The sequence below is a fragment of the Bombina bombina genome, chromosome 8 (genome assembly GCF_027579735.1).
Source record: "Bombina bombina isolate aBomBom1 chromosome 8, aBomBom1.pri, whole genome shotgun sequence".
In the NCBI taxonomy this organism is placed as follows: domain Eukaryota; kingdom Metazoa; phylum Chordata; class Amphibia; order Anura; family Bombinatoridae; genus Bombina; species Bombina bombina.
Genome location: NC_069506.1, coordinates 338355782 through 338427870, shown reverse-complemented (window position 1 = coordinate 338427870; position 72089 = coordinate 338355782). Strand labels below are relative to the sequence as shown.

At 37.8% G+C, this 72089-nt stretch overlaps 1 protein-coding gene across 1 annotated transcript; it reads left to right on the top strand.

Annotated features, from left to right (window-relative positions):
* Positions 1-19134: 19134 nt before the first annotated feature.
* On the top strand, positions 19135-68778 carry LOC128639040 (NXPE family member 1-like). Its single transcript, XM_053691181.1, has 5 exons — positions 19135-19156; positions 19848-20493; positions 46088-46149; positions 57193-57411; positions 68237-68778. Exons 1-5 carry the CDS (start codon positions 19135-19137, stop codon positions 68776-68778), a joined length of 1491 nt encoding a protein of 496 aa, XP_053547156.1.
* The last annotated feature ends 3311 nt before the right edge of the window (positions 68779-72089 follow it).

The following is a 72089-nucleotide window of genomic DNA, read 5'->3' as shown; positions in this document are numbered from 1 at the left end:
GGATGGGAGCGGTGGTGAATCGTGTTTTCAATAGCTTGAAAGCTCGTCCAGCTTCAGGAGTCAATTTATAACTATTAGAGTGCTTTGTGAGAGAGGTGAGAGGTTTCACAATGGAGGAGAAACCTTTAATAAACTTCCTGTAGAAGTTGGCGAAGCCAATGAAGGTCTGAACCTCTTTTTTGGATGCAGGAATGGGCCAATTTAGAATAGCTTCTACCTTCTTGGTCTCAATAAGTATACCAGAAGGTGAGATGCTATACCCCAAGAAGGAGATGGAATCAGTGTTAAACAAACATTTTTCACCTTTGGCGTAGAGAGAGTGTTTCCGTAGCCTAGAGAGAACTAAACGTATGTGTTGAATATGATTTTACTAAGCAGTCGGAATATATAAGGATGTCATCTAAGTATATTACCATACAGACATCTAGAAGATCTCTAAAGACCTCATTCATGAAACACTGAAATGTGGCTGGGGCATTGCATAGCCCAAATGGCATGACTGTATTCTCGAACAAGCCATACCTTGTTCGAAATGCAGTCAGCCATTCATCTCCTTTCCTCATCCTGACTAAATTAAAGGCACCCCGAAGATCTAACTTAGCATATATCTTTGCAACTTGCAATCGTTCAATGAGTTTGGGGATCAAAGGTAAGAAGTACCTGTTCTTCCGAGTTCTTTTGTTTAACCCCTTAAGGACAAGGCCATTTTTCAATTTCTTTCCCTTAAGGACCAAGGCTATTTTTACATTTCTGCGGTGTTTGTGTTTAGCTGCAATTTCCCTCTTACTCATTTACTGTACCCACACATATTATATACCGTTTTTCTCGCCATTAAATGGACTTTCTAAAGACACCATTATTTTCATCATATTTTACAATTTACCATAAAAAAAATTATAAAATATGATGAAAAAATGGAAAAAAACACACGTTTTCTAACTTTGACCCCCAAAATCTGTTGCACATCTACAACCACCAAAAAACACCCATGCTAAATAGTTTCTAAATTTTGTCCTGAGTTTAGAAATACCCAATGTTTACATGTTCTTTGCTTTTTTTGTAAGTTATAGGGCAATAAGTACAAATACCACTTTGCTATTTCCAAACCATTTTTTTTCAAAATAAGCGATAGTTATATTAGAACACTGATATCTGTCTGGAATCCCTGAATATCCCTTGACATGTATATTTTTTTTTTAGTAGACATCCCAAAGTATTGATCTAGGCCCATTTTGGTCTATTTCATGCCACCATTTTACCGCCAAATGCGATCAAATAAATAAAATTGTTCACTTTTTCACAAACTTTTTCACAAATATCAGGTTTCTCACTGAAATTGTTTACAAACAACTTGTGCAATTATGGCACAAATGGTTGTAAATGCTTCTCTGGGATCCCCTTTGTTTAGAAATAGCAGACATATATGGCTTTGGCGTTGCTTTTTGGTAATTAGAAGGCCGCTAAATGCCGCTGCGCACCAAACTTGTATTATGCCCAGCAGTGACAGGGTTAATTAGGTAGCTTGTAGGGAGCTTGCAGGGTTAATTTTAGCTTTAGTGTAGAAATCAGCCTCCCACCTGACACATCCCACCCCCTGATCCCTCCCAAACAGCTCTCTTCCCTCCCCCACCCCACAATTTTCCCCGCCATCTTAAGTACTGGCAGAAAGTCTGCCAGTACTAAAATAAAAGTTTTAATTTGTTTTTTTTATTATTTAAAAAAATAATAATGATATTCTGCTGTGTAGGATCCCCCCCTTAGCCCCCAACCTGCCTGATCCCCCCCAAAGAGCTCTCTAACCCTCCCCCCACTAACTATTAGTAACCATTTTGGGTACTGGCAGCTGTCTGCCAGTACCCACTTTGCAAAATAACTTTTTTATTTTTTATTTAAACCTAACATTTTCTGTAGTGTAGCTGCCCCCCTCCATACCCTACACCCTCCCCCTCCCAGATCACCCCCAGATCACTCCTTGATCACCCCTCCACCCCACCACCCTCTTCCAGCCCAAAAAAAATTTCACATAATTGTGTTAGATCGCGATCGCGATCGCGCTCGCGCGCACGCGCGATCGCGAACGCGCACCCACCCCTCACCTTCAGCGCGCGCTCCCGCGCGCACCCGGCATAGTGAACAGCCGGAAGGAAGTTCCCCAGTGATGGGCCACCCACCCACCTCCCTGCAATGGCTCCCACCCACCAACGATCAGGCACCATCACTGGCCGATGCAGAGAGGGCCACAGAGTGGCTCTCTCTGCATCGGTGTGCCTAAAAAGGTATTGCAGTGATGCCTCAATATTGAGGCATCACTGCAATACCTTGAAAGCGGCTGGAAGCGATCAGGATCGCTTCCAGTCGCTTGAAACCCTTAACGACGTACAGGGTACGTCTCTGGTCTTTAAAGACCAGTTTGTGTAAGACGTACCCTGTACGACATGTGTCGTTAAGGGGTTAATTCTCTATTATCGATAATTGGCCGCAGGGTGTTGTCCTTGTTACGGACAAAAAAGATCCCCGCACAAGCATGAGAAGTGGAGGGTCTGATGAACCCTTTCTCAAGATTTTCATCTAGATATTCATTAAGGATCTTAAGCTCAGGTTCTGACATAGGGTAAATGTGTCCGAAAGGAATTGATGAATTAGGAAGTAGTTCAATCGGACAATTGTAGGATCTATGAGGTGGCAGAGTCCGTGCTTCTACCTTGTCGAAAACATCTGCGAAGTCCTGATAACACTCTGGGATATAGTTTTCTGTTAATTGCATAATGTTATGTTTAAGTTTTGGTACACAAGATTTGGTGCAGTGTTCGGAATAAAAGTGGAGTATGTTCTTATTCCAAAATATAGTGGGCTGATGAATCTTCAGCCATGGTAAACCTAATATCATAAGAAATAGGGTAGTAGTGATCACCTCAAAAGTATATGTTTCTAAATGGGTAGGTGATATAAAAAGCTTTAGTGGTGTAGTGTTGTGTGTTATAGGTCCTGATTTAATTAATGAACCGTCAACCACTGTCAGTGCTAGTGAAACATCTTTCTTTAATAAAGGAATCTTATTACAGTGCACAAAATTATAGTCAATAAAATTTCCTGTGGCTCCAGAGTCAACCACCGCCTGTGTTGTGGTATGTTGTTGATCCCACTGCAAGGAGACAGAGAGGGAGAACTGTGAGGTTGAGTGAACATTTGGATAAGTGGAATGAAGGTGTGTAGTTGTCTTACCCTTCTTTTGTTTGAGCAGGCTAGGGCATTCCTTTACTCCTTGTTCCTTTGCTGCGCAATAGAGGCACAAATTATGGAGTCTGCATCTGGATTTCTCCTCCGGTTTTAACGGCCCTCTGACGAAAGCTACCTCCATCGGTTCCTCCCCAGACATGCTCTGTGTACTAGGTGTGTGGGTATAATTCTTCCTTACAATCGGATCTCGAGACCCCCTCTCAGATCTTCTCTCATGTAGGCGGCGATCAATGGATATGCATAATAATATGAGGTTTTCCAAGTCAGTCAGTGGAATTGTACGTGCTAGCTCATCCTTCAATGAGTCGGATAGTCTGACACAGAACTGGTTCCTAAGTTCTGCTGAGTTCCATTGGGTGTCTGGTGCCCATCTTTTAAAATCCGTTACATACTCTTCCACAAGTCGTTTGCCCTGGCGGAGAGTGCGGATTGATGCTTCAGCTGTAGTTTGTTTGTCTTTGTCTTCATAGAGGATGAACATTGCATTGAAGAAATTATCCAAGGAGTTTAATAAAGGATCATTGGTTTTGTAGAAGGTATTAGCCCATTTTCTGGGCTCTCTGGAAAGGTATGAGATAAGAGTTAACACTTTGATCTTCTCTGTAGGATAGGTTTTAGGTTTCAGAGAAAAGAAAAGTGTGCATGCATTCTTGAATTCTCTGAAGTGAGCCCTTACACCTGTATATTTCTCTGGGGGGCACACCTGTGGTTCAGGATTATTGTAAACAGTGGAGGTTTTAGGTGGAAGGTGATCACTGATATATTTTCTTAACTGTTCGTGTTCAGACTGTATCTCCCTCAAACCTTGTATCATTAGGTCCATGTACCAACACGGTTGTTTAAATCAGAGAGATCCATAGCTAATTGGATACAGGCTGTTTTCTTTTTTTTTTTTTTTTTTTATGGCTAGGTAATATGTGAGGCTTCTACCTATATAATAGATAGAAGTGATACTGATTTGTATCTAAGGCCTGGTAACCAATCAGTGCTTACAGATGCCACACAGTCTCACACCAGACCTGAATTCTCTGGATGTTAATATCAGAATTCGGTTATGCTCATAGACTGTGGGATGATGATATAGTCATTTTACTCTTGGTAACAAGTAAGCATAATGAATACACCATAAATTATATAAATCACAGTGGGTACTGTCTCGCGGAACTGCTGGTAGCAGCAGAGACAGTTTAGCAGGGAGTAAACCTGACAAGGTAATTAGATTAAATATGACATATAAGTAGCAGTTGATAGGAATGCAGGAATCAGCAATTCATATATATGTATGGAACAAGGAGTAAAAGTTCATCAAAGTAGTTGACTGTAATTGATATATATATATATATATATATCTACACAATGGAGGTTGATTTGTCAGGTGAAACAGTTCATCAGTGTATGTGCAAATAAGTTCACAATCAGAAGGCTGCAGTTAATATATATACAGAGTAGGATGAATTCCTAGGAGCTACAGTTCATAGGTATATATGCAGATAGATTCAAAATAGTAGGCTGCAATTGATATATGTACACAATGGAGGTTGTATTTGTGAGGAGCAACAGCTACTATAAATAATGCCAAAACTGAAGAGTAATTAGTAGAGCAGTACAGAACCAAAAGTATCCAAGTGGAAGTATGGCTATATAGCGACAGTAGTCGTGCAATTCTTATACTTATATTGATACAGCGTTACCCAAAGTTGCAAGGAGCTGTGCTCTGAGGGAGATTGTCCGGTGCTGCGGTTCAGGAGCTGCTGGATGACATCAGCAGAACACACAGGCATTGAATAGCGGAGAGGCTGACAGGGCTGATAGCCAGTATGTGTGTGAGAGCTTTGCAGGCTTTGTCCTGAGAGAGAGACTGAGGGCTTGCAGGGTCTCCACAGGAAAGGCAGGAGAGTAGCATTTAGCTTAGGGAAGGACGAAGTAGGCGTTCACCTACAGGCTAGAAAACGGAAGTAGGATTTCCTCTGTAAAACTTCATTACCTAGCAAGGTAACTAGATAGGAGGGGCCATATATAGGGCTTAGAAGGTAAGCCTTAAAGGGACAGAGCTAGAAGCATGACACTGACTGGTGTGCCCCCATTGTTCCTGTTGCGAAGAAAAACGGGAAGGTACGCATCTGCATAGACTTGAAAAGGCTGCATGAGGCGGTGAAGAGAGAGAGATATGTGCTGCCAACACTTAAAGACATAGCGCCGAAATTGGCTGGGGCGAAGTTCTTCTCTACACTGGATGCTTCCAGTGGCTTCTGGCAGATACCTCTAGATCCAAAGTTCCACAAACTGACTACCTTCATTACACCGGTAGGTCAGTTTTGCTTCTGCAGACTCCCCTTTGGGATATCCTCTGCCCCTGAAATCTTTCAAAGAGAGATGAGTTCTCTCCTAAGGGACAACGAGGGCACGGCAGCCGTCATGGACAACATTTTAGTGTATGGGTCTACATTGGAAAAACATGATCAGTGATTGAGCTGTGTGCTGCAGACCATTTGAAAGTCCGGACTAAAATTAAATAAGGAGAAATGCCATTTTAGTAAGGCTCAGTTATGTTACTTTGGCCATATCATCAATGGAGATGGCATCAAGTGGGACCCTGATAAAATCCTTGCTATTGAACAGATGAAAAGTCCTTCTAATGTACATGAGCTGAGAGACAAATATTGGGCCCTGTGAATTATGTGGGCAGGTTCCTTCCAGATTTATCTACAGTACTACACCATATCACAGAGTTGTTGAAGAAAGATGTTGCCTGGGTCTGGCGACCTTCACAGGAAGAAGCTTTTGTGCAGGTCAAGTCCCTGCTGGGGTCTGCCCCAGTGTTGGGGTTCTACAACCCTTCCAAAAAGACTGTGGTTAGTGCTGATGAGAGCAGTTATGAGTTAGGGGTCGCCCTCCTGCAGCTGAATGAGAACAAACTACAGCCCATTGCCTACTGTTCCCGTACACTGACAGTTGCTGAGTCGAAATATGCCCAAATTGAGAAAGAGTGCCTTGCTGCAGTTTGGGCCTGTGAGCACTTCCAGCGTTACCTAGTGGGTTTTGAGAAATTTAGTCTGGAGACTGACCATAGACCGCTAGTCCCTCTAATCAACTCCTTTGATATTGCCAAAACACCCATAAGATACCAGAGACTTCTGATGAGGCTGCTTAGGTTCAACGTTCAGGCAGTACATGTACCGGGGAAGCAACTTATAGTGGCAGATACACTTTCCAGGCTCCCACTGGCTGTTGCTTAAGAATCTTCAACGAAATCAGATGTGAAAGTGTATGTGAATTCAGTTCTTGCATCCAAATCCATGTCATCAGGGAAGCTAGAGCAAATAAGGAAGGAGACGCGTTTAGATACAGACCTTCAAGAAGTTATTAAGTACATAAAAGAAGGTTGGCCCGAGAGCTGGGCAGCCTGGATATCTTTAAGTTCTTACCAGTCAGAGAGGTCGCAGCTCACGGAGCTGTATGGGTTGGTGCTGTTCCAGGACTAATTTCTTATTCCTGCTATCATGCAGCAGGAAATGTTAAGCAGGATTCATGATAGCCACTTGGGCATTTCAAGGTGCAGAGATAAGGCAGCTACGGCAGTATGGAGGCCTGGGATCATGTACCCGGGAAACAACTTGTAGTGGCAGATACACTTTCCAGGCTCCCACTGGCTGTTGCTGAAGAATCTTCAACAAAATCAGATGTGAAAGTGTATGTGAATTCAGTTCTTGCATCCAAATCCATGTCATCAGGGAAGCTAGAGCAAATAAGGAAGGAGACACGTTTAGATACAGACCTTCAAGAAGTTATTAAGTACATAAAAGAAGGTTGGCCCGAGAGCTGGGCAGCCTGGATATCTTTAAGTTCTTACCAGTCGGATTGGAACAGCCAATAGAATATGAGGTCAATCCGATTGGCTGATTGGATCAGCCAATCGGATTGAACTTCAATCTGATTGGCTGATTGAATCAGCCAATCAGATTTTTCCTACCTTAATTCTGATTGGCTGATAGAATCCTATCAGCCAATCGGAATTCGAGGGACGCCATCTTGGATGACGTCATTTAAAGGAACCGTCATTCGTCGTTCAGTCGTCGGCCAGGATGGATGTTCCGCATCGGAGGTCTTCAGGATGCTGCCGCTCCGCTCCGGAGGGATGAAGATAGAAGATGCCGCTTGGATCAACACTTCAATCAGATGGAAGACCTCTTCTGCCCCGCTTGGATGAAGACTTCAACCGGATGGAGGACCTCTTCTGCCCCGCTTGGATGAAGAATTCGGCTCGGCTGAGTGAAGACGACTCAAGGTCAGGGTGTTAGTGTTAGTTTTTTTTAAGGGGGGTTTGGGTGGGTTTTAGAGTAGGGGTATGTGGGTGGTGGCTTGTAATGTTGGGGGGGTATTGTATTTTTATTTACAGGTAAAAGAGCTGATTACTTTGTGGCAATGCCCCGCAAAAAGCACTTTTAAGGGCTGGTAAAAGAGCTGATTACTTTGTAATTTAGGATAGGGTAGGGCATTTTATTATTTTTGGGGGCTTTGTTATTTTATTAGTGGGCTTAGATTAGGTATAATTAGTTTAAACTTCTTGTAATGTTTTTTATTTTCTGTAATTTAGTGGGGGTTTTTGGAATTATAGTTTAGTTTATTTAATTGTATTTTAGTTTAGATAATTGTAGTTAATTTATTTAATTAATTTATTGATAGTGTAGTGTTAGGTGTATTTGTAACTTAGGTTAGGACTTAAATTACAGGTAATTTTGTAATTATTTTAACTAGGTAGCTATTAAATAGTTAATAACTATTTAATAGCTATTGTACCTAGTTAAAATAAATACATTGTTGCCTGTAAAATAAATATAAATCCTAAAATAGCTACAATGTAACTATTGGTTATATTGTAGCTATATTAGGGTTTATTTTATAGGTAAGTATTTAGTTTTAAATAGGAATAATTTATTTAATTATAGTAAATGTTTTGTTTTATTTAAATTATATTTAAGCTAGGGGGTGTTAGGGTTAGGGTTAGACTTAGGGTTAGGGGTTAATAACTTTATTATAGTAGCGGCGACATTGGGGGCTGGAGATTAGGGGTTAATAACTGTAGGTAGGTGGCAGCGATGTTAGGGAGGGCAGATTAGGGGTTAATACAATTTATTATAGTGTTTGCAAGGTGGGAGTGCGGCGGTTTAGGGGTTAATACATTTATTATAGTGGTGGCGATGTCCGGTCGGCAGATTAGGGGTTAATAAGTGTAGGTAGGTGGCGGCGACGTTGGGGGGGGCAGATTAGGGGTTAATAAATATAATATAGGTGTTGGCGATGTTAGGGGCAGCAGATTAGGGGTTTAAAGGTATAATGTAGGTGGCGGCGATGTCCGGTCGGAAGATTAGGGGTTAAAAATTTATATTATAGGGTTTGTGATGTGGGGGGGCCTCGGTTTAGGGGTTCATAGGTAGTTTAGGGGTGTTAGTGTACTTTGTAGCACTGTAGTTAAGAGCTTTATGTTCCAGCGTTAGCCCATAAAGCTCTTAACTACTGACTTTTTTTTGCGGATGGAGTCTTGTCGGTAGAGGCTCTACCGCTCACTTCTTCCAAGACTCGTAATACCAGCATTAGGCAAATCCCATAGAAAAGATAGGATACGCAATTGACGTAAGGGGATTTGCGGTAGCCTCGAGTCGCGGAAAGAAAGTGAGCGGTAGACCCTTTCCTGGCTGACTCGTAATACCAGCATTAGATAAAAAGCAGCGTTAGGACCCCTTAACGCTGCTTTTTAACCCTAACCAGAACTCGTAATCTAGGTGATTGTTATTAACCACATGGTTAAAAGCGGTGCTTACCCGCTGTTTATTGAATAATCAATTTATAACTTCTTTATAATTTGGGGTCCAGAAGGGACCTCACCACTTTATATGTCTTAACACATACCTGTATCATTGTTCTATAATATAATAGCCCTCATAAATCATATAAATTTGTATTGGTCCCAGATCCCTTTTATCTCAATTGGTGAGTATTATAGAAAATAGCGTTTACATATGTATGATATTATGAAAAAAAGGGTAAAAAAGGTCATATTGTGATACACGTTCTTTCTTATTATTCATTTACTGTATTGGGTATCAATTACTGTAAAAACTTGTTATTATTGTAACACAGCATTTATTGTATGTTTTTTTTTCTATTTCGCACTAACCTCAATAAAAGACTATTTAAAATGAAATAAAAAACAAAAACACAATGTCCTTGCTTGCTAGATATCTGCAAGTCATCATGGTTCTTGCACACCCGGCTACGTGTATAAGTAGTGCTTTAAAATAGCACAATGCACATTTAATGAGTAGTGCTGCATCTGTATTATATAGATTAGACTTAGACTGGCACATGTAAGTTCCAGTAGTGCTGCAGCTGTATTATATAGATTAGACTTAGACTGGCACATGTAAGTTCCAGTAGTGCTGCAGCTGTATTATATAGATTAGACTTAGACTGGCACATGTAAGTTCCAGTAGTGCTGCAGCTGTATTATATAGATTAGACTTAGACTGGCACATGTAAGTTCCAGTAGTGCTGCAGCTGTATTATATAGATTAGACTTAGACTGGCACATGTAATGAGTAGTGCTGCAGCTGTATTATATAGATTAGACTTAGACTGGCACATGTAAGTTCCAGTAGTGCTGCAGCTGTATTATATAGATTAGACTTAGACTGGCACATGTAATGAGTAGTGCTGCAGCTGTATTATATAGATTAGACTTAGACTGGCACATGTAATGAGTAGTGCTGCAGCTGTATTATATAGATTAGACTTAGACTGGCACATGCAATGAGTAGTGCTGCAGCTGTATTATATAGATTAGACTTAGACTGGCACATGTAATGAGTAGTGCTGCAGCTGTATTATATAGATTAGACTTAGACTGGCACATGTAATGAGTAGTGCTGCAGCTGTATTATATAGATTAGACTTAGACTGGCACATGTAAGTTCCAGTAGTGCTGCAGCTGTATTATATAGATTAGACTTAGACTGGCACATGTAATGAGTAGTGCTGCAGCTGTATTATATAGATTAGACTTAGACTGGCACATGTAAGTTCCAGTAGTGCTGCAGCTGTATTATATAGATTAGACTTAGACTGGCACATGTAAGTTCCAGTAGTGCTGCAGCTGTATTATATAGATTAGACTTAGACTGGCACATGTAAGTTCCAGTAGTGCTGCAGCTGTATTATATAGATTAGACTTAGACTGGCACATGTAAGTTCCAGTAGTGCTGCAGCTGTATTATATAGATTAGACTTAGACTGGCACATGTAAGTTCCAGTAGTGCTGCAGCTGTATTATATAGATTAGACTTAGACTGGCACATGTAAGTTCCAGTAGTGCTGCAGCTGTATTATATAGATTAGACTTAGACTGGCACATGTAAGTTCCAGTAGTGCTGCAGCTGTATTATATAGATTAGACTTAGACTGGCACATGTAAGTTCTAGTGCTGTGCTACAAATATGAAAAAACAGAAAAAGGTTCTCCAATGGTGCAGAAGACCACAACAATTGATGGAAATTGTATCAGTACATCACTCTACATCACTCTACAGAATGATACTCACAAAAGTGGGCACTATGTGGCAGTGCAAGTCAGGCAGGCTGGATAGATCAGAGCCCACCAGCTGGCTCACTCCAGATCGTGGATATACCAATGGTTGCTGCAATATAAAATGCAAGGAGGGAGGGGGAAGGGTACTCCAATAGTGCATGAAATCAATACAAAATAGAGAACAAGCTGGGTTAATATGAGCCCACCAGCTAGCTCGCTCAGGCAAACAGGTACCAGGTCCACAGTTGAAATAAAAGTAAATAAAAACACTCACAGTTTAGGATAAAAAAAAAATAACCTCTATGTATAGAGGACTATTAATTGGAACAAAAAATTATATGTAAAACTTGAATATAATCTACAAAGCATTTCAAAGTGTTATGGCACTGACAATTGTGTCCAGTGGTGTGATCACCAGTGGCAGATTTACTTTAGGAGATTGTGTACCACCATTTTTTTCAGTAACTGTAGCATCCTGCTCAGGCTCACATGTGTCACATTCCTAGGCTAAATGTACAAGCTTACATGCCCAGTTCTCTGCAAATAATATTCTCAAAAACAAAGATCAAGACTTGAAATCTAAATGGACCCAATCTACCAGACCTATGTGATCCACATAAATATATATTTTTTTATTTTATTTGCTTATGTTTAAAAGGACAGTGAAATAAGGAGTTGTACTGTGTCCTAGTGTCACAGCCCTAACCTGAACTCCTACCCCATTGATAACTTTGGGGATAGTGTTATACTCTCCCAACACAAGCAACAACTAAAGTTCTCAGGAGCTTAAAGGGATATGTAGCCCAATTTTTTTGTTGTTCTCTTGGTATCGTTGTAATGTAAGTTGAGGATGCAGATCATTTTTGGTTCAGAAACTGGGTAGCGCTTGCTGATTGGTGGCTAAATGTAGCTGCCAATCAGCAAACACTACCCATGGGTGCTGAACCCAAAAAACGGTCCTTCTCCAAAGCTTACATTCCTGCTTTTTCAAATAAAGATCCCAAGAAAATGAAGAAAAATTGATAATCAAATTGTTTAAAATTGCATGCTTTATTTGAATAATTAAATAAAATAAAAGAACAAATGTGTGTTTCATAGCCCTTAACAGGCCAGATACGCATTATATCTTAACTAGAACACAGAGGAAGTATTAATTTGTTGGGTGAGCTGATTATATAATATGTGCTCTGGTTTAGATATAATGAATATCTGGCCTGTTAAGGGTCCTGACTCCTGACTACTGTCATTGGGTCAGACTCAGAACAACATGGATGCATGGCTGTTCTACTTTGGCTATGTGTTCTATTTATTGTTTATTTAATATGTCTACACTAATAACTTCTTGTTATATTCCAATGGCTTTGCCTTCTATGCCTTCTAGCAATATGGATGTCCTCATTATAGCACTGCTAATTTAATAGTATATTTAAGCTATACCTTTTGGGTTCATATATGGGGGCCGATTTATGAAATGTCTGTCCGACATGATCCAATCAGCAGATCATGTCCGACAGACATCGCTGAACGCGGAGAGCAATATGCTCTCCGCATTCAGCATTTCACCCGCAGCTCTTGTGAACTGCTGGTGCAACACCGAACCCTGCAGATTTGTGGCCAATCCGCTGCTAGCAGGGGTGTGTCAATCAACCCGATCATATTCGATTGGGTTGATTTCACTCAATACAGGTGCAAGGCTAGCGGCCGCTCCAAACTCTCAGGCCGGCCCGGACTGTGGCTCAGGGTGATGACGTCACGGACGCCGCCGTGGTATTGGCAAAATGGGCAAGTAGGACATGCGGTGACTGGGTGCAATGCCTAAGTGGGCAACGAATCATTTGCCCCAATCAGCAATACGAAAAATGGAAAAGACAGCACCAGCTTTAATATTCAAAAAAATCCTTTATTTTCCTTAGAGGCTAAACAAAGTTGACATGGAATGAACGTCTGACGCGTTTCACGCCCCCTAGTGGCGTTTCAGCAGAGACAACAGGTGTTCCCAAACATGGCCCTCTTATACTGGGACATATTACTTGCATATTTAACCCCTTAATGTCAAAAGCAACCAAACATTAAAAGTATATGTAATCAACATAAAATATGCTACAGTATACATTATCCTATGTTCATTACAGCTGAATCACATTGAAAGAACAATTAATAGATTCATTAGAATTACATACAAGGCTGTCCTAAACATTAGTCTCCTATCTTACTAATATAAAGGTATTTAATATTTCTTATTTCTTATAACCTTTACAAAGATGTTGAAAGATCTGCCTTAATATATTTATCAGACTATTAGATATCATTCCCAAACATATATACAGGGAAATTTTAACACCAAATTATATGTTAAATATAAGTTAACCCTAATAGTCCCAATACCAAAATGTACTGGTCAGGCTAAAAGGTATTATTCCTAGTACTGAAATATAAACAAGGAATTTGTGACAATAGACTGTTTTATATAAGTAAATCCTAATAAAATCTTCAAATATGAGAGAAAATTAAATTAAATTAAATTAGATTACTGCTCATCTCCCCCTTTATAATGTCCCTACTGTTTATTAAGGGTGTCTCTATGCCTAATACTACTGTTATACTGGTTATACAAAGTAGCTAATGTCCCATTCCAGGTTCAGGCCATCAGGAATCCTGGTTTTAAGTTGGTAAATCCAGTATAATTCTTTCCTGTCCAAAATTTTGTACCTGTTCCCACCTCTTAAAGGGACATTAGCTACATCAATGATTTTAACCTTGAAATTTCCTTCATTAGTAAAATGAAATAAGTTGAAATGCCTTGCCACTGTGGAGTCTTTATAATAGTTTTTGACATCATTGACATGTTCTCTCACCCTTACGTTGACATCTCTTGTCGTTTTTCCTACATATTGGATTTTGCAAAACTTGCATTCCAACAAATACACTGCAAATTTAGTTTTGCAGTTGGCATAGAAAGAAATGTTATACTCTTGTCCATCTACAGTAGATTTAAATGCAGTGGCCCTTTCCATCATCTCACATGTTAGACATGTCCTTGCTCCGCATCTGAAACAGCCTTGTTTCCTTAACCAATTCCCTCCCCTACTGGTCTCTCCACTAGTGACTATACTGGGAGCTAGCTTAGCAGCCAGATTTACGGGCTTTTTTGACACAAATCTGCAACTCGATACATAGTTCTGCAGAATATTATCACCACTTAATATTGACAAATTCTTTTTCAATATTCCAACAATATCCGAAAACTGATTGGTGTATTCTGTTGTAAAAACTATGCTATTATCGAATTGCAGAGAAGAGTCTCTGCCGTTCATGGATGTAATCCTATTTTTCAATATTCCAACATCCTTTTTTGTCTTTTCCAGCTTTGTGTAGTCATAGCCTCTGGTGGTCAATCTCTTAGTGAGTTCATCCGCTTGCTGGAAATAAATTTGATCATCATTAGTATTCCTTCGCAGCCTAATGTATTGTCCTCTTGGAATTGCCTTTATCAAGTGGGGGGGATGGCATGAGCTCGCATGTAAAATAGTGTTACCTGCAGTTGGTTTACGAAATGTTTTGGAAACTATCATTCCATTCTCAGCCACCCCCTCCAACGATATATCCAAAAAGTCAACACATTGATGGCTATGACATCCTACAAATCTTAGGCTCATCGCATTGTTATCAAGGAAGGTTAAAAAACTCTGAAATTTGTTATCATCCCAAGGCTCATCAATGATCATAATCAGATCATCAATGAACCTTTTGTAATATTTTATATTACCAGTATACATTGCATGTTCGCTGTTATAAAGATATTTAACCTCCCAATACCCTACATACAGGTTGGCAAAGCAGGGGGCAAATTTTGCCCCCATTGCCGTGCCACAACGCTGGAGGTAAAACTTACCATCAAATGTCAAAAAATTGTGGGTAAGCACAAATTCTAAAATTGCACAAATGTAAACCTTAACTTCTTCATCATACGCTGTATATTTATCCAGAAAATATCTCACAGCAAAAATCCCCATATTATGTGGGATGGCTGTGTAAAGGGATACAATATCAACCACTACCCAGCAGTAGTTCTTACTCCACCTGATGTTTTTAAGACCCTCCAACAAGTGAGATGAGTCTCTCAAGTAACTAAACAACTTTTTCACTATCGGCTGAAGTATTGAATCCAACCACTCGGAAAGGGGTTCAAGCAGGGACCCAATGCCCGACACTATCGGTCTTCCCGGTGGCCGTATTGGATTTTTATGTAATTTGGGCAGATAGTGAAAAAGTGGCATAATAGGAAATTCAGGCACAAGCACTTCCACATCCTCAGGCTTAAAAACCCCTAGATATATACCTTCATCTAACAGAGATAATAATTCTCGTTTAAACATAATAGTTGGATTTCCACTTAGAGGAGTGTATGTGATGGAGTCATTTAACTGGCACTGGGCTTCCTCCAAGTAGTCATTTTTGTTCAGAACTACAATATTCCCTCCCTTATCAGAGTTTCTAATGACTATACTTTGATTCTCTTTGAGGGAGTCCAGCGCCAACTTTTCTGCTCATGATAGATTATTTTTAACCTTCTTTTTTGTCAATGACAGATTCAAGATCTCACGCTCCACTGTCTTTTGAAATAGATTAACTGCACCTCCCCTAAATTGAATAGGGTAGAAATCTGAACCATACTTTTTTTGTCCTCTCGGGGCAGTTTCTTCAGACAGTACATAATGAGAATTCTGTAAATCTATCATTGTACTTAACACACATTCATCCTGAAAGGATACTTCCTCCTCCAGTTGTATATTAGTGTTGTCCTGTTTTTCAGATTTACTAGTGTTGTCTGGTTGTAAAGCAAAAAATATTTTCAAGGTGAGCTTGCGAACAAACCTGTCAACATCTATTAATGTATTACATGGTGAAAAATCTTTTGTAGGTGCAAAACCCAAACCCCTACTAAGTACACTGATTTGCTCTTTGTTTAACACAAAAGAAGAAAGATTAATGACATTTAAGTCCAATTGTCCCAATTTTTGTGTTGTTATTTCTTTTTTCTTTTTGTTTTTTGACCTTCTGACCCGTCTAAAGGGACCTTGGGACCTTTCTTGGACTCTTTCTTATTAATCTTCTTTTGTTCTCTGGGTTCTTTTGATCTCATGGATGGACCTTAACTTTCAGTATCCTCCGCACTGGTAACCTGTAAAGAATGGAAAGAAACAGAGGAGGAAGAAGAGGGAGAGGAAGATGGGGAGGGAGAAGAAGATGACTCTGCTGATTCCATCAACTCCTGATCAGATGACTTTGCTTCAGTTGATGAGAAGAACACTTTTTTCAGCGTTTTATTCTTCAAAATTGGTTTTGGATTTTGCTTGTCATCTTTAGTATTCTTCTTATTATTCCACCTCCTTCCTTTGCCAGAATAGGCTTTCCATGTATTTTTCTGGGCTGATGGCCATTGATATACTCGATTTGTTTCATAGTCAAGTCTATCTCTGTCAAATTTTTCTCCCTTACGTTCAGCAAGTATGGCATCCAATTTATCAACATGTTCCTTCATTTGTTTTTTCTGTTCCAGGAAATCTTCATGTTGTTCAAATTTCTTTAGTTCCTTCTCAATTTCTACCATCCTTTCTTTAAGATTTAGCCTCTTTTGCACCTTACATTTAATAAGTATATTCAATAATTTTATAGAGCATTCTGTGAGTGCATCATTCCATTCCTGTATAATCTCAGGGTTATCTTTATAACAGCGAACATGCAATGTATACTGGTAATATAAAATATTACAAAAGGTTCATTGATGATCTGATTATGATCATTGATGAGCCTTGGGATGATAACAAATTTCAGAGTTTTTTAACCTTCCTTGATAACAATGAGATGAGCCTAAGATTTGTAGGATGTCATAGCCATCAATGTGTTGACTTTTTGGATATATCGTTGGAGGGGGTGGCTGAGAATGGAATGATAGTGTCCAAAACATTTCGTAAACCAACTGCAGGTAACACTATTTTACATGCGAGCTCATGCCATCCCCCCCACTTGATAAAGGCAATTCCAAGAGAACAATACATTAGGCTGCGAAGTAATACTAATGATGATCAAATTTATTTCCAGCAAGCGGATGAACTCACTAAGAGATTGACCGCCAGAGGCTATGACTACACAAAGCTGGAAAAGACAAAAAAGGATGTTGGAATATTGAAAAATAGGATTACATCCATGGACGGCAGAGACTCTTCTAGCATAGTTTTTACAACAGAATACACCAATCAGTTTTCGGATATTGTTGGAATATTGAAAAAGAATTTGTCAATATTAAGTGGTGATAATATTCTGCAGAACTCTGGCTGCTAAGCTAGCTCCCAGTATGGTCACTAGTGGAGAGACCAGTAGGGGAGGGAATTGGTTAAGGAAACAAGGCTGTTTCAGATGCGGAGCAAGGACATGTCTAACATGTGATATGATGGAAAGGGCCACTGCATTTAAATATACTGTAGATGGACAAGAGTACAAAATTTCTTTTTATGCCAACTGCAAAACTAAATTTGCAGTGTATTTGTTGGTATGCAAGTTTTGCAAAATCCAATATGTAGGGAAAACGACAAGAGAAGTCAACGTAAGGGTGAGAGAACATGTCAATGATGTCAAAAACTATTATAAAGACTCCACAGTGGCAAGGCATTTCAACTTATTTCATTTTACTAATGAAGGAAATTTCAAGGTTAAAATCATTGATGTAGCTAATGTCCCTTTAAGAGGTGGGAACAGGTACAACATTTTGGACAGGAAAGAATTATACTGGATTTACCAACTTAAAACCAGGATTCCTGATGGCCTGAACCTGGAATGGGACATTAGCTACTTTGTATAACCAGTATAACAGTAGTATTAAGCATAGAGACCCCCTTAATAAACAGTAGGGAAATTATAAAGGGGGAGATGAGCAGTAATCTAATTTAATTTAATTTTCTCTCATATTTGAAGATTTTATTAGTATTTACTTATAAAACAAACAGTCTATTGTCACAAATGCCTTGTTTATATTTCAGTACTAGGAAGATTTAACATATAATCTGGTGTTAAAATTTCCCTGTATATATGTTTGGGAATGATATCTAATAGTCTGATAAATATATTAAGGCAGATCTTTCAACATCTTTGTAAAGGTTATAAGAAATAAGAAATATTAAATACCTTTATATTAGTAAGATAGGAGACTAATGTTTAGGACAGCCTTGTATGTAATTCTAATGAATCTATTAATTGTTCTTTCAATGTGATTCAGCTGTAATGAACATAGGATAATGTATACTGTAGCATATTTTATGTTGATTACATATACTTTTAATGTTTGGTTGCTTTTGACATTAAGGGGTTAAATATGCAAGTAATATGTCCCAGTATAAGAGGGCCATGTTTGGGAACACCTGTTGTCTCTGCTGAAACGCCACTAGGGGGCGTGAAACGCGTCAGACGTTCATTCCATGTCAACTTTGTTTAGCCTCTAAGGAAAATAAAGGATTTTTTTGAATATTAAAGCTGGTGCTGCCTTTTCCATTTTTCGTATTGATTTCACTCAATCTCTGTCCACCTCCCCAGAGCAGGCGGACAGGTTATGGAGCAGCGGTTCATAACTGGTGTTTCTGGCGAGTCTGAAGGCTCGCCAGAAACATGGCCCTTCAAGCTCCATATGGAGCTTGATAAATGGGCCCCAGAGGCTTCTTGGGTGTATCATAGCAAGTGCCTCACAAGCCTCTGACCTCAACGCACGTCATACTATAAATATATTTAAAACATTTTCGCACTCATCTAGTATGTTAAATATTGCAGACAAATTTGTAATTACAAGATATTTGATGTCTCTTTATGGCAGCCTTGTCAATTTATACTCAAAACTGAGAATGCTATTTTTGTTAGTGAGCACTGGATTTTGATGCAATTACTTCTTTTTAAAATTTGAGGTAATGTAAAATATTGTTTTTTCAGGTGGAGAAATATGATTTCATTCTTCCCAAGAAAATATATGATCACTTTGAGTCTTTTGGTCATAGTAGCAACGCTGATACGTTTTTCTGTTCATAGAAAACTATTACAGGTATCAATCTTATAAATTTTATATAAAAAAAAACTGTTCTTCCTTCTTGATTTTAATTTTGAAAATGGTATTTAAATATTTCTAAACTCAACTGGTAATTTTGATATTTTATCATTTGAACAAGGGTTATTTCTTCTCCTGGAAAGGGAATTTTAATCTTAAATAGGCACTTTTGATATTTGATTGAGAATAGGTTATTATGTAAGATAATCTATTGTGATGCTGATTACACAATGTTGTCAATAAACAACAAAGGTAAGTTTGTAGTAGAAAACCTTTTCTTAATCTAAATAAAGGATAGTAAATTGTACTTCATTTTTTTATCAAACTCATCAGTATTGTTTACATAAAAATTTTTGAAGGGTACAAAATAATAATAAAAAACAACATAATGAACAAATCTCTATCCAAATGTTAGAGGGAAATTAACATCACAAGATATTTATTTTAAACACATTAAACATTTTAATGAAAATAGTAAATTGTATGTATGTTTTGTCCCTTGAGATAGATTGCTTAGTGACTCATAAATTTACTTCCCAGACACTTGATTGGTATAAAGCAACACTCTTCTTGAGTATGAAAAAGGGTAATTAATAAATAAATGCATTAATTAATTAATTAATTAATTAATTAATTCATTTAATTAATTAAAATAACTTCCTATAGATACAAAAATTTACTTTAAATACCCTTTAAAATGTTTGAATGTAGCTAATGCACCTTAGTATAACCTCCCATCTGCCAACTATTAAATTTATTGAATGTAAAAAAAAAAACACATTCTTAGGTTTTCCAACTTTGTTGTTTAAGAACAATGTCTGTTTTCTTAATAGCGTTTTTTTTAAAAGTGACAGTTATAATTTATATTTCTACCAGGATAAATTCACACCATTTTTCCAATTAAAGTGCCCAGAACAAAAGAGTAATCTTGAATTTGTCCTAGAAACAGGGCAACAGGAAACTCAAGTGACCATAACCAGGCTACTGGATGAAGTAAGTCATATGATTCCAGATGTAACATTCACCCATATCGATAATACCACAAGTGCTAATTATAGCAAAGCCATATTAATTGATCCCCACAAAAAATACTGTGTTGGAGATCATATGATATTCCAGGTTGAAGCTTATGATTATATGAGGAAAATAAAAAAGTATGGAGGTGATTTTATAAGGGCAAGGATTTATTCACCTGAACTCAAAGCAAGTGCATCAGGCGATGTTACGGATTGGGGCAATGGAACATACAATATCAATTTTACTCTTTTTTGGGAAGGTAAAGTAAAGATCTCAATTCTCCTGCACCACTCAAGTGAGGTTGTTTCTACCTTATGGAGAGCAAGAAACATGGATTATTTGATAAAAAGATTCAAAGGGAAGTTTATCAGTAATGGGGAAGAGTTTATCATGGAATGTGGATTACAGCTAGAGTCAAAAGAGAAAAAGTGTGATTATCTTGACCACAAAGATGGGGATTTTTTTTTCTGCATAAAACCTCCAAATATATCATGTGATGCTCTCACTGCCATAAAAGGATTCCCCAGCAACAATTCACATCTAACCCCTATGGAGAAAGAAATCATAGCTAAGTAATTCATTTTATGTATTATTATTTTTTAACATATTAAACATAAAGTAATTCATTTTATGTAGTACGTTTTTTAAACATATTTTGTTTATCAGACATTTTGCCAAAAGTTTATAAATTCACATTTGTAAAGGGGTTTGAAGCTAGTAATTTCTTGGGAAACAACTCTTTTAATATAGGATGTGCACCCAGCTTGTCCATGTTAAGAGAACTGCAGTCCATTATATTGAGCAGTAATTGACAACTACATAAAATATGGGGGCCACAGATCAGTATTTTAGATGCCTTAAGAGCTGTATATAAATTTTTGGCTATAAAACATACAGGGCTAGATTGAAAGGAATGTTAAAACATCCAAATAGAATAAAAAGGTATTTATTTGAGCTTAAAACCTGATTAACCTGATGAAACGGCCAGGAACTTGCGACCAAGAGACGCGTTTTAAGCTCAAATAAATACCTTTTTATTCTATTTGGATGTTTTAACATTCCTTTCTGATTCCGAGAAGGGATTTTATATACTACTACACCTCCAGCAGCCTCTCTCCGCTACCTGTTTGCAGCTCCCACAGGTAGACTGCACCTTTGAACTTTACCACAGCTGCTCTTGTGTGCTACGGTCAGACAGAGGAACTTTGGGCTTCATTGTAGTGAATTGACAGCCGGATCTGTTATCAACCTAACCACACTTACCTTCAGCGTACTGACTGCTGTATAAACATCAGCCTGCTCGTTTGCACTTTTTTCATTAAGAGTGCCACCTTTCTTGTGAGTACGATTTCACTGGACACATCACACTGTGTTTCAAAATGTTTTGAGTTATCCATACCATGAGGCGCTTTCTTTTTGTTTTCACTTTTTAGATCTACTGATTCACCATCGGCTTCAAGAAAAGCAGCCCAATCACCTATTATCCAAAAACAAACCTTGTTTTATTGCTATCGCGAACTTTGTATCTTTACTTAGCACATTACTTAGCTGATTGCAGACCTGTTTAGCATAATCAATATTATATTATTTTATTTTGAGTGTGATTCTGCCTACCAAAGTTCATTGTTAGTTTATCATATACATTTTGTCCTTTTAGGATTGACACTACCACACTATCACACATTCACTATTGCTATTTGTATCTATTTTTATTCGCACAGATTTGACTTTTTTTCTGGTTACCAATTACCATAAGCGCACCCTATTCCTATGCTTTTTGTATAGTTTTTCAGTGCAAATGAATAACTTATATAAACAAACAGGATAATTAGGGCTCTCCCTCACCTAAGAAAAAAATGACTTTACTAATAAGTAAACCCTGGATGCGCAAATAATGCTAAAATATAAGTGTAAAGGGATTGGGTTAAAAAAATATATTTTACTCTTACAAAAGAATTAAAACACCAAGTTCGAAAATTATATTGCAATCAATATGTGCACATAAAAACAGGTACAACGATAATCAAACAATGCATTGAAAAATAGATCCAATAGATACAAAGAATAGCAGGTAGCTTATGCACATCAAGCAAGAAGAAACAGACCGCTCCATGTTTGGAGTTTTACTTACAGGTTTTCAAGTCTGCCCGCAGTAAGTGCTTGATGTGCATAAGCTGCCTGCTAAACAGAAAAAGGCTTTGGTTACGTTAATGTTTTGACTCCTAAAATCAACGGAGGAACGGCTGCAAAAAGATTTTGAAACACTCTGACCGCATTTACACCGGACTGTGTACTTTGAGAAGTACAGATGAATGAATTTATTTGTTTGCTGTGCTATTGTATAAAGGAGATCTTTTTCTCCCTTTATTAAGATCTGGACGGTTTGGTTTTGGCCCACACCTTCGAAGATTTGATATGCAACTTGGACTTCAATTCCTTCCCGTATTCTTTGTGTCTTCGTTTGTATCTATTGTATCTATATTTCAGTGCATCATTTGATTATATTTGTATCTGTTTTTATGTGCACATATTGATTGCAATTTTATTCTCGAACTTGGTGTTTTAATTCTGTTGTAAGAGTAAAATATAATTTTTTAAACCAATCCCTTTACACTTATATTTTAGCATTCTTTGCGCATCCAGGGTTTACTTATAAGATACAAGCACAACTAGAAGCCTTGCATAAAATTTGCACTAAACACAGCATAAATACTTTTAAAATACAGTTACACTCATATAAATACTATATAATAAAAATATTTATATAAATATAAAAAAAACAGGTATAAGGGTTAAAAGGTATATGGTATATCAAAAGGTGTTTGACTGCAAAGGGCTATAATGTATATATACAGACATATACATGTTGAAATATGTGTATGTATGTAATATATATACCTGTATATAAATATACAGAGAGAGAAGAGCACTCACAGGAACGAACAACCAGCTCAATACCATTGTTAGCCTGTTCTATGGCGATTTACCACCTGGGTGCAACTTCTTTTAGCCCAGCAATGCTTTTCACAGAGTAGAACTCTCCTGTAGTATATCAGTCTGATCCCGCCTATTACGGTCAGTCCAGCGCCGAAATACCAGGCAATTCTTCTCTAAAGAAAGAACACAGCAACACCAGACAATCGTTTTGGGCTTCATTGGGCCTCGTCAGCGAGGTGTAGCCATATTCCTCTAAGCACACTGAGCAAGGAGTCCACGTCTGGTTGCCCCTTTTTCCCATAGGGAGACTAAGTACACATAGAGAGAAGAGCATGCACAGGAACCACCTTGGTGCAGCTTCTTTTTAGCCTAGTAAAGCTAGAACAGCATAGAAAAAGCTGCACCCAGGTGGTAAATCACCATAGAACAGGCTAACAATGGTATTGAGACAGTTGTTCGTTCCTGTGAGTGCACTTCTTTATTTATATATATATATAAATACAGTTCAAAAAAAGTCATGCACTCAATGGATTTGTGCAAAGGGAGCTTTATTGGCACATATGGAAAAGAGTGACGTCTGATAAACGGGTGATTGATCCCCAAAACGTCACTGTTTTCCATATGTGCCAATAAAGCACCCTTTCCACAAATCCAATGAGTGCATGACTTTTTTGAACTGTACATTTTGCTTTCCTGCACCCTGGTAGCTGACTTTGGAGGTGGGAGTGCGCTCCTCTGTGTGTTTTATATATATAAACAGTGAGGGAAAAAATAATTTGATCCCCTGCTGATTTTGTACGTTTGACAAAGAAATGATGAACAGTGAGAGACAGAATAACGAAAAATTCCCTTTGCAAAACCATTGTTGGCAATCACGGAGGTTAGACGTTTGTTGTAGTTGGCCACCAGGTTTGCACACATCTCAGGAGGGATTTTGTCCCACTCCTCTTTGGAGATCCTCTCCATGTCATTAAGGTTTCAAGACTGACGTTTTGCAACTCGAACCTTCAGCCCCCTACACAGATTTTCTACGGGATTAAGGTCTGGAGACTAGCTAGGCCACTCCAGGTCCTTAATGTGCCTCTTCTTGAATCACTCCTTTGTTGCCTTGGCTATGTGTTTTGGGTCATTGTCATGCTGGAATATCCATCCACAAAGCATTTTCAATGCCCTGGCTGAGGGAAGGAGATTCTCACCCAAGGTAATTGGCCCCATCCCCATTGTCCCTTTGATGCAGTTATGTTGTCCTGTCCCCTTAGCAGAAAAACACCCCCAAAACATAATATTTCCACATCCATGTTTGACGTGGGGATGGTGTTCTTGGGGTCATAAATGACAAAGAATAGCGGAGGGCCTCCAATGCTGCAAATAATTCTTTATTTTATGTTCATATACAAGACAGGATCAGAAAAGCCACAACGTTTCATGGCAAATACCCCTTAATCATGGTTAAAATTGCAAACAGATACACCTGTTTAAATAGGCAGTTACCTGGGATTAACCCTTACATTCTACCATATACATCGTATTGAATGCTAACAGTGCCATCTAGTGAAACAACTGGTGTATATATGTAAAAAAACAGCTATGAAGCCTCCTAAGAGAAAGATTTTTTTCTTAAAGACATATGAATTACAAAAAAATAATGACAATAATATTTTACAACACACCTCATATGTTACAAGGCAACAAGCACATCAGGACCAGCATAACCACACAGATAAAAAAATATATTTTTCTCAAGGGAATCAAGAGTACTTATACAGTGAAAAAATAATAATAGTTGTCACAAAAGTTAAATAATTATCACAAAATATGTACCTAAATTATGTCAAGTTCTTATACAGTAACCTGAAATTTTAAAAAGCTTTAAAGAAAGGCTTTAATAGAAGGCAGACCAGGTAATCTCTCTGTTCCAGAGTATCCGATTGTAAAATCCAAAAGGTCTCACGCTGTTTCAGCAATAGATCCCTATTTCCACCTCTCCTAGGGGTTTTGACCTGTTAGATAATCTGGAACCGAAGATGATTAATCTGGTGCCCAGCCGACAAAAAATGGTAAGCAACAGGGGCTGTTAGAACCTTGCACCTTATATTACTTTTATGTTCCGTGATACGATCACGGATGCGTCTTGAAGACTTACCAACATAAACACGCCCATATGGACACTTTATCATGTATACCCCATAACTCGTGTTACATGTAAAATTATCTCAATACCGGTATTTGTATCACATGTTGGGGTATAAGAAATATGGGCTTTTGATGATTGAGCCACAATTGATACATCCCAAACATGGAAAACATCCCACATTTTTTTTATTGATGAATTTTTGTTGTTGATTTTTGCCAGAGCCAATATCAGCTTTAATCAGTACATCTCCCAAACTTTTGCTGCGTTTATAAGCTGCATTGGGAACTATCAAAATTCCTCTATGTAGGGATTGCAACCATTAAGTATACCCCAATGTTTGTGAATAATTTTAGATACTGTCTGACTTTGTATAGAAAATTCAGATACAAAAGTTACTCTCTTATTGTAATTTTTCAAAAGTTTTGGTTTCAACAATGTATCTCTGTGAATAGGTGATACCTCATCTATATGTAATGCTTGTGGGATATTCCACTATCAGACCGAACTCGACCAGTAGTCTTCTTATCCCGGCGTCGAGCTGGAATGATAGGGAATTTCCCAGAGCAGAGAAAGTTCGCAAGATGAGGTAAGCGGCACTCACCACAGGCAGGGGAGTCTTCGGCGGAAACAGACAGGAAATCAGAGCAGTTCAAGGGTAAACCACAAGAATGGTCAGGCAGGCAGGGTTTGGCAATGGTAAAGCAGTTCAAGGGTAAACCACTAGAATGGTCAGACAGGCAGGGTTTTGCAAAGGTAAAGCAGTCCAAGGGTAACCACTAGAATGGTATGGCAGGCAGAGTTCAGCAGCAGTATATCAATTCAGCAATTTAGAGACTAACAGACAGAGTGGTCAGAAAAGCGAGTTAAGCAGCAGTATATCAATCCAGCAAATAGGGGTTAATAGACTGATTTTTCAGACAAGCAGAGTTCAGCAGCAGTATATCAATAACAAGGCAATCAGAGAATAACAATCTATCACACCCAAAAGCACACAAAGTAACACCTATACTTGTGCAGTGATAGATTGTTTCTGAGCAACTTACATAGGCGCAGGATTCGCACCACAGGAATCCAGACTGGCATCAGAGAGAGAAGCGTGCGGCGATGACGTCAGCCCTGCACGCATCCAAACCCGACACAGCCCCTGACAATGAGCAGGGAAGGAGACACTGTGCCCCTAGCAACAGCTATTGCGGTGCGGCGTGCAACTATAACACTTGTAATAAGACTCTTTGGGTACCCCTCTCCAAAAATGTATTGCCCAGTTTAGTTATTCTGAGTGGAACATGAGATTCACCATCTACAATGCGTTTGACACGCAGCATTTGGCTTTGGGGTAGTGACCTGATAAGTGAAGGATGGTGAGCACTATTATAGTGAAGAAGGCTGTTTCTATCGGTCTCCTTCCTAAAAATATCGGTCTTAAAACCAAAACCATCTTTGATTATAGAGACATCAAGGAAATCAATCTGAACTTAACTGTAAAGTAACTTAAATTTAATGTTAGTTGTAGAATCATTCAACTCACCTATAAATTGCTCTTGGGCTCCAACGTCGCCCAGCCACACACCAAAAATATTGTCAATGTAGTCCCACCAAGTGGCGCCACACTGACGAATCAATGAATTCTCAAAGACAAACTTCTCCTCAAAGGAGCTCATATATATATTGGAGTAATTTGGGGCAAGGTTGGAGCCCATAGCGGTCCGCTGCAACTGAAGGTAAAAAGTATCTTCAAATAAAAAATAGTTAGTATGCAAAATAACTTAAAGTAGTTTCAAAATAAAAAAAATCTGTGCACTAGAATGGGAACCAGCAGAATATAGAGCATGTTTGACAGCACTCAAGCCACTTTCATGCGAGATTGACGTGTACAAACTTGCAACATCCAGACTAAACAGAATTAATTTGTCAGTCTTTAGTTGCAAGTTATTTAATATGACCAAAAAATAATTTGTATCCTTTACAAATGTACTTGACTACTCCACCAGGGGTCTCAATATTTTATCCAATTATATAGAGATGTTATAAAAGACTGAATTAGTCCGAGCCACAATTGGGCGCCCTGGTGGAGCAACCAAGGACTTGTGAATTTTAGGCAGGATATATAATACCAGTGTTATAGGGTCTTTGACTTGTAAAATGTAGCAGTTTTGACATTGATGATTGCATTGTCTAATGCAAATTTGATGATAATTTTAATCTCTTTAGTAATTTTTATTATTAGGTTACCTGCAATGATGACATATACATATATATATATATACCCAGTGGTACTCCGCCAGTGTGGTAGCATGCAGGATATAAGCTAAATGATGTTTGATAAGCTTCTCATATTGAGAACTTGTCAGGTCAGCTGGAGCTGTATGTAGAAATTTGTGAGAAACTTTAACAAGGGTGGTTATCATGGAGGCCAGTGGCGTCACTAGGGGGGTGCGGGCCAAACCAGGGTGACACCCTCCAGGGGGTGACACCACCAAAAAAAAATATTATTATTTTTTTTTTTTTATTTTATTGAAATTCAAAGAAATACAATGCAGAGATGCATAGATATTTTTATTAGAGGGGCCAGCATTTGTGAACATTAGTGGGACTGGGGAAGTTTTAGACACTTTATTTTTTTTGCCCCTTGAGCCAGCGCTGCAATTTCCTCAAATAGTTTTCCCGGCTGCTTTTGCTTGTTTGTACTTTGCTCCTGCTCTGCCCAATTTCACTATGAATGTTGTGGGCATGCCGTGGGGCTTGCAAAGTTGCGCTGCTAGCCTAAACCTGCCTGCCTATCTGTGCTCACTGTTCAGTGACGTGTGGAGCAGTGGAGTCACTCACTGCTGTGCTGTCTCTCTAAACAGGAACTGGGAAATCATGAGGGGGATGCTTGGCACCTGACCGACTGTTTTTGTGTGTGTGTGTGTGTGTTTGAATGCTTTTGTGTGTGTGTGTCTGAGTGTTTCTGTGTGTGTGCCTGAGTGTTTTTGTGTGTGTCAGAGTGTTTTTGTGTGTGTCTGAGTATGTTTCAAAGTGTGTCTGAGTGTATCAGAGTGTTTGTATGTGTGTGTGCCTGTGTTTTTGTGTGTGTCTGCTTTCTGAGGGGGGGGGGTGACACCATAAGTTACCGCACTGGGTGACACCAACCCTAGTGACGCCACTGATGGAGGCTTCAAACTCTGTATATGTAAAAGTCTGTGATCCTGAAAGTTCCTCATTATTAGAAATGTTTTAGAGGTTGAAGGTGCACAGATGCCGGTATTAACACAATAGTTCAAAGCAAAATGGAATCCAGCACACAATCCAAAGGAGTGAACCCACCAAGAGCTACTAACTGGCTCTCAAAATGTAAATGATAAAGAATAGCGCAGGGTCTCCAATGCTGCAAATAATTATTTATTATATGGTCATATCCAAGACAGGATCAGAAAAGCCACAACGTTTCATGGCAAATACCCCTTAATCATGGTTAAAATTGCAAACAGATACACCTGTTTAAATAGGCAGTTACCTCGGATTAACCCTTACATTCTACCATATACATCGTATTGAATGCTAACAGTGCCATCTAGTGAAACAACTGGTGTATATATGTAAAAAAACAGCTATGAAGCCTCCTAAGAGAAAGATTTTTTCTTAAAGACATATGCATTGCAAAAAAATAATTGGCTAGATTTAGAGTTCTGCGGCCAAAGGGGTGCGTTAGCTACGCATGCTTTTTTTCGCCCGCACCTTTTAAATACCGCTGGTATTTAGAGTTCACAGAAGGGCTGCGTTAGGCTCCAAAAAGGGAGCATAGAGCATAATTTACCGCCACTGCAACTCTAAATACCAGCGGTGCTTACGGACGCGGCCAGCTTCAAAAACGTGCTCGTGCACAATTTCCCCATAGGAAACAATGGGGCTGTTTGAGCTGAAAAAAAACCCAACACCTGCAAAAAAGCAGCGTTCAGCTCCTAACGCAGCCCCATTGTTTGCTATGGGGAAACACTTCCTAAGTCTGCACCTAACACCCTAACATGTACCCCGAGTCTAAACACCCCTAGCCTTACACTTATTAACCCCTAATCTGCCGCCCCCGCTATCGCTGACCCCTGCATATTATTATTAACCCCTAATCTGCCGCTCCGTACACCGCCGCAACCTACATTATACCTATGTACCCCTAATCTGCTGCCCCTAACACCGCCGACCTCTATATTATATTTATTAACCCCTAATCTGCCCCCCCCCCCAATGTCGCCTCCACCTACCTACAATTATTAACCCCTAATCTGCCAACCGGATCTCACCGCTACTCTAATAAATGTATTAACCCCTAAAGCTAAATCTAACCCTAACCCTAACACCCCCCTAAGTTAAATATAATTTTTATCTAAGAAATAAATTAACTCTTATTAAATAAATTATTCCTATTTAAAGCTAAATACTTACCTGTAAAATAAACCCTAATATAGCTACAATATAAATTATAATTATATTGTAGCTATTTTAGGATTAATATTTATTTTACAGGCAACTTTGTATTTATTTTAACCAGGTACAATAGCTATTAAATAGTTAATAACTATTTAATAGTTACCTAGTTAAAATAATTACAAAAATACCTGTAAAATAAATCCTAACCTAAGTTACAATTAAACCTAACACTACACTATCAATAAATTACTTAAATAAAATACCTACAATTATCTACAATTAAACATAACACTACACTATCAATAAATTAATTAAATACAATACCTACAAATAAATACAATTAAATAAACTAACTAAAGTACAAAAAATAAAAAAGAACTAAGTTACAAAAAATAAAAAAATATTTACAAACATTAGAAAAATATTACAACCATTTTAAACTAATTACACCTACTCTAAGCCCCCTAATAAAATAACAAAGACCCCCAAAATAAAAAAATGCCCTACCCGATTCTAAAATAAAAAAGTACAAAGCTCTTTTACCTTACCAGCCCTGAAAAGGGCCCTTTGCGGGGCATGCCCCAAAGAATTCAGCTCTTTTGCCTGTAAAAAAAAACATACAATACCCCCCCCCAACATTACAACCCTCCACCCACATACCCCTAATCTAACCCAAACCCCCCTTAAATAAACCTAATACTAAGCCCCTGAAGATCTTCCTACCTTATCTTCACCTCGCCAGGTATCAGCGATCCGTCCAGGCTCCGATGTCTTCATCCAAGCCAAGCGGGGGGCTGAAGACATCCATCCTCCGGTTGAAGTCTTGATCCAAGCGGGCAGAAGAGGACATCCGGACCGGCAAACATCTTCATCCAGGAGGCATCTTCTATGTTCTTCCATCCGATGACGACCGGCTCCATCTTGAAGACCTTCACCGCGGATCCATCCTCTTCTTCCGATGACTAGACGAATGAAGGTTCCTTTAAGGGACGTCATCCAAGATGGCGTCCCTTGAATTCCGATTGGCTGATAGGATTCTATCAGCCAATCGGAATTAAGGTAGGAAAATTCTGATTGGCTGATGGAATCAGCCAATCAGAATCAAGTTCAATCCGATTGGCTGATCCGATCAGCCAATCGGATTGAACTTGATTCTGATTGGCTGATTCCATCAGCCAATCAGAATTTTCCTACCTTAATTCCGATTGGCTGATAGAATCCTATCAGCCAATCGGAATTCGAGGGACGCCATCTTGGATGACGTCCCTTAAAGGAACCGTCATTCGTCGGGAAGTCGTGGGTGAAGATGGATGTTCCGCGTCGGCGGGATGAACATGGATCCGGAAGAAAGAAGATTGAAGATGCAGCTTTATAGAAGACTTCAGCCCGATCATGGACCTCTTCAGCTCCCGCTTGGATGAAGACTTCAGCCCGATCATGGACCTCTTCAGCTCCGGCTTGGATGAAGACTTCAGTCGGATTATGGACATCTTCAGCCTTGGGCTTGGATGAAGACGTCGGAGCCAGGACGAATCGGTGAACCCGGCGTGGTGAAGACAAGGTAGGGAGATCTTCAGGGGCTTAGTGTTAGGTTTATTTAAGGGGGGTTTGGGTTAGATTAGGGGTATGTGGGTGGTGGGTTGTAATGTTGGGGGGGGTATTGTATGTTTTTATTTTGGGGGTCTTTGTTATTTTATTAGGGGGCTTAGAGTAGGTGTAATTAGTTTAAAATTGTTGTAATATTTTTCTAATGTTTGTAAATATTTTTTTATTTTTTGTAACTTAGTTCTTTTTTATTTTTTGTACTTTAGTTAGTTTATTTAATTGTATTTATTTGTAGGTATTTTTTTTTTAATTAATTTATTGCTAGTGTAGTGTTAGGTTTAATTGTAGGAATTGTAGGTAGTTTATTTAATTTATTTATTGCTAGTGTAGTGTTAGGTTTAATTGTAACTTAGGTTCGGATTTATTTTACAGGTAATTTTGTAATTATTTTAACTAGGTAGCTATTAAATAGTTATTAACTATTTAATAGCTATTGTACCTGGTTAAAATAAATACAAAGTTGCCTGTAAAATAAATATTAATCCTAAAATAGCTACAATATAATTATTATTTATATTGTAGCTATATTAGGGTTTATTTTACAGGTAAGTATTTAGCTTTAAATAGGAATAATTTATTTAATAAGAGTTAATTTATTTCATTAGATAAAAATTATATTTAATTTAGGGGGGTGTTAGGGTTAGGGTTAGAATTAGCTTTAGGGATTAAAAAATGTATTAGAATAGCGGTGAGCTCCGGTCGGCAGATTAAGGGTTAATGCTTGAAGTTAGGTGTCGGCGATGTTAGGGAGGGCAGATTAGGGGTTAATACTATTTATTATAGGGTTATTGAGGCGGGAGTGAGGCGGATTAGGGGTTAATACATTTATTATAGTAGCTGTGCAGTCCAGTCGGCAGATTAGGGGTTAATAAGTGTAGGTAGGTAGCGGCGACGTTGAGGGTGGCAGATTAGGGGTTAATAAATATTATGTAGGTGTCTGCGATGTTAGGGGCAGCAGATTAGGGGTACATAGGGATAACGTAGGTGGCGACGGTGTGCTGTCGGCAGATTAGGGGTTACAAATTTTAATAGAGTGGCGGCGATGTGGGGGGGCCTCGGTTTAGGGGTACATAGGTAGTTTATGGGTGTTAGTGTACTTTTGAGCACAGTAGTTAAGAGCATTATAAACCGGCGTTAGCCCCGAAAGCTCTTAACTACTGACTTTTTTCTGTGGCTGGAGTTTTGACTTTAGACTTCTAACGCTCACTTTAGCCAAGGCTCTAAATACCGGCGTTAGGAATATCCCATTGAAAAGATAGGATACGCAAATGGCGTAGGGGGATCTGCGGTATGGAAAAGTTGCGGCTGGAAAGTGAGCGTTAGACTCTTTCCTGACTGACTCCAAATACCAGCGGTAGCCCAAAACCAGCGTTAGGAGCCTCTAACGTTGGTTTTGACGGCTACCGCCCAACTCTAAATCTAGCCGAATGAGAATAATATTTTACAACAGACCTAATATGTTACAAGGCAAGAAGCACATCAGGACCAGCATAACCACACAAATAAAAAAAATATTTTTCTCTAGGGAATCAAGAGTACCTATACCAGGGGCGTATTTAGGTTTTGTGCTGCCCTAGGCACTCAAAATTCTGCTGCCCCCCCCCCCCCCCACCCCACCCCACCCCAGGTTTAAGGCCTTTTTTTAGCCATAATATTTTTGGGGCAGGGTGTAAAAAATTAAAAAAAAAAAAATGTCTTTTTAAGTAGATGTTCACCAGGGCTTGCATTCACACTGGTCACACACACACACACACACACACACACACACAAACACACACACATATATATATATATATATATATATATATATTAAGACATTAAAAAAATCCTTCACTGTATAATAGTTCGTCAGTAGGTAGTTGTTTAACCTTAAACATCTTCTTTGGTGATTGACAGTTATTTAAGCAAAATATCTGCTTGGATAAATATGTAATGGATATACAAACTGGCCTTTAAAAGTACTAAAAAAAATACAACAGTAGTTATGATAGGTTTAGGAATGGTATCCTAGGGGATAAAGTCACATGATACAATCATAATAAAGTATATACTTGTATTGTTTCTGAATGTATTAAATGCATACAACATATTTTCAGTTGTGTTTTAAGTCACATAGTTGTATAGATTCAGCAATAAATACTTATTCTTTGCATGTATGACAGATAGACAAACAGTAAATGTACAAGTATTTAGTGACTAATGCGTTTAAGTATTTTAATGTCTAATGAAGATGTATTGAAGGGAGAAAGGCATATGCTGTTTCACAGTGGTCACGTTGTAGTGCACACTGCACTGTGTAGTCTGTGTGAGTCTCAATCACACGGTGGAGCCAGGAAGAATACTGCATTCCCTCTCAGTCCAGGCCGTGCAAGTGAGCTCCGCCTCCACTGTCACCATGTCATGCGCACCCACATACAATACCATAGGATAGCAATAGCTGTGCCAGCCATTTAAGTCATTAGTAATTGGTTGATTTAGCCACCCGGCCCTGAGTTCAGTAGAGTGGCCCTAGGGACTCAAAATTCTGCTGCCCCTTAAAAATCTGCTGCCCTAGGCACCGGCCTTGTTGGCCTATGCCTTAATACGCCCCTGACCTATACAGAGAAAAAAGAGAAAATAGTTGTCACAAAAGTTAAATAATTATCACAAAATATGTACCTAAATTATGTCAAGTTCTTATACAGTAACCTGAAATGTTAAAAAGCTTTAAAGAAAGCTTTAAAGTAAGGCTTTAAAGCTTTTTTTATAATTTCAGTTTACTGTATAAGAACTTGACATAATTTAGGTACATATTTTGTGCTGATTATTAGATTATTCGTCTAACAGAGTCTATCGCTGGATTTTTTACCCCCAAGGTAAAGAACGCCACATCAGTCTTGGGTTTAGGAGGAGACAGTATCACCAAGGCGCATCTATGGGGAGCAGCTCAGAATTGTCGGTGGATTTTTCCCAGGGAGAGGGAGAAGGCAGTCCAGGCAGCGAGGCCGCATACATCGGAGCTACAGCCAAAGGCGCTCAAGAAGCGCAAAAAACAGACAAGATGTCATCACGCAGGATGACCCGATCCCATAACAAGACATAGTGGTCAACATATTGGACTGTCCATTGAGCGAGAGGGAGTCTGCAATCCTACAGAAAGGTCTGTCTTTTTGTGCTTATAGTGACTGTGATTTTTTTTAACTTGAGAAGGGATATCTTCAGTTTTTTCGCCATATAAGATTGAAATATTAACATGCTAATACCTTGCTGGGAGATACCTCCAAGCAAGTAAGCATCTTTTGTCTACAAATTATCAATCTGTGGGCACCACTGGCACTAAATTACTGATTGTTGAAAAATTATATTTTTTTATTGCTAATGAAAAAAATTCCTTAACATCAGAGATTTGGGTTTGTATAATAAAAGTTATTTTTGTCCCTCCAACATACATTTTAATATAGAAACTTTTGAACGTCTTGTGCTAGCAGATTTAGACAAATTACAGTCATGAGTTAAACATCACAAATGCAGTGGTATAGCCAAGTCTGTCAACTTTACATCAGCTGATCAAGCATACCTGAAAGCCCTTAAAACCAATGACAAGTTGATTTTGAAACCGGCTGACAAGGGCGGTGCGACTGTCATTCTTAACATACTTGACTATAAAAGGGAGGTGTATCAACAGCTAAATATGAGTAATGTATATGTCATCATTGCAGGTAACCCAATATTTAAAATTACTAAAGAGATTTAAATTATCATCAAATTTGCATTAGACAATGCTATCATCAATGTCAAAACTGCCTATCACTGCCTATCATCCACTGTCAAAGACCCTATAACACTGGTATTATACATCCTGACTAAAATTCAAAAGTCCTAGGTTGCTCTATATCTCTATATAATTGGATAAAATATTGAGACCCCTGGTGGAGCAGTCAAGTACATTTGTAAAGGATACAAATTATTTTTTTGGTCAAATTAAATAACTTGCAACTGAATTCACTCTGTTGAGTCTGGATATTGCAATTTTGTACACGTCAATTTTGCATGAAAGTGGCTTGGGTGCTGTCAAACATGCTCTATATTCTGCTGGTTCCCATTCTAGTGCACAGATATTTTTTTTTATTTTGCAACTACTTTAAATTATTTTGTATAATAACTATTTTTTATTTAAAGATACTTTTTACCTTCAGTTGCAGGGGACCGCTATGGGCTCCAACGTCGCCCCATATTACACCAATATATACATAAACTCCTTTGAGGAGAATTTTGTCTTTGAAAATTCGTTGTTTCATCAGTGTGGCACCACTTGGTGGCGCTACATTGACAATATTTTAAGCGTGGGGGTACCCTTAGAGTCTTATTACAAGTGTTATAGATGAGGTATCACCTATTCACAGAGATACATTGTTGAAACCAAAACTTTTGAAAAATTACAATAAGAGAGTAACTTTTGTATCTACATTTTCTAAACAAAGTCAGACAGTATTTAAAATTATTCGCAAACATTGGGGTATACTTATTGGTTGCAATCCCAACATAGAGGAATTTTGCCAGTTCCCAATGCCAGCTTATAATCGCAGCAAAAGTTTGCGAGATGTACTGATTAAAGCTGACATTGGCTCTGGCAAAAATCAACAACAACAATTCATCAATAAAAAAAATGTGGGATTTTCCCATGTTTGGGGTGTATAAATTGTGGCTCAATCATTAAAAGCATGTTTTGTTTAAAAATGTTGCTGTGTCATATGTAAACCCAATAAAAAAATTATTGAACCAAAAAAAGAAAAAAAAAAGAAAACATTATAATATCTCATCCCTGCAGCCCCGGCCGCAAGCCGCAGTTCTGGAGGTAATTCTAGGAAAGGGTGTTTTCAAATGCTCTAAATTTAGTTATTTTATATTATCCTTTAGCCCTGACTAGATCCCTGACTAGATAAGAAAGGAGGGTAGCCCAGGTTTTTGACAATGAGTTTCTCTTAACATATGTAAACTTAGATATACATCAAATCAACTTTAAAATTAAAAGAGTCTTTTGGGCGAGAACAACATATTAACTTAACCTCTAACAGAAGTAGATCACTTTGAAAGTAATAGGATATGAAATTAAAGTCTACTGCAGTAGTAACGTTGGGATAATGTACTTTTCAAATTGTGTCACTTTTCAAATTGCATAGCCTGCAGCCATGCAAATGTAACGGATAGATTCCAATCGAAAACCACACAGAGTTTTTCTGTCATCTAGTTGTACTAATTGTCGTACCAAATACGTAATCTACTTAGCGGAGTGCACACAGTGGGGGGTAGTTATCAACGTGTCAACTTTCCTGCCTTCGCCGGCCCAATACGCCCGCCTAAGCTCGCCTCACATCGCCGCCGCAAACCTGAAAAATTTCGCCTAAGTTATCAAATAAAGCTGTCAAAAAGCCGCGGGGCGATGAGCAGCGGACTGTGAGAGTTATCACACATCCGATCTCGCTGCTCTTCGGCTGTTTGACAGCTTTCTTGCTAGCCTGTCACTAAGCACTCACACTAAACTACACTGTTCTACCCCCTATACCGGCGCCCTCGGAGCCCACCGCAACTAAATGAAGTTACTAACCCCTAAACCGCCGCTCCTAGACCCCGCCGCAAGTCTTATAAATGTATTAACCCCTAAACCGCCGCTCCCGGACACCGCTGCCACCTACATTATACCTAGTAACCCCTATCCTGCCCCCCCTATACCGTCGCCCTCTATAATAAAGTTATTAACCCCTATCCTGCTGATCCCACACCTCGCCGCAAATAAATAAATAGTTTAACCCCTAAACCGCCGCTCCCTGAACCCGCCGCAACCTATATTAAATTTATTAACCCCTATCCTGCCCCCCCTACACCGTCGCCACCTATAATAAATTTATTAACCCCTATCCTGCCCCCCACTACACCGCCGCCACTGTAATAAAATTATTAACCCCTAAACCTAAGTCTAACACTAACCCTAACACCCCCCTAACTTAAATATTAATTAAATAAATCTAAATAATATTTCTCTTATTAACTAAGTTAATCCTATTTAAAACTAAATACTTACCTTTAAAATAAACCCTAATATAGCTACAATATAAATAATAATTATATTCTAGCTATTTTAGGATTTATTTTTATTTTACAGGTACCTTTCAATTTATTTTAACTAGGTACAATAGCTATTAAATAGTTATTAACTATTTAATAGCTTACCTAGCTAAAATAAAGAGAAATGTACCTGTAAACTGAAAACTAACCTAAGTTACAATTACACCTAACACTACACTATACTTTAATAAATTATTCCTATTTAAAACTAAATACTTACCTGTAAAATAAACCCTAAGATAGCTACAATATAATTAATAATTACATTGTAGCTATGTTAGGATTAGGATTCAAGTTCAATCTGATTGGTTGATCCAATCAGCCAATCAGATTGAGCTTGCATTCTATTGGCTGTTCCAATCAGCCAATAGAATGCAAGCTCAATCTGATTGGCTGATTGGATCAGCCAATCGGATTGAACTTGAATCTGATTGGCTGATTCAATCAGCCAATCAGATTTTTCCTACCTTAATTCTGATTGGCTGATAGAATCCTATCAGCCAATCGGAATTGAAGGGACGCCATCTTGGAGCCTTCATTCGTCGGTAGTCTGTCGGTAAAGAAGGATGTTCCGCGTCAGCGGGATGAAGATTCAAGACCCGGCTTGGAAGATGACATCGCCCGGATAGAAGACTTCTTCAGCGCCTCTTGGAAGATGACATCGCCCGGATGGAAGACTTTTTCAGCGCCGCTTGGAGGATCACTTCATCAGATGGAAGATTTCTTCAGCGCCGCTTGGAGGATCACTTCTGCCGGTCCGGGTCTCCTCTTCAGTTCCATGGTGGCTCGGCTGAGTGAAGACGACTAAAGGTAGGATGATATTCAGGGGATTAGTGTTAGGTTATTTTAAGGGGGGTTTGGGTTAGATTAGGGGTATGTGGGTGGTGGGTTTTAATGTTGGGGGGGTTGTATTTTTCTTTTACAGGCAAAAGAGCTGAATTCTTTGGGGCATGCCCCCACAAAAGGCCCTTTTAAGGGCTGGTAAGGTAAAAGAGCTTTGAACTTTTTTAATATAGAATAGGGTAGGGCATTTTTTTATTTTGGGGGGGGGGTTGTTATTTTATTAGGGGGCTTAGATTAGGTGTAAGTAGCTTAAAATTGTTGTAATATTTTTTTAAATGTTTGTAACTTATTTTTTTTATTTTTTGTAACTTAGCTTTTTTATTTTTTGTACTTTAGTTAGTTTATGTAATTGTATTTAATTGTAGTTATTTGTAGGTAATTTATTTAATGATAGTGTAGTGTTAGGTTTAATTGTAACTTAGGTTAGGATTTATTTTACAGGTGATTTTGTATTTCTTTTAGCTAGGTAGTTATTAAATAGTTAATAACTATTTAATAACTATTCTAAATAGCTAAAATAAATATAAAGTTACCTGTAAAATAAATATAAATCCTAAGATAGCTACAATGTAATTATTAATTACATTGTAGCTATCTTAGGGTTTATTTTACAGGTAAGTATTTAGTTTTAAATAGGAATAATATATTTAAGTGTAGTGTAGTGTTAGGTGTAATTGTAACTTAGGCTAGTTTTTAGTTTACAGGTAAATTTCTCTTTATTTTAGCTAGGTAAGCTATTCAATAGTTAATAACTATTTAATAGCTATTGTACCTAGTTAAAATAAATTGAAAGGTACCTGTAAAATAAAAATAAATCCTAACATAGCTACAATATAATTATTATTTATATTGTAGCTATATTAGGGTTTATTTTAAAGGTAAGTATTTAGTTTTAAATAGGATTAATTTAGTTCATAATAGAAATATTATTTAGATTTATTTAATTAATATTTAAGTTAGGGGGTGTTAGGGTTAGTGTTAGACTTAGGTTTAGGGGTTAATAATTTTATTACAGTGGCGGCGGTGTAGTGGGGGGCAGGATAGGGGTTAATAAATGTATTATAGGTAGCGACGGTGTAGGGGGGCAGATTAGGGGTTAATAAATTTAATATAGGTTGCGGTGGGCTCCGGGAGCGGCGGTTTAGGGGTTAATATGTATAGAGTAGCTTGCGGTGGGCTCCGGGAGCGGCGGTTTAGGGGTCAATCATTTTATTTAGTTGCGGCGGTGTAGGGGGGACAGATTAGAGGTGTTTAGACTTGGGGTACATGTTAGGGTGTTAGGTGTAGACAGCTCCCATAGGAATGAATGGGATGTCTGGCAGCAGCGAACTTGTACTTTCGCTATGTTCAAATTCCTATGGGATCTGCCGCCTCCAGGGCGGCGGATTGAAAACCAGGTATGCTGGGCCGTAAAAGTGCCGAGCGTACCTGCTAGTTTTTTGATAACTAGCAAAAGTAGTCAGATTGTGCCACACATCTGGAGTGACATAAGAATCGATCTGTGTCGGACTGAGTCCGGCGGATCGAAGTTTACGTCACAAAATTCTACTTTTGCCAGTCTGTAGCCTTTGATAACTAAGGCGAATCAGCCTCGCCACAAATACGCTGCGGAATTCCAGCGTATTTGAGGTTGACGGCTTGATAACTACCCCCCAGAGTAATAAGCAATACGTGGGGTGTTCTTCACGGGAGGCACGCTCACGTATTAGGGAGCATCTCAACAACATAGACAAGAGTATTTATGTGTCATATTTAGTACACCACTTTATCTACCAACATAATAAATCTGTTACCAGCTTCAGATGGCAGGTTATTGAACACATTACACATACTTCTAGAGGAGGCGATAGGTTACATAGGTTATTGCATAGAGAGGCATTTTGGATATTCACCCTGCAAACAAGACGCTCAAAAGGCTTTAATGCAGTAGGTGATATCATAAACCATTGGCAACATAAAAAATGAACAATAGGTTTTATTGCAGTCGCTCTCCATGCAATGTAATTAACATATATGAGACATTATAGTACACAATATTGTTTGTCTCTATTTACTGTATTCCTTTAACCAACAGGCAATTATCAGTTTGATTACTTAAAACTAAACAAAGTATACTATTTATGAGGATAAAATATATCTCATATGCTGTCTTTGACTCTCAATCAGGGGACAGCACTAGCAAAAGCTATGACTAAAAACTATTAGTAATTCAAGCAATTCTATTGCTATTGGTGGCCCTTTCTATATAAAATGTATGTTGTATTAATTATATAAGTGTTTATAAATATTTTTATGTACATGTTTCCTGCCTTATACTCACAATCAAAGTGTGAATTATAACATCCCACATTGATAACGGTATAAAGATTTGTGCCATGATTGGTTAATCAAGGTATGCATCACTCATCAGCTGCACACCCCTGATTGCCATTGACCAGGCTATTAAAGGGTGTAAACCAGATACTCTGTATGGTCTATGAATAAGGCTATTTACCAGCCGAAACGCGCAAGACCGACTGGCTGCTGATGAATGATGGCATACCGTTTAAATCATATTTTTCTTCCCCCATTTTTTTTTAGTGTATCTTATCTATTTTAATTTATAAATGTACCACTGTTTTCTATGAAACTCGCTGGATTTGTCGTTGGTTTTTGGGTGTCATATGTAAACCCAATAAAAAAATTATTGAACCAAAAAAAAAAAAAAAAGAAAGAAAACATTATAATATCTCATCCCTGCAGCCCCGGCCGCAAGCAGCGGTTCTGGAGGTAATTCTAGGAAAGGGTGTTTTCAAATGCTCTAAATTTAGTTATTTTATATTATCCTTTAGCCCTGACTAGATAAGAAATGAGGGTAGCCCAGGTTTTGACAATGAGTTTCTCTTAACATATGTAACCTTAGATATACATCAAATCAACTTAAAAATTAAAAGAGTCTTTTGGGCAAGAACAACATATTAACTTAACCTCTAACAGAAGTAGATCACTTTGAAAGTAATAGGATATGAAATTAAAGTCTACTGCAGTAGTAACGTTGGGATAATGCAAAATTAGACTACTATACAGTAATATCCATAATTATTTAAACTGTATAAACAAGAACATTCATTGTGTGGAACATTTATAAGCAAGTGAAATGGACATAGTATATATACCGTCCTAGTGGATTTGTGGCTGATAGGGGGCAATAATATTAAGTCAGTCCTGATGGTTCTTCAATTGGGAGAGATGGGACAATAATGTAGGTTCCAAGATTCATAGAACAAGTATATTGCATAAAAGTATAGACGATCCATAGGAAGTGCATATCTCGTAAGTCATTGTGACTGAAGATAGTGCAGCTGTGTTGGATCTCAAAGAGAAGCATAAAGATTTAGCAGGTGATAATGCTGAAGTTCTCCGGAATAATCTCCTTTTGTGAATATAGATATTCTTCCTTGTTTGTGGTAGTTAGTTCCTATGGCTTGTGTGCCCCCTATGGCTATTTTCTCATTGGGTGCCAAACACAGCAAAACTCTCCCGTCTTCCATATATTGATCCCGAGGCAAACCAGTACCTACGTTGTTACCAGTTACAGAATTCCGCGCCTCCTCTATTAACTTGTCAGCTATCTTTTTGGTTGTTGGAAGTGATGGATCGCCATGCTCTGTTGCGACACAAAGTTGATCATGCGTAAGCTTTGTATTTTGAGCGCCATGCTGTTCCGCCTCGGCTTGTAGATTCTTGCCAGGATTGATTTCCACGATAGTGGGGGACAAGTTAGCAGCATGCACTCTGGTTTTTATGAATTGTAGGTGTTCCAGGGGATATCTCTCTAGTATAGCAGAGATCTTTAGCTCAAACTGTGTAGGGAGCTCGTCCAAGCGTAGTGTTAGCTGCTGGTCCCACATAGTTGTCGGTAATCGGCTTATTATATGGTCTCTTGATGATACTGTCACAAATTCATATGTGTCAGAATATGCTTTTGTTTTTGTATATATATTCCTTGGTTCCAATGAGGCAAATGATCCGTGTTACCGGGTGGAGGTTGCTCAGCCTAGAAGATAGCCGCCACTGTAGGCCTCGATATGCTGTTCAGTTGCTCCTGAGTCATGAGTACAGCAAATTTCATATGTACATGATCCACAAAACTTTGTGGACCTGAAATATAACTTTCCTTCTTAGTATGCTGTGAATTGGTTGAAGTAATAAGTGAATTAACTCAGCCTCTTCTGGAGCTCCTGAAAATGCGACCGCACAGAGTTGATGTGTGGACATGCCCACCTGTTTGTAATTTTAACACATGATTAAGGGCATTTGCCCCAAAACGTTGTGGCTTTTATGATCGTGTCTTGGATATGAACATATATGTCATGTACTGTTTTTTTAAGGTTCCTTAATTACTTGAGGATTCAGCTGTCTTTAAAAGGAGGCAGGGTTTCCTTTCCAAATTGCTTGGAAATTTGTTTGCAACAGATCATGGCCATTTGCTTGTGATAACTGAAGCCATTTAAATCTCCCTATCTGATTATTAATTTTCTTCAGTTGCTCACTTTGTATTTACTTCTATTTTGTGGAAATTTCCTTCTTTGCATTTACAGCTTCTACTTCTTCAGCTGGGTTACACTGACTGTTGTTTAAGTTTCCTACTGAGAGAAGTGTACTGCAGCTGACATCCCAGCCTCTTTCCTGAGCTGGAGCAGTTCTGCCTGAGAGATCTTTGTTCCACTTTGTTTACACAGACCACACTGTGCTGCATACCTACCTCTGTTACTGTTTTCAGCTCCATGAGATTCAGACCTCTCTGAACAATCCAGATTACCTTCCAAGCACAGATTGCAATCTAACCAAGTAAGCACTAACACACTGTGTCACCTGTTACTTGTTTCTTTGGGAAATGTACTTTGAATCTAGTGGATATTCTAATTCTTTCCTGTTCCTTTTGAAATATATGCACCTAAGTGAACTGCAGTAATGAAATTCTCCTGAACAAACTCTTACTAACTTTATACTTTCTAGATGTATTGAGAGATTCTTAACTCAGAATTTAAACTATTATAGCTGTATCATTTTAGTATTCTGTTAACCGGTTTTAGTTCTAAGAGCTTATGTTTATGTATACATATCAGTAGAAACTTTAGCCTAGGGAAATAAGAGACTCTTTAGGTTGGTTGACTGTATATAGAATTGCAAACTGTAGTAAGCAACAATTACAAGATATTAATCTGTTGCACTACAGATGCTACAAATTGTCAGAAATGTATTAAAATCTGCTGCTAACCTTTCTACAAATAGATCCATACTGCAGTATCCTGACAATATAATAAAGAATTATTTGCAGCATTGGAGACCCTCTGCTATTCTTTGTCATTTCCATTTTGAGAGCCAGTTAGTAGCTCTTGGTGGGTTCACTCCTTTAGATTGTGTGCTGGATTCCATTTTGCTTTGTTATTGGGGTCATAGGCAGCATTCCTCCTCCTCCAAACAAAGCGAGTTGAGTTGAGCTAAAGAGCTTGATTTTTGTCTTATCCGACCACAACACTTTCACCCAGTTCTCCTCTGAATCATTTAGATGTTCATTGGCAAACTTCAGACAGGCCTGTACATGTGCTTTCTTGAGCAGGGGGACCTTGCGGGCGCTGCAGGATTTCAGTCCTTCACAGCGTAGTGTGTTACCAATTGTTTACTTGGTGACTATGGTCCTAGTTGACTTGACATCGTTGACAAGATTCCCCTGTGTAGTTCTGATCAGATTCCTCACCGTTCTCATGATCGTAGAAACTCCACAAGGGGAGATCTTGCATGGAGTCCAAGACCGAGGGAGATTGACAGTTATTTTGTGTTTCTTCCATTTGCGAATAATTGCACCAAGCTGCTTGGCGATGGTCTTGTAGCCCATTGCATCCTTGTGTAGGTTTACAATCTTGTCCCTGACATCCGTGGACAGCTCTTTGGTTTTGGTCATGGTGTAGGGTTTGGAATCTGATTGATTGATTGCTTCTGTTGACAGGTGTCTTTTAGGAGTAATAACGGAAGTGAGTTTGGCAGTTCTCACTGTGGGACTCTGAGTGGATCTGTGCTGGTTTACATTCATGTTTGTTTGTTTGGACAGGTGTCTTTTATACAGGTAACAAGCTGAGATTAGGAGCACTGCCTTTAAGAGAGTGCTCCTAATCTCAGCTTGTTACCTGTATAAAAGACACCTGGGAGCCAGAAATGGATTGATAGGGGATCAAATAAGTATTTCACTCATTAAAATGCAAATCAATTTATAACTTTTTTGAAATGCGTTTTTCTGGATTTTGTTGTTATTCTGTCTCTCACTGTTCAAATAAACCTACCATTAAAACTATAGACTGATCATTTCTTTGTCAGTGGGCAAACGTACAAAATCAGCAGGGGATCAAATATTTTTTTTACCTCACTGTATATATATATAGAACAACAAAAAGTAATGGTGCACATCCAACCACTTAAGTCCACTCTTTCATGGCATATTTGTATATGCTTCTGTCTGCCAAATATACTTACATAGCTTCTAATAAGATTGGGATAAACATCTTGCAAAATATTGGCTTATATTTGAGCTGCAAAAACAAATATACTTCTATCTGCTAAATATACTTACATAGTTCAAATAGAATTGGGATTAACATCTCGCAATAATATTGACTTATATTTATGCTGCAAAATTTTTTTGCCTGTTAAAAATGCCTTTAAATGAAATGGGATCTTAGTCACACAATATGATCATATTCTGCTAAGCCAGTCACCACTTACAGGGTGTCCCATATAGACTGGTCCTAACACTAACCAGTTTCCACACTGCAGCAAGTCATGTCTACACTGTGTGAAGCTTTTTAGCTTATTAAGTATAAAACAATTACATTATCTGGAACACACATGGGCTGGGTGGCGTGCATTAACCAAAGGGGAGGGATTTTGTAAGCTCCCTATTCAAAAGATACAACAAAGGGGTTTTTTGGTTAAGCACACCACAAAACGACTGTTTAATCTTAACACACATATTGTGGGAGTGCTACCGAAGTGACCAAAACAATTACAGAACAACAAAAAGTATTGGTGCACATCCAGCCACTTAAGTCCACTCTTTCATGGCATATTTGTATATGCTTCTGTCTGCCAAATATACTTACATAGCTTCTAATAAGATTGGGATAAACATCTCGCAAAAAAAAATATTGGCTTATATTTGAGGTGCAAAAACAAATATACTTCTATCAGCTAAATATACTTACATAGTTCAAATAAAATTGTGATTAACATCTCCCAATAATATTGACTTATATTTATGCTGCAAAAAAATGTTGCCTGTTATAAATGCCTTTAAATAAAATGGGATCTTAGTCACACAATATGATCATATTCTGCTAAGCCAGTCACCACTTACCAGCCCTGCTTGGTAGAGATTGTCTAAAATAGGCTGTTCCCAGGTTGTTTGTGACTGTGTATAAAATAAGCCTGAAAATACGTGAATGAAAAGCTAATGAATGTGAGCTGAAAGTAAATATGCTTGAAAATATTGGGGGATCTTTTTGAATCTAGGCTTAAGAGGCATATTTATTAAGCTCCGTATGGAGCTTGATGCCCCGTGTGTCTAAAGACCGCTGCTCCATAACCTGTACGCCTGCTCTGAGGCGGCGGACAGAAATCAACCCGATCGAATATGATCGGGTTGATTGACACCCCCTGCTAGCGGGCGATTGGCCGCGAATCTGTAGGGGGCGGTATTGCACCAGAAGCTCACCAGATCGTATGCTATTGGCATTTATCGATGTGCAGCAGACATGATCCACAATATCGGATAGGTCCCTAAGTCTTTGCTCCCATATAGGCCCCTAAGTCTTTGCTCCCATATAGGCCCCTAAGTCTTTGCTCCCATATAGGCCCCTAAGTCTTTGCTCCCATATAGCTCATGTTCCTGACATTACATAGCTGTGCTCTGACGTATTAAAATTTAAGTATTTTTCAAAGTGTTATAAAACTTGCACTCTTGTCTGAATCTTTTTTTTTTTTTTTTGCTTTCAGTTCTCTTAAAAATATATAGTTTGATTCTTCCTCATTCACAGCACAGTTAATACACACTTGCTTGGAGTGGATCACATTTCTTTATTGTGACCTGTGTTTTTATTTATTTGTAGGTCAAAGGTTGCTGATGAGATTTCTAAAACTGTTGATCTTGTCATTGTACATCAGTGTCAAGGTGAGTTTAGTTAAAGGGTTTGTCTATGTTAGCAGAAATGTATAACTGCAAAGACTATAATATGCTTATTTTTTAAACAGAGGCTACTTCATATTAAAGAGACACAAATCCAAAGATTGTCATTCACATTCCAGATAGAGTGTACAATTTAAAATTCTATTATCAAATTTACTTTGTTCTCATTGTTTATTGAAAAGCCTACCTAGGTAGGCTCTGGTAGGCTCATATTGTTCTCCATATGTCTAGAGCACAATATGGCCGCGATTTTGCAACAATGCTTCTAGCAATGTTATATATTGTGCAAATGCTGCTGCCACCTACTGCTTAAAAGTTTATAACTACTGGGCCCAGCAAGAGGTGATGATGCTGATGCATAAGAAAGAGCCATGAACGTTAGGGGGAGTGGCGGAATGCTAATATGAGAGCAGTCAGAAAATAGCAGAGATGCCAACGAATGGATCAGGTGGTTATAGGACTAGGAACATCAACCTAAATACCGCTACCTAGGCAGTGAAAACATCATCTGTGGCATCCCAGCAGGAGTGGAGGCCAAGAATAGGCTGAGACTTGGGACTGGCGCTATTAAAAAGCACAATATGGAGGCTGTCTGCAGATACCCTATATCTTCCCCCTCTGAAGGAGAGAAGTAGAGTTAACTCATGGAAAAGCGGATCTTTTTATTTTTCTATTCTCACCTTGTTGTAACATTGCAGCATTTAACTCAGATTTTAAAGATCATACGCCTAGATTTAGAGTTTTGCGTTAGCCGTCCAAACCAGCGTTAGGGGGTCCTAACGCTGGTTTTGGCCGCCCGCTGGTATTTAGAGTCAGTCAGGAAAGGGTCTAACGTTCACTTTCCAGCCGCAACTTTTCCATACCGCAGATCCCCTTACGTCAATTACGTATCCTATCTTTTCAATGGGATCTTTCTAATGCTGGTATTTAGAGTCTTGGCTGAAGTGAGCGTTAGAACTCTAACGACAAAACTCCAGCCGCAGAAAAAAGTCAGGAGTTAAGAGCTTTATGGGCTAACGCTGGTTTATAAAGCTCTTAACTACTGTGCTCTAAAGTACACTAACACCCATAAACTACCTATGTACCCCTAAACCGAGGTCCCCCCACATCACCGCAAAAAAATTTAACCCCTAATCTGCCGAACGCACACCGCCGCAACCTACATTATCCCTATGTACCCCTAATCTGCTGCCCCTAACATCGCCAACCCCTATATTATATTTATTACCCCCTAATCTGCCCCCCCCCAACGTCGCCGCTACCTACCTACACTTATTAACCCCTAATCTGCCGACCGGACCTCGCCGCTACTCTAATAAATTTCTTAACCCCTAAACCGCCTCATTCCCGCCTCGCAAACCCTATAATAAATAGTATTAACCCCTAATCTGCCCTCCCTAACATCACCAACACCTAACTTCAAGTATTAGCCCCTAATCTGCCGACCGGACCTCGCCGCTACTATAATAAATGTATTAACCCCTAAAGCTAAGTCTAACCCTAACACTAACACCCCCCTAAGTTAAATATAATTTTTATCTAACGAAATAAATTAACTCTTATTAAATAAATTAATCCTATTTAAAGCTAAATACTTACCTGTAAAATAAACCCTAATATAGCTACAATATAACGAATAATTATATTGTAGCTATTTTAGGATTTATATTTATTTTACAGGCAACTTTGTATTTATTTTAACTAGGTACAATAGCTATTAAATAGATAATAACTATTCAATAGCTACCTAGTTAAAATAATTACAAAATTACCTGTAAAATAAATCCTAACCTAAGTTACAATTAAACCTAACACCACACTATCAATAAATTAATTAACTAAACTATCTACAATTATCTACAATTAAATCAACTAAACTTAATTACAAAAAAAAAACACTAAATTACAAAAAATAAAAAAAGATTACAAGAATTTTCAACTACTTACACCTACTCTAAGCTCCCTAAAAAAATAACAAAGCCCCCCAAAATAAAAAAAAATGCCCTACCCTATTCTAAAATAAAAAGTTAACAGCTCTTTTACCTTACCAGCCCTTAAAAGGGCCTTTGCGGGGCATGCCCCAAAGAAAACAGCTCTTTTGCATTTAAATAAGCATACAATACCCCCCAACATTACAACCCACAACCCACATACCCCTAATCTAACCCAAACCCCCCTTAAAAAACCTAACACTAAGCCCCTGAAGATCTTCCTACCTTATCTTCACCACGCCGGGTATCACCGATCCGTCCAGAAGAGGGTCCGAAGTCTTCATCCTGATCGGAACAGCCAATAGAATGCAAGCTCAATCTGATTGGCTGATTGGATCAGCCAATCGGATTGAACTTGAATCTGATTGGCTGATATAATCAGCCAATCAGATTTTTCCTACCTTAATTCCGATTGGCTGATAGAATCCTATCAGCCAATCAGAATTCGAGGGACGCCATCTTGGATGACGTCATTTGAAGGAACCTTCATTCGGCGAGTAGGCGTCGGTTGAAGAGGATGGGTCCGCGTTGGCTCCTTTGAAGATGGCTCAGCTCTGCTCCAGATGGATGAAGATTGAAGGCGCCGCCTGGATGAAGACTTCAATCGGATGGAAGACCTCTCTTGCCCCGCTTGGATGAAGACTTCTACCGGATGATGGACCTCCTCTGCGCACCTTGGATGAAGAATTCGGCTCGGCTGAGTGAAGACGACTCAAGGTAGGATGATCTTCAGGGGGTTAGGGATAGGTTTTTTTAAGGGGGATTTGGGTGGGTTAAAGTAGGGGTATGTGGGTGGTGGGTTGTAATGTTGGGGGGGTATTGTATTTTTATTTTCATGCAAAAGAGCTAATTACTTTGGGGCAAGGCCCCGCAAAAAGCCCATTTAAGGGCTGATAAAAGAGCTGATTACTTTTGTATTTTAGAATAGGGTAGGGCATTTTTTATTTGGGGGGCTTTTTTATTTTATTAGGGGGCTTAGAGTAGGTGTAATTAGACTAATAATCTTGTAATCTTTTTTTAATTTTTATAATTTATTTTTTTTTTTAATTTAGTTTAGTTTATTTAATTGTATGTAATTGTAGGTAATTTTTTTAATTAATTTATTGATAGTGTAGTGTTAGGTTTGTAACTTAGGTTAGGATTTATTTTACAGGTAATTTTGTAATTATTTGAACTAGGTAGCTATTAAATAGTTAATAACTATTTAATAGCTATTGTACCTAGTTAAAATAAATACAAAGTTGCCTGTAAAATAAATATAAATCCTAAAATAGCTACAATGTAATTATTAGTTATATTGTAGCTATATTAGGGTTTATTTGATAGGTAAGTATTTAGTTTTAAATAGGAATAATTTAGTTAATTTTAGGAATATTATTTAGTTTAATATAAATTATATTTATGTTAGGGGGGTGTTAGGGTTAGGGTTAGAGTTAGGTTTAGGGGTTAATAACTTTATTATAGTAGCGGCGACGGTGCGGGCGGGAGATTAGGGGTTAATAATTGTAGGTAGGTTGCGGCGATGTTAGGGAGGGCAGATTAGGGGTTAATAAAATGTAATTCTAGTGTTTGCGAGGCGGGAGTGCGGCGGTTTAGGGGTTAATACATTTATTATAGTGGCGGCGAGGTCCGGTCGGCAGATTAGTGGTTAATAAGTGTAGATAAGGTAGCGGCGACGTTGGGGGGGCAGATTAGGGGTTAACAAATATTATGTAGGTGTCGGCGATGTTAGGGGCAGCAGATTATGGGTTCATAGGGATAATGTAGGTGGCGGCGATGTGCGGTCGGCAGATTAGAGGTTAAAAAAGTTTATTATAGTGGCCGTGATGTGGGGGGGCCTCGGTTTAGGGGTACATAGGTAGTTTATGGGTGTTAGTGTACTTTAAAGCACTGTAGTTAAGAGCTTTATATACCGGCGTTAGCCCATAAAGCTCTTAACTACAGCCTTTTCATAGGCGTTAGGAGTCTTGTCGGTAGAGGGTGTACCGCTCACTTCAGCCAAGACTCTATATACCAGCGTTAGGCAGATCCCATAAAAATATAGGATACGCAATTGACGTAAGGGGATCTGCGGTATGGAAAAGTCACGGTTTGAAAGTGAGCGGTACACCTTTACCTGGCTGACTCTAAATACCAGCGGGCGGCCAAAAGCAGTGTTAGGAGCCCTTAACGCTGCTTTTGACGGCTAACGCAGAACTCTAAATCTAGGTGTTAGTTATTTAGTTAAAATAAAACTATAAAACTGACCGATGTGTTGATCGGTACGTGGTATATTTTTAAAAAGTATCAGTGATTGCAATATTCATCAGAATCACCTATGTGTTTTAAAAAGTTTCATAGGTGTATCTCCCAATATTCATATAAATAATCATAACGGAATACTGGTTGTGGTGATATTAACCAAAATGTTTTGTGTGAATTTATAGAGAAATATATGTGGATTTATAAAGATATTTTATGTAAATATGTAAAGACTCATGAACATTGTATATTATGGCCAATATCAAAATACTAGGTCTACAATCAACTTATGATGATATTGGCCAAAATGCATATAAATATATAAAACTAATGGTCATTATGTATTGAAATTTTATTAGTCAGGTTGTTTAGCCTATTCTTATTTTGGAAAAATGAATTTCAAATTATTGCAACTGTTTTAATAAAAAAAGAGAATAATATAATGTTAAACAGATAAAGTTGTGAACGTGTTGAAACATGCTAAAGTGTATAGTTCGTAATATGAACGTGTAGGCATGTGTTGTTATATAAAATTACCAATGAAGTGAACATGTAATAATTAAAATGTATATGTTAATCTATGTGTCTGATATGATGGGGAACTTATATATCTCTGTATATCTAAAAATGGTAACAAATATATGGTGATATGTGGTTCACCTACAGTGAACAGTCTATGTGAACAAAAGGAAATGGAACATGTTGGTCAAAAAGGCAAATAAATATAAATAAGCTAGTGAAAAAGTACCTAAATATCTAAAAATCAGACGATTAATTGATTAATTAAACTGAGACAACGTGAGACCTATTGGATTTACAAACTAAAAACACTTTATCCATCAGATCTAAACGCAAATCTTGATTTAGCAGCCTTCAATTAAAATTTTATATTATTATTATTTTCAGTCTTTTTGACTTCATAGACCTATATTTATGCTTAATTTAATTTAACTAATATACCTGGTTCTATAACAAATGTCTATATGCCAATAGCTCTAATCCTTTGCTGATTCAATCACTTCATTCCCTTTGATTCACACAGACTGTAGACTATAGATGATTCATTGTCCTCTATGTGAGATATTTAGGTAGTTTTTCACTAGCTTATTCATATTTGTTTGCCTTTATGACCAACATGTTCCATTTCCTTTTGTTCACGTAGACTGTTCACTGTAGGTGAACCACATATCACCATATATTTGTTACCATTTTAGATATACAGAGATATATAAGTTCCCCATCATATCAGACACATAGATTAACATATACATTTTAATTATTACATGTTCACTTCATTGGTAATTTTATATAACAACACATGCCTACACGTTCATATTACTAACGATATACTTTAGCATGTTTCAACACGTTCACAACTTTATCTGTTTAACATTATATTATTCTCTTTTTTTATTAAAACAGTTGCAATAATTTGAAATTCATTTTTCCAAAATAAGAATAGGCTAAACAACCTGACTAATAACATTTCAATACATAATGACCATTAGTTTTATATATTTATATGCATTTTGGCCAATATCATCATAAGTTGATTGTAGACCTAGTATTTTGATATTGGCCGTAATATACAATGTTCATGAGTCTTTACATATTTACATAAAATATCTTTATAAATCCACAGATATTTCTCTATAAATTCACACAAAACATTTTGGTTAATATCACCACAACCAGTATTCCGTTATGATTATTTATATGAATATTGGGAGATACACCTATGAAACTTTTTAAAACACATAGGTGATTCTGATGAATATTGCAATCACTGATACTTTTTAAAAATATACCACGTACCGATCAACACATCGGTCAGTTTTATAGTTTTATTTTAACTAAATAACTAATATTACAAGTTTTCTGGTAATTACATTGTAGGCTTCATAATGAGAGATACAGCCAATTCGTTCTCATTGCTCATAAAGTACATCTATTGAGCAACGAATATGGTAAAATTCAAATATTTTGATAATGCGAATAGATTTGATTTATGAGCAAGGAAAAAAACTAATCTGGACCATTTTTGAAACGGCAGTGATATCTGGTGTTCCATTAACACTGCTGTTAATTGTGTTTATATTCTCATTCATAAATACTATTTACTTACTACATTAGATTGCCCACTCATTAGTTTATTTTAGTTTTAGGCACGAGTTCTTTTTTATATTGGCGCAAGCATTTAATCTATTAATACACTTAGTCCTAGATAAAAAATCCAAACATATCAGATATATATGGACTATCACCATTTTAATTTATATTAATAGTATGATCCTTTCTTTCCCTTTTTATTAGTCGCTTTGTTGTATTATAAATAAAGCATTTGATTGACATTTGTGCATATAAGCCTCTAAAAAAGCCATATAAGTTTCCTATCCCGTACCATAAAAATGTATAGGTAGAATATTGTGGTTCATGAGAAATACCACAGCATTTTTATACTGTTTTTATTTATATAGGATAAAATATTTTTTATTGTGTATCAACGTATGTTTTTTATATTCACGGTAGACTGTATTGATGAGATGTTTATAATGAGGAATATGGACCAATCATACAGCATGGCTCACATTTGAATATTTTATTATTTGTATCAGTGACTATACCTCCTTCACCTGGGGAACCGTTTTACAAGATCACCTATTCATTTGTATTACCTGTGCCCATTGGACACTTCTAAGTCTGACAACTTCTGCTTTTTACCTTGAAAATGTATTTAATTGTAGCAATGATTATACATTGTATCCGCCTTTACAAATTGCCTGATGAAACGACCGGTCTGTGGTCGAGAAACGCGTTGCATGTGAATAAAGTGTTTACGTTTTAAGCATTAACGAAGTTGTCAGCCTGTTTGCTGTTCCGGTGTTGTCCATCTTCTACTATCTGAGCTGTTACATTTGCTTGATCTTGCACCTGACGAGGAACACGGGGAAACAGTGTGCTAGCCGCTGTAAGCGCTAGTCCGTCTGATAGCACTGGTCACAGTACAGTGCCATAATTTCTGGTAAGCCTCTTTTTACCAATATCATACACCTATAACAAAGGACGTATTACACTATGAGGTGCCCTCTCCTTATTTTATTCTTATAGAATTACCTTCCACCGGGTCAAGAGGAGCTGCCTGAACGAATCACGTTCATCGCCTACAGAGGATTTTTTTAACTGCATTGGAAAACAAGCAAGTTTCTACACATGAACTTTATGTTTTAGTTTTATTTTCATTTTAGATTTTGATTGGTTTACTAATTACCGCATTGATTACTAGGTTTACAGCAATTTTTATTATTGTTATACATTTTATTTTATTCCATATTCTTTTTTTTGGAGAGCGCTCCTCTATTGGGTACCCCTCTGGGATCTATATATTATACTTTTGCCTTACTGAGAAATTGCTAGCTCAAAATGCAGAGCTTACGGGATATGTGAGCAGGTTAACAGAAGAAAAAAATTATCTGCGGAATGCGCTGCCTAAACTAGAAGGAGAAGCCTGCCGCAACAGACAGATAGGCCCATCAGGGCAAACTTTACGAGAGCAAGTTGTTCCTCTGAAGAAACACAGGCATCTGTAGAGAGGGGAGGGTGGTATTTGGCAAATGTCAAGCTTTCTCGGAATTCCGGCAGACTTTATCAGCTGCATGTTCAGAGAAGGCATGCTTAAAACAGCCTTGAAATTAAAGTGGCAGCTCAGATTTGCCAACTACCACCCACCCTCTCTACAGAAGCATGCGTTTCTTCAGAGGAACAACTCACTCTAGTAAAGTGTGTCACATCCTTTATTAATGTCACTTTGTTAAGTATCTGCAATGCATATTTTTTACTCAAATTCTCACTAATGAATTCCCTGATTTCTACAATGTACTCTCACCCGGAGAGCAGACAATAGTTTCAGGATCATTGAACTTTTATAAAAAATAGTTTCCTTGTGTTTTAGAGACAGGTTATGATAGTCTGATTAAATTAATCAGACTATCATAACCTGTCTCTTAAACACAAGGAAACGAGTTTGTATAAAAGTATAACGATCATGAGAGAAGTGTCTGCTCTCTGAGTGAGAGTAGTACATGAAAGAAGTGTCTGCTCTACGGGTGAGAATAGTACATGAAAGAAGTGTCTGCTCTCTGGGTGAGAGTAGTACAATACATTGTTATCTCTATTTAGCAAGCCGTCAACCACAAATATGCTGGAATTCCGCAGCGTAATTGTGGAGACCTTGATTCTCCATATTTATGAAAGCCTACAAACTGCCAAAAGTAGAATTTTGTGACGTAACATACGATCCGCCGGTCTCAGTCCGAAACAGATCGATGCTTACGTCATTACAGATGTTCCAAATGCAAATTCGGCACTATCTGACTAATTTGGAAGTTAACAAATATCCACCAGGTACACTCGCCACTATTCCGGTCCAGCGTACCTGGTTTTCAATCTGCCACCCTGGAGGCGGCGGATGCCATAGGAATCAATGGGGGTCTGAAAGCAGTTAAAGCTCATGTTCGCTGCTTCCCGATATCCCATTGATTCCTATGGGAGAATAAAGTTATGTTTACACCTAACACCCTAACATAAACCCTGAGTCTAAACACCCCTAATCTGTCGCCCCCTACACCGCCGCCACCTACTTTATACTTATTAACCCCTAAACCGCTGCTCCAGGACCCCGCCGCAACAAAATAAACTAATTAACCCATAAACCGCCACTCCCGGAGCCCACCACCACCTACATTATTTTATTAACCCCTAATCTGCCGCCCCCTACACCGCCGCCACCTACATTACATTTATTAACCCCTAATCTGCCACCCCCAAAGTCGCCGCCACTATTCTAAATGTATTAACCCCTAAACCTAAGTCTAACCCTAACACCCCCTAGCCTAAATATTATTTAAATAAATCTAAATAGAGCCTTCAATTATTATCTAAATTATTCCTATTTAAAACTAGATACTTACCTATAAAATAAACCCTAAGCTAGCTACAATATAACTAATAGTTACATTGTAGCTATCTTAGGGTTTATTTTTATTTTTCAGGCAAGTTTGTATTTATTTTAACTAGGTAGAATAGTTACTAAATAGTTATTAACTATTTAATAACTACCTAGCTAAAATAAATACAAAAGTACCTGTAAAATATAACCTAACCGAAGTTACAATTACACCTAACACTACACTATAATTAAATTATTTTCCTAAATTAAATACAATTAAATTAAATTATATAAAGTACAAAAAAACATTAAATTACAGAAAATAATAAACAAATTACAAGATTTTTAAACTAATTACACCTAATCTAATAGCCCTATCAAAATAAAAAAGCCCCCCCAAAATAAAAAAACCCTAAACTAAACTACCAATAGCCCTTAAAAGGGGCTTTTGTGGGGCATTGCCCCAAAGTAATCAGCTCTTTTACCTGTAAAAAAAATACAAACAACCCCGCCAACAGTAAATCCCACCACCCACACAACCAACCCACCAAAAAAATATTAACTAAAAAAAACCTAAGCTCCCCATTGCCCTAAAAAGGGCATTTGGATGGGCATTGCTCTTAAAGGGCAGTTAGCTCTTTTGCAGGCCCAAAACCCTAACCTAAAAATAAAACCCACCCAATACACCCTTAAAAAAACCTAACACTAACCCCCTGAAGATCGACTTACCGGGAGACGTCTTCGTCCAAGCCGAGCAGAAGTGGTCCTCCAGATGGGCAGAAGCCTTATCCAAGCTAGGCAGAAGTGGTCCTCCAGACGGCAGAAGTCTTCATCCAGATGGCATCTTCTCTCATCCATCCGGCGTGGAGCGGGTCCATCTTCAAGACATCCGACGCGGAGCATCCTCCTCGACCGACGAATACCCGACGAATGAAGGTTCCTTTAAGTGACATCCTCCAAGATGGCGTCCCTTAGATTCCGATTGGCTGCTAGAATTCTATCAGCCAATCGGCATTAAGGTAGAAAAAATCCTATTGGTGGATGAGACTAGTGAGGCTGAAAACGCTTGAGGAAGCCTAAAGAAAAACTATAGCGCACTTGCGTTGCAGTCAGCGCGCGATTTGTACTCTAGACGTATGTAAATAACAGATTACCCCTTGATGTTTATCCCCACACATTTTAAGCACGGAAAAAGATCATCATTTATATTTCTGCATAATCTTCTATATGATCAATGGATTTGATTTATTATGTATACAGATTCAATATCACTTCCTGAATTTCATACGGTTTCCTTATACCTGACATAGAATATCACCCTTAACTGTCTGTTCAAACTGTTGCAGTGCTTGTCTCATTAAACATCTAACAAATCTTATATATGTTCTCACATCAGCCCATTTGTTATACACCTCTAAATGATTCTTGTTCATTTAGTGATTCATTCCTACCTGCTAAATCATTTTAATGTAAAGATCACTTAGTCTCTCTCTGCTATTTTTAAGACTGATCATACTATAGTAAATCACACATATTTAATGATCAACTTTTTTATAGTTTCCACCTCAAAGACTATGGGGTTGATTTATCATAGTCTGGCTTTAGCGTATCATGTGCACCAGACTTTGCTGAATGCCAATACACTGTGGGCATTTAACATTGCACAAGCAATGTTAAGACCGCTGTTTCATAACTGCTGTTTCCGGCGAGCCAGAAGGCTCACGCGGAAACAGGGGCATCAGGGGCCATTCGGGCCTTGATAAATCGGCCGCTATGAGATCATCTGCATAACCTCCCTTCATGATTACATCAATACAGATTATCATTGTTACTGCTTTTTTTTTTAAAAAGGAAGAAGTGCACGTTCAGAACCAAAATGCAAACCTGGGATGCCCACTCCATTTCCCAGTGGCTATTTCTTGAAAGATATTTGGAACCCTGTTTTCTGTAAACTGCCTCCATTAAGCCTCATATCGCACGCTGAAACACATTTGACCAGAAAAATGGTTTATCTCTTAGGAGATTCTACTCTTCATCAGTGGATGCTTCGTTTCACAGAACTTATTCCTGGTAAGTATCAATATTCACATTAATTACATTGTTCACTGTTTAAATTATTGATTTTTTTGTTGAAAAGTAGGTGAAAAAATAAGAAAGAATAATGATTATTTTGAATAGGAAATTAGTAATCAAATGGTATAATTTAGACAGTAAACTGAGTGTGAAAACGTAAAAAGGAGTTTTTTTTAAATATGGTAATAGTCCTTGAATTTAAACGTAAATCATATCTTACTACAGTTTAGAAGCTTAACAAAATGGAATTCAATAGCTTAGTTGATACTTTAGCTCATACTTTTTCTGTAATTTGTTTTAATACTTGGCTTTATGGCTTTTCTTAATTGATGTTACTCACATATTGGTCTAGATTACAAGTGGCGTGGTATTTTGTTTTTAACGATTGCAAAAACTCCTCTAGAGTTAAGCTTTTTGTGCTAGTCAGGTTGCGCTCGTAATACGTAAGCTTTAAAAAAAAGGATTTTGCTTATGCGGCAGCCAAACTAGCGCAAAAATCTGAACTTACAATATCGCATGTGCGTTCACTTATTCCCCCATAGAAGTCAAAGGAGAAAAACACCATGACATTCTCATTTACGCAAACCAGACATGTAATTATGAATATTTCATATTCCAATGTTCTCTAACATTTGTTTGTAATATGTGCATACCCGATCGCATAATGTAATACGCAAACATGATTGCATACTGTACTATGCGCATACACAACATGAAAATATAAAAAATATGTATACATATATATTACTGTTTTTATATGTGTATATGTCTGTAAATACATATATACACATATAAATAAATTAATACAAATTTATACATATATAAACATATACAGTATATATATATATATATATATATACATAAATATACATCTGTAGACATATATATGTATGTATCTCAATGTTAAAGCCATTTGCCTGTTTTTTGTTTTTTTTCTAACTCCCAAGATCTCATATTTTTGAACCTGTATATCTTTTTAATACATTGTTTTGTTAATAATTTTTATTAGATGGTGTTTTTAGGAGTTTACCTGTACTTTGTAATGTATTTTTGAAGTGTTTTGTGCAACTTTTTAGTTTAGGGAAACAGTTAACCACAGCTCTGAGATTGCTCAACTTGTAATATCAGTGCAAATAAAACTGCTCGCAAAAACACGTTAGAGACTCACTTGTAATCTAGCCCATTATGTTTACTATAATTGTTTAACAAATTTTACATGTACAAATTAAACCAATAGAGTCGGCAGCACACTGAAAGAGCTCCCGCATCCCTGCAATGTGATAGGCAATAGCCGCAAACCGCAATTTCATTCCTACAATTGCAGAATAGGTTCTAGAGATTAGTGGGACCAAAAGAAGCTTCTCTTACAACATTAATCACCACTCATCAAAGCCCAGCAGATTGTCACGATAAAGCTCACATGGCCTCTCTGCAGGCCGCGCTGACAAACAACTGCACAAGTCGACAACCAACTACTCTGGGAATTAATTACCAGACACAATATTGATCACCGGTGTTTGAAGTTCTTGTGGTGAGATGTGAGGATATATTTAAGGGGCCATCTCTGATCTATGGACTGGCACCTCGTAGCTCAAGAGGCCTTAAACAAGGCCTAAATTACCCTTGTAGCTAGCAAGCAAAGTTAGAGATCAGCGTCTTCTGGTGAAACATCCTAATGCTATACAAGACACTGTAGCTTGTTAAGCTACTGAACAAAAGGCACTCTTCAACCTTTTAGCCTGGTGAGTAAGAACAGCACACCATGTAGAGCACAAAATTAGGCCTGGGCCAGCATTACATAACATAGGTCATTTAAGTGAGCTAATTCTACAGTAAGAGCGTAATCCTAAAATCATACATCTCAAGAGCATTTTCTAAACCCAGGCAATAAAAGCTATAAGCCAGCAAAAAAAATTCACAGCATCCCTAAGCGGGTATATTTAGATCAGTCAGGAGAAACAATACAGCTGTACTTAGACGGTGATCAACTGTACTGCATAATTCTGCTCACAGAACTTTAAAATGTTCACAATAGTTGAGGCATTGAAAAGTTTAATACACCAGACACAGGAAAATACCTCACAGTTGATCTCCAGATACTCTGGTCAACTGAAATAGTACTTAGTTAAAACAAACCTCACATCTAATTTGATATACTCTGGAAAACATCATAATGTCCCCCAAGAAACCCAATAAATCTGGTAAGGATGCCAAACAGCAACGGCACACTACACCTTCAGTAAACACTTTCTTTCAGACAGCAGACCAAGTTCCACCAGCAACTTTTACTATCTCAGATGTTTCACAAGCAGATCCTCACTCCTCTTCTGATCTGAGTCAGATCATAATTCTGAATCTATCACCATCCCTAAAGCACTTTTTGACTCATTACCATCAAAACAGGACTTTTCTACACTGATATCACACGTAAAACAATGTATCAGAGAGGAGATATCTTGGGACACAAAGTTGAGAAGCTCAAAGAGAGTAAGGAGCTTCACACTACTGCATTATCAGATGCTGTTACCCATATAAAAAAAAAGATGGCACCATTCATGAATTGGAGAACAAAATAGACAACGTCGAAAACTAAAGTAGACGCCATAATATAAGAATCAGAGGAATCTCTGAAGACATATCCGCACCAAATTTGGAGTAATACTTGCAAGGCCTATTCAATTTCCTGACAAAAAAAGAGATCAACTTATTACAATTGATATCAACAGAGTGCACAGAGCGATACGGCCAAAACCTCAAACAGACCAACTGCCTAGAGACGTGATAGCCAAGGTCATAAATTTCTCAGCAAAGGAAGACATAATGAAGCTTGCAAGACAACAACAAACAATAAGACACGTAAACACTAGTCTACAAATCTTTGCTGATCTTTTAATCAGAACCCTTCAAAAGTGCAAAGAACTGTCACCATTCACTTAAGCCTTGAGGGTGTTTAATATACCCTACCGCTGGGGTTTCTCCTTCCACCTATTGATCACATGGAAAGGCAAGCACTTTACCTGTGACTCATCCAAAGACATTATGGACATTTGCAAAGCACTAGACATACCTCCACCACCTGCATTGGATCTACAGACATCAACTCAAGCTCAAGGAGCCACCACTAGATCTAACCGTCTCCCACAAAGGACCGCCTGCAGTCAAGTCCCACAGAAAAGATCTTGCAAGCCAGTGCTAGAAACATCTTCTTCCAACAGTGAAAATGGATGAGGACACTTCCATCCACACTATCCTTTTTGGAAATAAACATAATACAGGTGATATTCTGACTATATGGATATCTCCTGTATATGTAGAAGCAAGATCTTAACCATGATTATTATAGATCAGTGGATCTGAAGTAAGTAATGACATGCATTTTACTCTTAATGGTCCATTTTGGAAAAAACGGATTTTGATATAAACCTATTCTGCCTTAAGTTAATTATCACACTGCTCTGAGAATATATTCTACAGAATTCTTATTTTAAAGATTGTTCATTTCATTGTTCTCATTTATGTTTTAGATTTTTCAAATGTTAGTTATTATCTGTTATGTTACTTGCCCTCTTGCCCATAGTCTAATATACATTTACGTATCATCAAGAGACCCAAATCTACATACAACTCCCACTATACTCATAATACCCAATGGCAAACTATAATGATAAAGAGATAATTATCATCACTCAGAATCTAAAAGGCCTGAATTGCCCAAACAAACGCTGTAAAGCCATTCATGACATTCACAGATGGGTAGATCATATATTACTGCTTCAGGAAACTCAATTCAAAGCAAACTCTATCCCTAAATATTTATCCGCACACTGGGGCCTAGTTATCAACGTGTCTACTTTTCCTGCCTTCGCCGGCCCAATACGCCCGCCTAAGCTCGCCTCACATCGCCACCGCGGACCTGCAAAAATTCGCCTAAGTTATCAAAAAAGCTGTCAAAAAGCCGTGCACCAAGTACGGGGCGATGAGCAGCGGACTGTGATAGTTATCACTCATCCGATCTCGCTGCTCTTCGGCTTTTTGACAGCTTTATTGCTAGCCTGTCACTAAGCACCCACACTAACTACACTGTTCTACCCCCTATACCGGCGCCCCCGGAGCCCCCCGCAACTAAATAAAGTTACTAACCCCTAAACCGCTGCTCCTAGACCCTGCCGCAACTCTTATAAATGTATTAACCCCTAAACCGCCGTTCCTAGACCCTGCCGCAACTCTTATAAATGTATTAACCCCTAAACCGTCGCTCCCGGAGCCCACCGCCACCTACATTATACCTAGTAACCCCTATCCTGCCCCCACCCTATACCGTTTAACCTCTAAACCGCTGCTCTCTGACCCCGCCGCAACCTATATTAAATTTATTAACCCCTATCCTGCCCCCCCTACACCATCGCCACCTATAATATATTCATTAACCCCTATCCTGCCCCCCACTACACCGCTGCCACTGTAATAAAATTATTAACCCCTAAACCTAAGTCTAACACTAACCCTAACACCCCCCTAACTTAAATATTAATTAAATAAATCTAAATAATATTTCTATTATGAACTAAATTAATCCTATTTAAAACTAAATACTTACCTTTAAAATAAACCCTAATATAGCTACAATATAAATAATAATTATATTGTAGCTATCTTAGGATTTATATTTATTTTACAGGTAACTTTCAATTTATTTTAACTAGGTACAATAGCTATTAAATAGTTATTAACTATTTAATAGCTTACCTAGCTAAAATAAAGAGAAATTAACCTGTAAAATAAAACCTAACCTAAGTTACAATTACACCTAACACTACACTATACTTAAATAAATTATTCCCATTTAAAACTAAATACTTACCTGTAAAATAAACCCTAAGATAGCTACAATATAATTAATAATTAATAATTAATAATTACATTGTAGCTATCTTAGGATTTATATTTATTTTACAGGTAACTTTGTATTTATTTTAGCTAGTTAGAATAGTTATTAAATAGTTATTAACTATTTAATAACTACCTAGCTAAAAGAAATACAAAATTACCTGTAAAATAAATCCTAATCTAAGTTACAATTAAACACTACACTATCATTAAATTAATTAAATAAATTACCTACAAATAACTACAATTAAATACAATTACATAAACTAACTAAAGTACAAAAAATCAAAAAAGCTAAGTTACAAAAAATAAAAAAATAAGTTACAAACATTTTAAAAATATTACAACAATTTTAAGCTACTTACACCTAATCTAAGCCCCCTAATAAAATAACAAACTCCCCCAAAATAAAAAAATGCCCTACCCTATTCTAAATTTAAAAAGTTCAAAGTTCTTTTACCTTACCAGCCCTTAAAAGGGCCATTTGTGGGGCATGCCCCAAAGAATTCAGCTCTTTTGCCTGTAAAAGAAAAATACAACCCCCCCAACATTAAAACCCACCACCCACATACCCCTAATCTAACCCAAACCCCCCTTAAAATAACCTAACACTAATCCCCTGAAGATCATCCTACCTTGAGTCGTCTTCACTCAGCCGAGCAGCGATGGAACCGAAGATGAGACTCGGAGCGGCAGAAGTTATCCTCCAAGCGGCGCTGAAGAAATCTTCCATCCGATGAAGTGATTCTCCAAGCGGCGCTGAAGAAGTCTTCCATCCGGGCGATGTCATCTTCCAAGAGGCACTGAAGAAGTCTTCTATCCGGGCGATGTCATCTTCCAAGCGGGGTCTTAAATGTTCATCCCGCCGACGCGGAACATCCTTCTTTACCGACGGGCTACCGACGAATGAAGGCTCCTTTAAGGGACGTCATCCAAGAGGGCGTCCCTTCAATTCCGATTGGCTGATAGGATTCTATCAGCCAATCGGAATTAAGGTAGGAAAAATCTGATTGGCTGATTGAATCAGCCAATCAGATTCAAGTTCAATCCGATTGGCTCATCCAATCAGCCAATCAGATTGAGCTCGCATTCTATTGGCTGTTCTGATCAGCCAATAGAATGCGAGCTCAATCTGATTGGCTGATTTAATAGCTATTGTACCTAGTTAAAATAAATTGAAAGTTACCTGTAAAATAAAAATAAATCCTAACATAGCTACAATATAATTATTATTTATATTGTAGCTATATTAGGGTTTATTTTAAAGGTAAGTATTTAGTTTTAAATAGGATTAATTTAGTTCATAATAGAAATATTATTTAGATTTATTTAATTAATATTTAAGTTAGGGGGTGTTAGGGTTAGTGTTAGACTTAGGTTTAGGGGTTAATAAATTTATTACAGTGGCGGCGGTGTAGTGGGGGGCAGGATATGGGTTAATAAATGTATTATAGGTGGCGACGGTGAAGGGGGGGCAGATTAGGGGTTAATAAATTTAATATAGGTTGCGTCAGGGTCCGGGAGCGGCGGTTTAGGGGTTAATACATATATTATAGTTGCCGTGGGCTCCGGGAACGGCGGTTTAGGGGTTAATACATATATTATAGTTGCGGTGGGCTCTGGGAGCGGCGGTTTAGGGGTTAATATGTATAGAGTAGCTTGCGGTGGGCTCCGGGAGCGGCGGTTCAGGGGGTAATATGTATAGAGTAGCTTGTGGTGGGCTCCGGGAGCGGCGGTTTAGGGGGTAATAACTTTATTTAGTTGCGGCGGTGTAGGGGGTGCAGATAAGTGGTGTTTAGACTCGGGGTACATATTAGGGTGTTAGGTGTAGACAGCTCCCATAGGAATCAATGGGATGTCGGGCAGCAGCGAACTTGTACTTTCGCTATGGTCAGACTCCCATTGATTCCTATGGGATCCGCCGCTTCCAGGGTGGCGGATTGAAAACCAGGTACGCTGGGCCGGAAAAGTGCCGAGCGAAGTCAGATTGTGCCGTACTTGTGTGCAGTACATCTGGAGTGACGTAAGAATCGATCTGTGTCGGACTGAGTCCGGCGGATCAAAGTTTACGTCACAAAATTCTACTTTTGCTGGTCTGTAGCCTTTGATAACTAAGGCGAATCAGCCTCGCCACAAATACGCTGCAGAATTCCAGCGTATTTGAGGTTGACGACTTGATAACTAGGCCCCACTATCTGCAACATTACCATAGTACTCCTCAAAAAATATCTATGGGATTAGTGTCCTCTTTCATAAATATATTCCCTTTTCTAAACTGAAAATTGAAAAGATAAAGAGGGTAGATTCCTCTATGATATTGGAAACCCATCACTATGGTCAACCTGTACACACCAAATAAATATCAAGACAGATTTATCAAGTCAATTGCCAACACATTACCAAACCTCATCAAAGGCCCATTGATTGTAAGTGCAGACTTAAATATCCCACTAGAAACTACTCTAGACTGCTCTTAACCTGACACAAGACCAATACATAGTCAATTAAACTCCATCTGGCAAAACCTTAAATTACTTAACCTTCATGACACATGGCACTATCTGCATCCTGCAAAAAAAGACCACCTTTTTTCTTACATCCCAATAAAAGCTAGTCTAGGCTGGACTATATACTATTTGACAATTTAGCACTATTGTTTTTTCACAAGTGCCATTATTAAGCACACATCATGGCCAAATCACTCATTGGTCATGTGTACCATAAGGTGGCCAGAGCCCCCTTTTAAATATTTCAACTGGAGACTAGATAACACATTATTACTAGACAAAAATGTTAAACTTATTAAGAAAAGCCTAAAAACTTATTTTTCCATTAATAACACACCATAGATGAATAAAGTGATAATATGGGAAGCACATACAGTAAGTGCACAGTTAGGGGAGAAATGATCAAGTTAAAAGCCCAATTAACTAAAAAAATACAGAAGTGAATACCTTCTCCTTGCTGGGAAGCTCTCAGAACTGGACCTCTTATATAAACAAAACTCAACAAATAGTAAAATTCTAGATCAGTTACTTGAATGCAGTGCTGAAATGAACACATTCTTACAACTTAAAACCCAAAGACAAACAATATTTTTACAACAAACTTCTTACAGCAAAGACAATAAATCTGGGAAATTCCTAGCCAAAGCACTCAAACAGCAAAACCAAATAACTTACATACACATGATTAAATTAAAGAATGGGACACACCTAGAGGACATCATCAAAATAGCTGATGAATTTAAAAAATATTATCACATCTTTTATAACTTATTCCCGAGAGAGGAAACACATCAACAACTCTGTAAACAATATCTACAGAATACCCCTGTTCCATCAATACCACCAGACTTATACAAATCCCTAGTACAACCTATTCAAACCAAAGAAATACAAACTGCAATCCAATATTTACAACCAAACAAGGCCCCAGGTCCAGATGGGTATACAGGCCTATATTACAAGACTTTTGCAAAATATCTTATCCCACAACCCAAGGATCTATTTAACTCAATCTCTGACTGCAATGTATTTCCTGACACCATGCTCCAGGCAAATATATCAGTTCTAGCAAAACCAGGAAAACCTACCAATATTCCCTCTAATTTTAGGCCCATATCTCTTTTAAATATTGATCTGACACTATATGCAAAAGTCCTTGCATTCCATCTAAACAAAATTCTCCTCCTGCTTATCCACCAGGATCAGGTGGGTTTTGCCCTTAGAGGGAAGCCAGGGACAACACGGTAAATGTTATCAATTTATTAGAATATGTCTAAACAGCCAAAATCTTGTCAATTTACCTATCCACAGATGTCAAAAAGGGGTTTGATTGCTTAGATTGGACCTTTTTAACAGTCATTCTTCATCACTTTGGTATTCCCACAAAAATAATTTGTTAGATCCTAGCTTTATATTCAAACTCTACAGCACAGGTTAGAGTCAATGGTAATCTTTCAGAGACATTTGAAATTAGAAATGGCACCCAACAAGGTTGTTCCCTATCCCCTCTACTATTTGTGTTGTCCCTGGAACCACTGGCAACTAAGATTTGGCTTAACAATAGAATACATGGCATTGAGTTAGGTGATCAATCATATAAACTAGCCATCATGACAGATGATTTGCTACTGACACTAACACATCCACAACAATCCCTTCCCGTGGTATTAGATGAGTTACACGCTTATGGCCAAGTATCTAATTTTTCGGTCAATATGGCTAAATCAGAATTTCTCCCATTAAATATAAACTCCAAAACCTTACATGAGATCTGCCAACAATGTACCATTAAAACCCAGATGAAATATCTCAAATACTTAGGGGCATACATCGCTCCTGAATTTAAGTCACTGAGAAAACACAATTAAGGTAGGCTGATAACAGAATTCCAGACCCTGGCTTCCTCATGGTTGTCAAAGAACATCTCCTGGCTAGGCAGGATACAAGAGTTTAAAATGATACTCCTCCCAAAAGCACCACCGCAAATTTCAAAACTGTATTAATTTCTCAAAGAGGGAGGACTGGGAGTGCCCAACTTAATAGCATATAAACTAGCTATCTCCCTACAGCGTATATCTGAATGGTGTAGATTCGGCAAAGACACCCCTAATCAATGTTTGCAATTAGAGAACTTGGGAAACAATCACTTAGAAACCCTGACAATAGCAATAAGCAATCTATATCCTCCACTTCACTTTAAAATGACACTTGGCATGACTGGCAGAATATACGGGATAAATACAGAAACATATCCACTAAATATTTTCCCCTCACAACTGCACTACATACATTGGAGTTCCTATCTGGATATTCTTTTTCTACAACACATCCCCTGAAATATCTAAACTACTACCTATCTACCTATTAACTGATAATGGAATCATGAAATCTAAGCAGCAATTCGACTCTTTAAAACACCCCCCTTTTTAAGCACTTAGTTTCCATATCATCAATTGAGACACTTCATCAACCTTCATACAAATAAACAAGATCTCACATGTCCACTCACTAATTTTGAACAATTCTGTGTAATGGACTCCACATCCAAAAAAGTAATCTCAAATTTCTATCAAATAGTAATAGCGAACCATCATCGAGGCTTACCTGGTTTTGTAAGGAGATGGGACAGAGAGCTAGGCACTATCACCACTCTGCAAGAGTGCAAAAATCAGACTCACTAACAGTAGCCATTCTGCACACTCGTCCAAGCTTTAGAAACCAGCTTAAAAATAATAACAAGATGGTATTTAACCCCGGCTAGACTCCAGTACAACAAGAAATGCTAGAGAGGCTGTGATCAGGTAGGACACATGTTACACATATGGTGGAGCTGTGACCGTATAAATTTACAGTAGGTGAAATATTTCACGATGTAGTATTACAGACACAAATCAAACCAAGCCCTGAAATAACACTACTGAACCATTCTTCAGGAATAACTTGTAAAATCACTTCTAAGACTGTTACTCTTTTGTGTTGTGAATAAATAATTTATGCCAATGATACCCAAGCTAAAAGATGCATGGACATTCAAATCAATAATTGCCCAGCATAATGGACATTCACTTAACACTCTGTGGACTACTCAATGGGCAAAGAGCTGTGGTCCTTCTTTTCCTGACTAATATGAAATGCGAGACACATATAATGAAGAAAGCTGTACACCTAACTTCGGGTATACTTCCTTATGTACAATGTATTTGGAAACGTAACACTTTTTCTTTTTTCTTAGGAAACATGTTATTCATAACATAATAAAGAAAAAATAAACTCTTCATAGTAGAAATGTACCATGATATTATGTCAGTTTTTTTTCTTTCTTCTCTATTACAAATATAAAAGAACCAGCAAAGTATGCAAGGATGGGAAAATAAATATTTAGTAAAGGCAACATCTCTCACTTAAAGTTTTCTTTTGTTTTTTTGTAGCACTACAATTTTTTGACATCCATACAAGTCGTTGGGACAGTCCTTCCTTGGCACTAGACATCAGCAAAAATATCTATATCCATTGGATGAAGCATGGACACCCTTTTTTGTATAATAATTTTTACACTGTAAAAAGCTACTCTTATATTGCCCATGAAATTGATAACCTGTCTGGTGATCCAGATAAAATTGTTGTCTTCACCCTTGGACACCATTTCAGACCCTTCCCTCTCTCCCTGTTTATCAGAAGAATGCTCAGTATAAGAAAAGCTGTGGAGCGTCTCTTCCTGCGCAGCCCAGGTACGCAAGTGTTCTTTAAAACAGAAAACATTCGGGAGAAAGAATGTGATTCAGAAACATTTAGTGACTTCAATGGCTACATACAGTATAATATATCCAAGACTATATTCAAGGGTTTAAACATTGGTATGATTGATTCATGGGACATGACTAATGCTTATGGTTCATATGATCTACACCCATGTGCTGAAATTGTGAATAATCAAATAAACCTATTACTAGCCTACATTTGTAATAAATAATGGCTTATCATATATTCTCTAGTAAATATTTGTTAAAAATAGACTTATACAATTATATATTGATCAAGCTTGTGCAGTGCCAAATAATTCTGTTTGTCCAAATGTTTCAGAACGAATATTCGGGAAAATTAATTTACCAGAATATTTGTCTGCTGCACTATTCAATATATTTGTTTTGTTTTGAACAAAATGAATACTGAATATTTGTAGAACATTTACCTTTCTTTTCATTAAATTAAGGTAAAGTTTCTTTGTATTTCATTGGTACACTCATTCAGATAATTGTTTCCTGAAAACGAAATGTAAATCCATTTGTCATTATGAATTTGCATTTGTAACAAAACAAATGCACATCTTTAGTATGGATCATATATTACTCACAAATCATTGCTGCTGTTTGTTTGAGATGTTTCATTAAATGTTTTTTTGTCAAGTTGAGTATTCTCTACAACTCAAAATATTTTTTTTCAATCAGTTTAAAAATAAAATGCATTAGACAATTTTATTTGTGTTCACCCCCTGAAAAGGGCTTAAATGCGCAGCCACCTAATTTATAGTCTCATAACATCTCAGTGCTGCTCCAGATAAGAATGTGGACAGTGACCTGAGCATTTCTACATATAACTGCCCAGTATTTGATCTTCTGTTGTATTCTTAAATGGAGCTGCATGGAAGCCAATATGGTACAGCACTTTAACTATTTTTAATGCTTTGTCAATTGCTAAAACATAGTAAAAGTAGAATTTTATTGAAAAATAAAATTCTGTAAAGTGGTTTATAATCTGTCTCTGCTATGATTTCTTTCCCATACATATGTTTATAAAACTTGTCATGTCCTAAGACATCGGATAACATTTCCTTTTCTTTCTGGACATAGTTGTTCTGTGACAGCATATGCAACAGACCTGCCTTCTAGCTCCTAAGAAAAACTGAGAGGCATTATCATGTATGGTCACCTTTTTGGACTCCAGATATTGTAATACTGTTTCTAGGAAATGGACAATAAGACTGTAATACCTTCAAAAACATTGTCCTTCGCTTCATCACAGGCCCACATTGCATCCCTTTGCAGTAGTTAGTAAAGCTTTGGTTTCTCCAAGCCCAAGAACACATTTTGACATATAATATATTGTTTAAACAACAAATTCTTTGTTAGAAGTATTGGATCCTAATTTTCTATTGATGCTATGGTCTCGGTGTACACTTTTAACCTATCTTGTGACAGTGTGTGGCAAAAGTATTTAACTTAGTCTAAAATATTTTCTTATTTTTCAAAGCTTTTCACAATAAAAAAAAAAAATATAGATTGGGCATCCCCAATCATAAAACTCCAAAAAGAATGAGAGGCACAAAGTCTATGAATATAACATAAACTAATCATTGTATGTTATGTTGTATACATCTATTTATTGCTAAATGTGCTCATTCCACTTTCTAGTATTAATTACAAATTGTATGCATTTTATAAACTAATTCCCTGATCTGAATATTTTAATCCTTTTAACCATAGTATACCCCTATGTTGCGATAGAGTTCACAAGCAGAAAAAGCACTTAGAGGTTAACACCCACCTGAGAAGTAGAAGTAAAATGTGTCACATGCCGATATGAACTTTAACAGAAAGAGATCTGTTAAAAGTCAATATGTATATATCATTCACTAGTATCATATCCACTGTGATCAGATATTACCTTATCTTCATACAGCCCTATCGAGAATTTATGACTCCAATCTGATTTGCATCTCAGTCACCACTGCATTATATTATCAATGTTACACTGGTATTGGCATTAACTGTTTGTTTGCATCCTATTTTGAGGGGAACAGCCAATAGAATGCGAGCTCAATCTGATTGGCTGATCCAATCAGCCAATCGGATTGAACTTGAATCTGATTGGATGATTCCATCAGCCAATCAGAATTTTCCTACCTTAATTCCGATTGGCTGATAGAATCCTATCAGCCAATTGGAATTCGAGGGACGCAATCTTGGATGACGTCCCTTAAAGGAACCTTCATTCGTCGTCTAGTTGTCGGAAGAAGAGGATGGATCCGCGCCGGAGGTCTTCAAGATGGAGCCGATCGTCATCGGATGGAAGAACATAGAAGATGCCACTTGGATGAAGATGTTTGCTGGTCCGGATCTCCTCTTCTTCCCGGATAGGATGAAGACTTCTGCCCGAAGATGGACTTCTTCAGCCGCTGCTTGGATCAAGACTTCAGCCGGAGGATGGACGTCTTCATCCCCCCGCTTGGGCTTGGATCAAGACATAGGAGCCTGGACCGATCGCTGATACCCGGTGTGGTGAAGATAAGGTAGAAAGATCTTCAGGGGCTTAGTGTTAGGTTTATTTAAGGGGGGTGTGGGTTAGATTAGGGGTATGTGGGTGGTGGGTTGTAATGTTGGGGGGGTATTGTATATTTTTTTTTACAGGCAAAAGAGCTGAATTCTTTGGGGCATACCCTGCAAAATGCCCTTTTAAGGGCTGGTAAGGTAAAAGAGCTTTTCTATTTTAATTTTAGAATAGAGTAGGGCATTTTTTTTATTTTGGGGGGCTTTGTTATTTTATTAGGGGGCTTAGAGTAGGTGTAATTAGTTTAAAATTGTTGTAATATTTTTCTAATGTTTGTAAATATTTTTTTATTTTTTGTAACTTAGTTCTTTTTTATTTTTTGTACTTTAGTTAGTGTATTTATTTGTATTTAATTAATTTATTGATAGTGTAGTGTTAAGTTTAATTGTAACTTAGGTTAGGATTTATTTTACAGGTAATTTTGTAATTATTTTAACTAGGTAGCTATTAAATAGTTATTAACTATTTAATAGCTATTGTACCTGGTTAAAATAAATACAAAGTTGCCTGTAAAATAAATATTAATCCTAAAATAGCTACAATATAATTATTATTTATATTGTAGCTATATTAGGATTTATTTTACAGGTAAGTATTTAGCTTTAAATAGGATTAATTTATTTAATAAGAGTTAATTTATTTCGTTAGATAAAAAATATATTTAACTTAGGGGGGTGTTAGGGTTAGGGTTAGACTTAGCTTTAGGGGTTAATACATTTATTAGAGTAGCGGCGAGGTCCGGTCAGCAGATTAGGGGTTAATACTTGAAGTTAGGTGTTGGTGATGTTAGGGAGGGCAGATTAGGGGTTAATACTATTTATTATAAGGTTATTGAGGCGGGAGTGAGGCGGATTAGGGGTTAATACATTTATTAGAGTAGCGGTGAGGTCCGGTCAGCAGATTAGGGGTTAATAATTGTAGGTAGGTGGAGGCGACGTTGGGGGCTGCAGATTAGGG

Excerpts from the sequence above, each read along its gene's own strand:
- LOC128639040 (XM_053691181.1), top strand. The coding sequence starts at position 19,135 with ATGTTGTCAATAAACAACAAAG. Across the intron at positions 20,494-46,087 it reads GAGAAAGAAATCATAGCTAA|GTCAAAGGTTGCTGATGAGA; the intron begins GTAATTCATTTT and ends ATTTATTTGTAG. Across the intron at positions 57,412-68,236 it reads TTTCACAGAACTTATTCCTG|CACTACAATTTTTTGACATC; the intron begins GTAAGTATCAAT and ends GTTTTTTTGTAG.